Raw genomic sequence first — 72,089 nt, forward strand, 5'->3', positions numbered from 1 at the left:
TCTGCTCCCTATGCCTTATGCATTCCTTGCATGCCTTCACCTGCTCCTCCGGTTTCCCTTCCTTTCCAATTGAGATTGGAAACTAGTTTAGACATGGCTTTTGTTTTTTTGTCTCCATGCACCCAAGCTCAGCTTATCTTCAACTCTGTCAGTTTATCTAAGTATTTTCCTAAACAAGGACACTTCCTTTTCTAAGAGGAATATAAGTGCCACCTTTCAAGATATTACAGTTGTTGTTGTCCAGTCACTTAGTCATAGCCAACTCTTTGGAACCCCATAGACTCCAGCATGCCAGGCTTCCCTGTCCTTCATCATCTCCCAGAGCTTGCTCAAACCCATGTTCATTGAGTTGGTGATTCCATACAACCATCTTCTCCTCTGTCATCCCCTTCTCCTCCTGACTTCAGTTCAATTCAGTTCAGTCGCTTGGTCGCGTCCAACTCTTTGTGACCCAATGGACTGCAGCATCCCAGGCCTCCCTATCCATCACCAACTCCCAGAGTTCACTCAAACTCATGTCCATTGAGTCGGTGATGCCATCCAACTACCTCATCCTTTGTTGCCCCCTTCTCCTCCTGCCATCAGTCTTTCCCAGGATCAGGGTCTTTTATGATGAGTTAGTTCTTCACATCAGGTGGCCAAAGTACTGGAGCTTCAGCTTCAGCATCAGTCCTTCCAATGAATATTCAGGATTGATTTTCTTTAGGATTGAATGGTTTGATCTCCCTGCAGTCCAAGGAACTCTCAAGAGTCTTCTCCAACACCACAGTTCAAAAACATCAGTTCCTTGGTGCTCAGCCTTCTTTATGGTCCAACTCTCACATTCCTTCATGACTACTGGAAAAACCATAGCTTTGACTATACTGACCTTTGTCGGCAAAGTAATGTCTCTGCTTTTTAATATGCTGTCTAGGTTGGTCATAGCTTTTCTTCCTAGGAGCAAGTGTCTTTTAATTTCATGGCTGCACTCACCACCTGCAGTGATTTTGGAGTCAAAGAAAATAAAGTCTGTCACTGTTTCCACTGTTTCCCCATTTATTTGCCATGAAGTGATGAGACCAGATGCCATGATCTTAGTTTTCTGAATGTTGAGTTTTAAGCCAGCTTTTTCACTCTCTTGTGAAAAATTATTTTGATTCCTATTGTGCGATTAATTTCAGTTACTTTCCCCACTTAGTTTCATTGAAACATTTATCTTTTTCCCTTGAAAAAATTATGAGGAAAAAATAAATTTTCTCTATGGATTTTTTTCAGTGCTTTAAGCTTAAAAGGTGCTTTAGGTACGTGGAAATGCAGGAAAACGTGTGTCATGCCTGCTATATATACTTAGATACCTATGATGCTCCTATGCACAGTAAGGAAAAGCAAGCGTCCCCACTCTTTGTAAACACATTCCCTTTCTATCAGAAGCCATTAGAAAGCAAGCATGCCCTGCTTATTTTAAACATGTTTGCTAGATTTTTTAATGAGATATGCTAGGTCTGATGATAAATGGAGCTCACATTATTGAACAATGCTTTATACTGCCTCTCAAGTATAACATGATGCTTAAAACACTGCAAAGTGTCCAGACGTCAGAAATAGATGCACTTGAGTTTAAAAATTAAGAAACAGGCATGAGAATTCTGCCTCAGGGCCACACACAAGCATAAAGAAACCAAAAGGTTTCAAACGCAGACCCTAATTTTTACTGCCCAAAGCAGCTGTCACTAGTCTCACTGTTGGGTATTTAAGTTTTAATTAATGAAAGTGAAATAAATTTTAAAACTCAGTTCTTCAGTCACAATAGCCACATCTCAAGTGCTCAAGAGCCACTTCAGTCTGGTGGACACAATATGGAAAGCACAGATTAACATTTTCACCACCAAAGAAAGTTGTATTGCACAGACAGAGCTAACAAAACATGGCCTTTGGGCACATGCTATGATAAATCCCTTGGAATTTCTGACGAGTTTCCAAAGCTGTGTTACAGAACCAGTGGTTGGAATTGCCTGAACAGCATCCAAAATTAGTGAAAAGCATTAGGCTGAAGATAGGTTGGTTGGTTGGTTGGTTTCTTTTTATTCAGATGTATTACTAAGGCTCTAAGAAATTCTGTGGTGAATTTCTGCATGGACACAACAGCCTGTAAAGGCATAAAATAGGTCAGAAAACCTGGGTCCTATATAATACATAGTAATAACAGCAGCCCTTCACAAGGCACTTCCTATGTGCCAGGCACTACACTGCATTTAAGCCTTACAACACCCCTATCACGTATATATTATTGCCACCAGTTTACGGGTGAAGAAGCTGAAATTCACAGGCCTGGGGTCACCCAGCTAGTCAGCAGCAGAGCCACGACTGAAAACCAGATATGTCTATTCCCTTGTCCTAAAAAGCTCTGTGATCTCTAGCTCTTCACCTTCCCTAATATAAAAATACTGAATTAAAAAATAAAAGTTTTTGATTTTTTATGCATAGAGAAGATTTGCTTTTTCCTCATAATTTCTTCATGGGAAAAAGATAAATTGTCTCAATGAAACTAAGTGGGGAAAGTATTTGAAACTAATCACACAATAGGAATCAAAATCAAAAACTGAATTAAAAAGTTCTCTAACATTTCACGCAAAGATGGGCTCGATAAAGGACAGAAATGGTACAGACCTAACAGAAGCAGAAGATATTAAGAAGAGGTGGCAAGAATACACAGAAGAACTGTACAAAAAAGATCTTCATGACCCAGATAATCACGATGGTGTGATCACTCACCTAGAGCCAGACATCCTGGAATGTGAAGTCAAGTGGGCCTTAGAAAGTATCACTACGAACAAAGCTAGCGGAGGTGATGGAATTCCAGTGGAGCTATTTCAAATCCTGAAAGATGATGCTGTGAAAGTGCTGCACTCAATATGCCAGCAAATTTGGAAAACTCAGCAGTGGCCACAGGACTGGAAAAGGTCAGTTTTCATTCCAACTCCAAAGAAAGGCAATGCCAAAGAATGCTCAAACTACTGCACAATTGCACTTATCTCACACGCTAGTAAAGTAACGCTCAAAATTCTCCAAGCCAGGCTTCAGCAATATGTGAACCGTGAACTTCCTGATGTTCAAGCTGGTTTTAGAAAAGGCAGAAGAACCAGAGATCAAATTGCCAACATCCACTGGGTCATCAAAAAAGCAAGCAAGTTCCAGAAAAACATCTATTTCTGCTTTATTGACTATGCCAAAGCCTTTGACTGTGTGGATCACAATAAACCGTGGAAAATTCTTCAAGAGATGGGAATACCAGACCACCTGACCTGCCTCTTAAGAAATTTGTATGCAGGTCAGGAAGCAACAGTTAGAACCGGACATGAAACAACAGACTGGTTCCAAATAGGAATAGGAGTGTGTCAAGACCGTATATTGTCACCCTGCTTTTTTAACTTATATGCAGAGTACATCATGAGAAACGCTGGGCTGGAAGAAGCACAAACTGGAATCGAGATTGCCTGGAGAAATATCAATAACCTCAGATACGCAGATGACACCACCCTTATGGCAAAAAGTGAAGAGGAACGAAAAAGCCTCTTGATGAAATTGAAAGAGGAGAGTGTAAAAGTTGGCTTAAAGCTCAACATTCAGAAAATGAAGATCATGGCATCCGGTCCCATCCCTTCATGGGAAATAGATGGGGAAACAGTGGAAACAGTGTCAGACTTTATTTTTCTGGGCTCCAAAATCACTGCAGATGGTGACTGCAGCCATGAAATTAAAAGATGCTTACTCATTGGAAGAAAAGTTATGACCAACCTAGATAGCATATTCAAAAGCAGAGACATCACTTTGCCAACAAAGTTCCGTCTAGTCAAGGCTGTAGTTTTTCCAGTGATCATGTATGGATGTTAAAGTTGGACTGTGAAGAAGGTTGAGCGCTGAAGAATTGATGCTTTTGAACTGTGGTGTTGGAGAACTCTTGAGAGTCCCTTGGACTGCAAAGAGATCCAACCAGTCCATTCTAAAGGAGATCAGTTCTGGGTGTTCTTTGGAAGGACTGATGCTAAAGCTGAAACTCCAGTACTTTGGCCACCTCATGAGAAGAGTTGACTCATTGGAAAATACTCTGATGCTAGGAGGGATTGGGGGCAGGAGAAGGGGACGACAGAGGATGAGATGGCTGGATAGCATCACCGACTCGATGGATATGAGTTTGGGTGAACTCCGGGAGTTGGTGATGGACAAGGAGGCCTGGCGTGCTGCAATTTCTGCGGTCGCAGAGTCGGACACGACTGAGCGACTGAACTGAACGTTTCTAAACTATGTTCTGAACCAGAATAATACCACCTACCTTCCCAAGCTAATGAAATATGAAATATCAGGAGAGCGGTTTGCTATCTTTTTCTCCCAAAGGACATGATTTCTCCTGTCCGTGCCTCTGCCCTGTAACCTTGTTTGGTTTTCATTTTTATCTACTGTGGTTCCAACTATCCGATGTTTATCACAGGCCTCACAGACGCCCGAACAAGATTACAAGCTTTCTCCTGCAAGGAGTGATTCACGTCGGTAGACAATCCTAAGATAATGAGCACAATGACGAGCGTATAGTAAATGCTCCAAGGACATTTATGGAATTAACTCGAAGTGGACTGGAAGGAAAAGGTGAATCAGAGGCTGAAGGGAACTCTTAAGGATATTACTCAGAAAACCGGGCTGTCCGAAGAAAATCCTGAGTGGAGAAGTCTGAAGGCAAATTCCAAGCCGCAGAAACATGAAAATAAGTGGGGTAACCTTAAGGATGGCAGCGATGAAATTCACAGGTGGTGGGCGGAACTCCAGACGCAGAAACCCCACGCTCCCCGGAAGAGCTCTGCCCGCTCAGACTCCTGGCTCTCCCCCGCTCCCCGGGGAGCCTCCCAGCCCCGCCCCTCTTCCGTGGGCTCGGCTGCGGCGGCTGCGCAGTGGCGCGCGCGTAGGCGGAGCGGCGCACGTAGGCGGGGCGGAGCGCGCCGCGGTCAGCTGACCGTCCCGGCTGGCACGTGACTTGCTCCGTAGGCGCCGCGGTCGAGGAAGCCGTGAGGCCGGAGCTTAGGTCGGGGAGGGGATGGAGCGCTGAGCCGTTAACGCCTGCCAGGCTGTCCGCCTCTCTGCCTGTTACTGCCGGCACGTCCTCGTTTGACACTTCCCTGGGTCAGTGAGCGATGGCTACCTCCCCTCGGAAACCCCGGCCGGGCCGAAGCTCGCGCTGTGGTCGCGGCTTGGGAAGGATCGGGGCGCGCGCGGGGGCCGAGGCTGTGGCGTTGGAGCCTCCGGCTGGGCGGCCGTGTCCAGTTTCTCGGCGCGAGTTTGTCGCCGCCGTGGGCCTGGGTTCGGTCTCTAAGGGAAATGGAAGGAGGGGAAAAGAGAAAGGGCCCTAGGGGCTGTTCTGTGGCGGAGGCAGACATAAACACTGCGGGTCTGAGGCGTTTCTCCTTGGGTTGGGGTAAGGGTCACAGCGAATCCTAGCTCCGGGGAACGAAAGGTAACAGAGTGGCCCAGATGAGGATACGGGGTGGTGTGTGTGAGGTCACAGCGAGCGGGACAGCCTCCCCTGGGCGTACGTGCTTGCGAGTAAGGTGATGGCAGTTTAGAGGGTCTAGGAGACCCTCACCGAGGACGCAGGGTCCCTGTGACAGGGGAAAAAACGGGATTCCAGAGAACTCAGACAGTGTTTTTTGTTGTTGTTGTTGTTTAATTAGAATGGGGGAAGAGTAGGCAAGAAACTCTGAAAAGGAACTGGAGGAGAGAGTCACACAGGCAAATTGAATCACCTGAGAAACGCAGGAGCAAAGGGGAGAAAAGATTAGATTGTGTTTGCATCCCTCACTGAGGGTTATTGTAACTACCCGCCCCCCCCCCCCCCGCCCCCCAAACAGCCCTGAAGTACACAAATGTTGGATCATTTGGGGGTTGGGGAGACTCCTTTGTGAAGATCTGTTTTGGCCTTCTGAACTTATCCTTTGGTACTGTCATCTACTCCCGAATACCTTTTATTGAACAACAGTCACAGGAATTACGTTTTTTTTTTTTTTTTAATTATTGTTTTTTATTGCACTGGGTCTTCCTTGCTGTGAGCCGGCTTTCTCTAGTTGCCGCGGGGGGATACTCTCTAGCTGTGGTGTGCAGGTTTCTCGAGTTGTGTGCTTTTTTGTGAAGCACAGACTCTAGCGGGCTGGCTCAGTAGTTGTGGTTTAGTTGTCCTGAGGCATGTGGGATCTTCCTGGCCGGGAATCGAACCCATGTCCCCTGCGTTGCGAGGCAGATCCTTCACCACTGGGCCGCCCCGGAAGCCCCTTTCTTGTTTGTTTTGTTCTCACAGGTCTTTGAGAGGAAGTAGATGAAAGTACCATTCATCGTATAGACCGGGACCTATCTAGATAGACTCTTGGACCTAGAAACAGATCAAATGATGTGTTTTAAGTCTAGCATAACTTCTACTGTCTTCTGACTGCCAATTACCTGCCCAGTACTTAACCACCATCTCTCTAGAGAGAAGGGTGAGTTTCTCCTAGTGCATTCTTACCTTTGATTCAGCACTTTCGGTGAAACTTGAGTAGGACAGCTTCAAAGGGATTCTGCAGCGGTGGTCAGTGCTTTAAAAACCGCTTTTTAGTTAGTTTGGGTGAAGCCGTTCAGTTTACACTTCAGGTGGAGGAGATAATAAGCAGCAGGGTGGGCAAAAGGTGCTCAGCTTGTCAATCACGGTTCTCTGGCAACCAGCACGTCTCAAATGGTGCCGAAAGAGGGAACCTCGGGTTTATGTCTCAGAACTCCCGGATCTTTTTCTCTTTTGGTGTATCTTTCAGGGACTAGATAAAATCTAAAGAAACAGTACTCGGGATCTGACTAAATGCTGCGAGCTAGATGGTTCGTGTATAGAACTGGGCAGTAAATGATCACTTTTATTTTTTGATGTCAGTCTTCGGAGCCTTATTTACATTAGTTCTCTCTACCTAAAAAGAAACATTTGGGCCTCAAAAGTCTGATTCCCTGATTATTTCCACAACTTTGGAAATAATTGCATTGGCCAAAGAGCAAAGCTGGAATGCCAAAATAAACCTTTGCCAAAGGGTCTCCTTCTGGTCCACAGTCCCTAAGTGATCAGTCTTTCTTTTGAGCTTGAGTCTGCTTAGGGGTAACTACAGTTTGCACCAAATGTGTGTGTGTGTACTCAGTCCTTCAGTCGTGTCTGACTGTTTGTGACCCCATGGAAATACATACCTCTTAGTTGAATTTTGTTCTTGTACCTGTTCTGATCTGTCTGCCAGAGTAAACCTTTTTCACTCTTTGGCTGTGCAACTTTATACCTTTTCATTTACAATCTAATTCATGTTCAGCTCACATTTCACTGATATTTTAAAGACACAGTAAACCATTAGCATGGTGCTCTTGGAAAGACAGCTCAAGCGGTGAAACCAGGCAATCTAAATTCTCTTCACCAGGCAATCTAAATTTTCCTTTCGACATGAGTGATCCTTGGAACTAGAAAATTCAAACTCTGATCTTGATAATGAAGCAAATTTCTGTTCCACAGGTGTAGCAAATCTGCTGTATATTTATTGAGTTCCAAGAGGAGTCCTTAGGGCGGTGGAGGAGAGGTGCTTTGGTTCCATCATAGACCAGAAGATACAACCTTAGCTCTGTATTTGAAAATAAGATGCTAGACAAATGTAAAAATGGTATTTTATAGAAAGAGGATGATGTATCTTTTAAGATACTTTATGCAAACTATCCATGAATAGGAAGTTATTTGTAAATAAAGGTGGTTAATAGGTGGATTGACTTAACCATGACAGTTTTTTGTTGTTGTTGTTAATGGGCTAGCCTATAGTGTTTCTGCATGGGTGCTGTTGGCATTGTGGACAGAACTGCCTCTTGTTTGGCCACCAGCCGCTAAATGATGGTAGTGACCCCCACATTGGGACAACCTAAAATGATCCCAGACATTTTGAAACTCCTGAAGGAGAGAGGTACCATTTGGTTGTGCAGCACCCTTTGCGATGGCATCCTTTATCTGTTGAACATATACCTGAGTGCTTCTTAGTGACAGGCCCTCTACTATATGTTGGGGGCATAGAGGTTAAGAGTAGTGTTTTAGTAAACTTGCATGTAAAATGTATGTAGTCACTAGCTCTGTGACCTTGGGCAAGACTTCATTAACTGCCCTCTCATCTGCAAATAGGGGTGGTGATACCATCTTCCTTGAAGGAATCAAGTATAAAATTGCTTAGCATATTGAGTACTGATCTAACATAGCACATATTTAATAAGTGGTTGTCATTACCAGGAAACAGGATCTCAAGCTTACTTGAGTGATGAAACTTGTTTCAAGTCTTTGGCTTGTTGAATTTCAGGCTAGAATACATCGTCTTAGAGATATTAACACCTTCTGGTGAGAAACGTGGTGTTGTGATTCAGTCACTATTATCAGATACCAACCTGAAAGAGAAGGGAAGTAACATTTTGGGAGACAATGAGTGTAGAGTCAGGGAGTTTCCTGGCATGGAAGGAATTGTTTGCTCCCTGGGTCAGTGTTGAGTTGCCTGTGGCAGAGAGGAAGTGTCTGGGCGCTCCGAAGGTTCTGGTGATTCCTTTCAGTAATGGTACAGTGATCTCCTTGCCTGTCTGTGGATTCAACTTGCTTTAGCAGAAATTGCAAGAGATTTTTTTTTTAAACATTGTGTTATGTGTTATTATCTTTCTGGCCTGTTTCTGTTTTTATGATGGCATCTATGCCTAAGTAGGAGAAGGTAATGGCACCCCACTCCAGTACTCTTGCCTGGAAAATCCAATGGACAGAGGAGCCTGGTAGGCTGCAGTCCACAGGGTCGCTAAGAGTTGAACATGACTGAGCGATTTCACTTTCACTTTTCACTTTCATGCATTGGAGAAGGAAATGGCAACCCACTCCAGTGTTCTTGCCTTGAGAATCCCAGGGACCAGGGAGTCTTGTGGGCTGCTGTCTATGGGGTCGCACAGAGTCGGACTCGACTGAAGCAGCTTAGCATTAACATGCCTAAGTAAGGCTTGGCTTTTCCAAATGTACTTCTAGCCAGATACAAAGATGTAAAAAAGATGGCTGTTTATAAAATACATCTACTAAAAGTCTTTCACATTTCAGTATATTTATGGCATGAAGTTCAGGTAATCCTTAATGTGATTATAGGCCATCTATAAGTGCTGTTTCAGTTGAAGACAAGAGAACACAAAAGTTAAGATTGATTTAAAGAAGGTGTGTATCCTAACAATTTCAAACTTACATATAAATCACCAAAGTCTCCCTGGAGAGGTAGAATTCCTTGTTGTTATTGGAAGCTTTTATTTAAACAAATTTTATTGTGAGTAAGCCCCTCCAACAATCCCAGTTAAGATGTTTCCTTGTTGAAGGATAGAATTTAGCATTCAGAATTATTCATTCATGCAGAAGTTACCATTCAGGTAATTATTCTTACCTTTTATTTGTGTGGTATTAAAATTTCCGGGGAAGGATTAGCAGCCTTTTAAGAAGGATGGATTGGGGCTGTTTTACACTGTGATCAGTTCTGTTCGACGCTGATGTGTCACAGTTGGAAGGCTGTGTGATACTTCGTGATATCTGAGGTATTCCTCCTTGTGCAGGTTGAAATAAGCCACTTTAGTGAACAGCTTGGTATTTTCAAGGACTGTAAAAGAATGTTTTTTTTTTTTGCATGTAGACCCCCATCAGTCTTCACTGTGAAATTTAAATTTACTGTGAAAGGTGGTTGCATTTCAGAGACTGAGGTGTTGGTTTCTTGAAAGCAGTTAAATATTGGAGCACTTACTGGGATGCCCTATTTTCTGTGGTTGCCCCTGTCTTTGGTCAGGCTCTTACTTTCATCCACAGAAGAAGTGCTAGTAGCTGTTTGAGTTTATTATCTTCACCTCTTGTATTATCATGATAGTTGTTATTTACTCTTCTTTTGGAGTAGGGGATTTTGGGGATTCTGTGGGATTTTAGCGCTCTTGAATCCATGACCCCTGCACTGGAAGCACAGGCGTAACCACTGGACTGTCAGGCAAGTCCCTGCTTTACTCTTTTTATTTCGCATCCTAATCACTTGTGATTGGAAAATAATCCACTGCCTTTAAATTCTTAGAAGTGGGTGATACAGTAATGAAATAAACAGGTTCTGAGCTTTGAACCAGGATTTCCTTTCTTCTTTCCTTCCCTCCATTTTGAAAAAGACTTGTTACTGTTTAAAAAAAAAAAAAGCATACTTATTGCAGTCAGACAGATAGAAGTGTTTAAGAAATGTGACTAGTGTTTCTCTTGTGCCTCCAGTGTATTCTGCTCGATTTTTTTAATCTCATCATGTGCCTTGTTTTCTTTCTGCTCCTCCTTGGAGGAGTGTATGGCAACCCACTCTAGTATTCATGCCTGGAGAATCCATGGACAGAGGAGCCTGGTGGGCCACAGTCCACAGCGTCACAAAAAGTTGGACACAACTGAAGCAACTTAACACGCACAGCCTCCCATTACCTAAAGCAGTTTTTTTTTAAATAAAAAAAAAAACAAATTTGTGGCACCCTAGCTCCCAAGAGATGGAACCCCTGTCCCTGCATTGGAAGGTGGAGTCTTAACCACTGGACCTCCAGGGGAAGTCCCTAGAGTAGTCTTTTTAGCCCTGGAAAAAATTTTCAAGAAGTTTTGGGAGTGAATCAGGACTCTACACTGTGGTCACAAACCCACCTATTTATATATATGGCATTTAAAAATCCTCTGTATTCTGTCCTTCACAAATGAAATAAAATTGTGTGTTTCTTGAGCAAAGCAATAGTTTACCCAGATTTTGTTTTGTTCTGTACTTGATTTCATATGTCATTTTGCTTTTCACTTATTTTTTAAGTTCATAAGCCGCCATTGAAAGCATGCGAAAAGTGGGTTGATACATTTAAAGTTTCTACATTCCATAGAACAAAAATCATTCCTGCATTATGGACCTGACAGTACTGTGTGATTCTTGTTTGTGATGATGTGACATGTAGCCATCTTATTAAGGAACGGTTGCCATTTCATGTAACATTTACTGTATAATTCACTAAATAATCATGGAAATGCTTGTTCTACTACAGTGGTTCTAAAACCTGACTCATCATCTGATTCACTTGAAGGATTTAACAAGAAAATAAAAGGGTCCTGGGTCCTACCCAGTATAGATTGATGGAATATAGAAGCAAAAAAGGATCCTGGATGTGGGAATCCAATCCTCTCATTTTGCAAATGAAGACATTTATGCAGACGATGACATGCAGAACTGGGATTAGATTCCACGTCTTCATATTCTCAGTGCAGTGCCCTGGTGGTTACATTGCGTTTCCTTTGGAAACTGGCGTTTGGATTCTTTATGGCTGCAGTTCCCAGTGAGATAAAAAGACCTTGATCTCATGCTTCAGGCACAGGTACATTCCAGCAAAAGAATGACTAGAGAGCTTTAAACTAGACAGTTGGCAGAGCTCATGGTGCTGAAGGGCTTATGAATACCTTATGAATCCCTGGGGCATCCGGAGGAATCCCAGGAAAATCAGATCTTAACTGGTAGGGCTAAGTTAGCCCCAGAGTAAAGATTTAGACCTAACCTAACAAAGTATTGGGCTGGCCAAAATTTTCTTTTGGGTTTTTCCTTAAGATTTTACAAGAAAACCCAAAAGAATTTTTTGGCCAGCCCATTGCCAGCCTTGAATGAAACATGCTAAAGCTTAAGTAACTTAAGACTGTCAGAACAAAGCACAACATATTTTTATTAATATTTATTTTTTCGGTCGCACCAAGTGTCTTGCAGATCTTAGTTCCCTGATTAGGGATTGAACCTGGGCCCTCAGCAGTGAGAGCAGAGTCCCAACCACTGGACCACCTGGGGATCCCGCCTTTTAAAAAAAAAAAAAACTTTTTAAAGCATCAGATCAGATCAGATCACTCGCTCAGTCGTGTCCGACTCTTTGCGACCCCACCTCGCTGTCCATCACCAACTCCCGGAGTTCACTCAGACTCATGTCCATCGAGTCAGTGATGCCATCCAGCTATCTCATACTCTGTCGTTCCCTTCTCCTCCTGCCCCCAGTCCCTCCCAGCATCAGAGTCTTTTCCAATGAGTCAGCTCTTCGCATGAGGTGGCCAAAGCACTGGACTTTCAGCTTTAGCATCATTCTTTCCAAAGAAATCCCAGGGCTGATCTCCTTCAGAATGGACTGGTTGGATCTCCTTGCAGTCCAAGGGACTCTCAAGAGTCTTCTCCAATACCACAGTTCAAAAGCATCAATTCTTTGGCGCTCAGCAACTCTCACATCCATACATGACCACAGGAAAAACCATAGCCTTGACTAGATGAACCTTTGTTGGCAAAGTAATGTCTCTACCTTTGAATATGCTATCTAGGTTGGTCATAACTTTCCTTCCAAGGAGTAAGCGTCTTTTAATTTCATGGCTGCAGTCACCATCTGCAGTGATTTTGGAGCCCAGAAAAATAAAGTCTGACACTGTTTCCACTGTTTCCCTATCTATTTCCCATGAAGTGATGGGACAGGATGCCATGATCTTCGTTTTCTGAATGTTGGGTTTTAAGCCAACTTTTTCACTCTCCACTTTCACTTTCATCAAGAGGCTTTTGAGTTCCTCTTCACTTTCTGCCATAAGGGTGGTGTCATCTGCATATCTGAGGTGATTGATATTTCTCCTGGTAGTCTTGATTCCAGCTTGTGTTTCTTCCAGTCCAGCGTTTCTCATGATGTACTCTGGGTATAAGTTAAATAAACAGGGTGACAATATACAGCCTTGACGAACTCCTTTTCCTATTTGGAACCAGTCTGTTGTTCCATGTCCAGTTCTAACTGTTGCTTCCTGACCTGCGTACAAATTTCTCAAGAGGCAGGTCAGGTGGTCTGGTATTCCCATCTCTTTCAGAATTTTCCACAGTTTATTGTGATCCACACAGTCAAAGGCTTTGGCATAGTCAATAAAGCAGAGATAGATGTTTTTCTGGAACTCTCTTGCTTTTTCCATGATCCAGCAGATGTTGGCAATTTGATCTCTGGTTCCTCTGCCCTTTCTAAAACCAGCTTGAACATCAGGAAGTTCACGGTTCACATATTGCTGAAGCCTGGCTTGGAGAATTTTGAGCATTACTTTACTAGCGTGTGAGATGAGTGCAATTGTGCGGTAGTCTGAGCATTCTTTGGCATTGCCTTTCTTTGGAATTGGAATGAAAACTGACATTTTCCAGTCCTGTGGCCACTGCTGAGTTTTCCAAATTTGCTGGCATATTGAGAGCAGCACTTTCACAGCATCATCTTTCAGGATTTGAAATAGCTCCCCTGGAATTGCATCACCTCCACTAGCTTTGTTCGTAGTGATACTTTCTAAGGCCCACTTGACTTCACATTCCAGGATGTCTGGCTCTAGGTCAGGGATCACATCATCGTGATTATCTGGGTCGTGAACATCTTTTTTGTACAGTTCTGTGTGTTCTTGCCACCTCTTCTTAATATCTTCTGCTTCTGTTAGGTCCATACCATTTCTGTCCTTTATCGAGCCCATCTTTGCATGAAATGTTCCTTTGGTATCTCTGATTTTCTTGAAGAGATCCCTAGTCTTTCCCATTCTGTGTTTTTCCTCTATTTCTTTGCATTGATTGCTGAAGAAGGCTTTCTTATGTTTTCTTGATATTCTTTGGAACTCTGCATTCAGATGTTTATATCTTTCCTTTTCTCCTTTGCTTTTTGCTTCTCTTCTTTTCACAGCTATTTGTAAGGCCTCCCCAGACAGCCATTTTGCTTTTTTACATTTCTTTTCCATGGGAATGGTCTTGATCCCTGTCTCCTGTACAATGTCACCAGCCTTATTCCATAATTCATCAGGCACCCTATCTATCAGATCTAGGCCCTTCAATCTATTTCTCACTTCCACTGTATAATCATAAGGGATCTGATTTAGGTCATACCTGAATGGTCTAGTGGTTTTCCCTACTTTCTTCAATTTCAGTCTGAATTTGGCAATAAGGAGTTCATGGTCTGAGCCACAGTCAGCTCCTGGTCTTGTTTTTGCTGACTGTATAGAGCTTCTCCATCTTTGGCTGCAAAGAATATAATCAATCTGATTTGGGTGTTGACCATCTGGTGATGTCCATGTGTAGAGTCTTCTCTTGTGTTGTTGGAAGAGGGTGTTTGTTATGACCAGTGCATTTTCTTGGCAAAACTCTATTAGTCTTTGCCCTGCTTCATTCCGTATTCCAAGGCCAAATTTTCCTGTTACTCCAGGTGTTTCTTGACTTCCTACTTTTGCATTCCAGTCCCCTATAATGAAAAGGACATCTTTTTTGGGTGTTAATTCTAAAAGGTCTTGTAGGTCTTCATAGAACCATTCAATTTCAGCCTCTTCAGTGTTACTGGTTGGGGCATAGACTTGGATTACTGTGATACTGAATGGTTTGCCTTGGAAACGAACAGAGATCATTCTGTCGTTTTTGAGATTGCATCCAAGTACTGCATTTCGGACTCTCTTGTTGACCATGATGGCCACTCCATTTCTTCTGAGGGATTCCTGCCCGCAGTAGTAGATATAATGGTCATCTGAGTTAAATTCACCCATTCCAGTCCATTTCAGTTCGCTGATTCCTAGAATGTCGACATTCAGTCTTGCCATCTCTTGTTTGACCACTTCCAATTTGCCTTGATTCATGGACCAGGTTCCTATGCAATATTGCTCTTTACAGCATCGGACCTTGCTTCTATCACCAGTCACATCCACAGCTGGGTACTGTTTTTGCTTTGGTTCCCTCCCTTCATTCTTTCTGGAGTTATTTCTCCACTGATCTCCAGTAGAATATTGGGCACCTACTGACCTGGGGAGTTCCTCTTTCAGTATCCTATCATTTTGCCTTTTCATACTGTTTTAAAGCATAACATTCTTTTAAATTTTTTAAAAATAGGTTTTATTGGAGTAGAGTTGCTTTACAGTTGTGTTAGCTTCTGCTGTATAGCAGTGAACCTGCTATATGTTTACATATATTAAAACACAACATTCTTAACACAAAATCAAGTGATCAACAGTTTAATGTTGTGAATTACAGATATGCTCAGGGATTTAATAGAAAACATGAAAATAATGAAGAAAGTTTTAAAAGACATAACTTACAAGGCTGAAAAATATGAAAAATTCACTTCTTGAGATAAATAGCAGATAACTGTAAAGAAAAAGTTAACCAACAAGAAGATGTAGCAAGAAAGTTTCTAAACTGAAGTGTAGAGAGAAAAACAGTTGGAAAAAAAAAAAGAATGGAAGCTGAGTGACTTGTGGGACAGTGTCAGGTGGTTTAATACACATGCCATATCTGTCTCAGGAAAGGGAAAGAAGTAACCAATTTTGAAGAAAATGAATTTTGTCCTGAATTGTTGAAAACTCTAAACACAGGTTCAAGAATTTCTCTGAACTACAAGCAGGATAAATCCTTGTGACCCTGGGGTAAACGAATCATAGAAAAAGTTGATAAACTGGACATCAGAATTGAAAACTTCTGCTCAAGAGCACCATTAAGGAAAGGCAAGGCACAGAATACATGTTTTATACACACACATCTCAAAGAAATTGCACCAAGATCATACAAAAAACTAGCTCGGTAAGGTCAATGCAATTAAAAAAAAATGGACACAGTATTTGAATAGAAACTTCACAAAGAAGATATACAGCTGGCTGATGAGGTGAAAAGATCCTGAACTGTAGCCATCGTGGAAGTGAGAGCTACAGCCCACTGGAATAGCTCAAAGGAGGCTGATAGCACTAAGTGTTAGTGGACCTGCGAGACAACTGGGACTGTGTATCTTGCTAATGGAATGCAAAGTACTTCATCTACTTTGGGAAAGTTTGATGACTTCTTATAAGGTTAAATATAGGTTAGTCATTTGACTCAGAAATTCTAGATGTTTATCCAAGATAAATGTATATGTATTTTCACAAAGGCTTTGAAAAGGAATGTTCTTTGTTGTTAGTGGCCCCAACAGGTGAATGGAACCGCAAACCATAGTACATTCATGTAATGGAACACTAAGAAGTAAACTGGAATGAATCGCACACAGGATATGGGCGATCAAAGCCGTGCTGAGCAAAGGAAGCCAGATACAAAAGAGAATGCAGTGTGGGCTTCATTTACACAGGAATTCTAGGTCAGGCCCAATGAGCCTAGAGTGCGGCAAAAAACAGATTAGCATCTGCCCAAGGTCTGCAGTGGGGCTGGGACTGACTGACCCTGTATGTGAGGGAAGGGTTTGGGAAGACAGAAATGTTCTTAACCTTGGTTTTGGTGGTGGTTACACAGGTGTGTGTGTGTGTGTCAAAAACTCATCCAGCTGTGCTCTTGTGGGTACCTTTTACTGTATATAAATGATACTTCAGTGAAATTGATTTTTCTTTTAATGTAAAGGAAGTAAAGGGGACCTAACCAATTAATAAGCAAGGTACTTTATTCTCTTGTTTCATCTTCACTGTTAGGTATTCATTCAGAAATATTCAACACGTAGTTTTTGAGGTTTTGCATACCAGCTTCTGTGCCAGGTACTAATACACTTGTAGCAAAAACTATCATGCTTTCCACCTCCTCTAATGTGCAGTTTATTTGGCAGAAAGATATCAATAAAAATGTCTCTCAAGGAAATACTGAAAAGGTGCTATGAGAGCATATAACACATTCATGCTTAGCATATAAGCATGTGATACATGACACTCGTGTGATATGTGACATGATAATGCACTATAATATATATCATAATTTATGAGGCATTTTTTGAGGCCTTGGTTTCTTCTTTTATAAGTACTGTCCATCCAGTATGCTAAATGAGCTAATCCATATAAACTGTTTTAACTGGGGCTGGTAGGTAGGAAGTGCGCAAGAAGTATTGGCTGCTATCTTGATGACATTTGACAATTACGGTTGTCCAGTGTTGCAGGGACTAGGTGTGCTAAGGGAACACGGAAGTAGGACCAGGTTTGGGGGAAGGGATTAGGAGTCTGACTAGAAATGTGTTTTTGGTTTTGTTTTTTGAGATATTCAGGTGAAAAAGTCTTGTAGTCGAGACTTGTTGGGTACAGCTCTGGATGCACAGAGGAGCCTAGGCTGGAGCTAACAGTTGGAGAATGTTCAGCATCTAAACTGGAATCACCTTGAGTATAAAAAAGACCACCCAGAGAGCAGCCAAATACACACACGTAACAGAGGGACTTCAACCTTGATCTGAGTTTTGAGGAATGCCTTTTAAATCATTTTCTCTTTTGTTTAACGTGATTTGCCTATGTTAATGCCTGACTTCCATATACAAGATGAAACAAAGGGAAATAATTAGGCATAAAAACCAGTGAGTTGAAGCAGTCAACAGAGGTAGAAGTGTCCAGACTTTTTGGACAGGTTTGACTCTGTTTCTGTGCAGCTCAGAGAGAAAGAGAAATGTGTTTTGTAACATGAATTTCATTTTTTTACCATCCCTTCCCCCTCGCACACACACACAGACACACACACATGTTCATCTGCAGAGATTAGTTTATTGGAACTGAGCTTAAATTGTACTTAAATGTCAAAGAGAAAAATTTTTATGTGACTTGTCTAAGTGACCAGATAACAGTGGGCATTGTTTAAAAAATAAAGAATTTGTTTAAAAACAGGGATTTTGCGGAAGACTTACTGATACTTTTCTCATGAGCAGTTCTTATATTTATCCTTAGATACTTCAGTAGCTTGTCTTTCCCATCAGGTTCCTCTTGTATAGTTAGTTCGCTTTGACCAGAGGACAGAAGAAATGAGGCCATTGCTTTGCCTAAAGTACCTAGAGGTTCTTTCTCAATCTCTCTTTTTTATATTTCTGTATTCACAACTTAAAATAACGAAAGACAAAGGCTTAGTTACTTGCAGCTTTATCAATTTTTAATGTCTATGTTACTCTAAGGTTGTTTTCTGAAAGACTCTAAGTTAAAAAAAAGTTTAAAAACATTTAAATATTTTTCTTGGCTTTTATTTTTTTTCCTCCAATCAGATTTTTTGATTGGAGTCATTGGTATATTTCATTTTATCATAAAACAAGCATTTATAAAGTCCCTGATGTTGACAGGAATTGTATATGCTGGGCTTTCAGGGCATTAGAAAAGAAGACATGATTTTGGTCCTTCAGGATTTCCCAGTCAGGTGGAGAGGAAAAAATGTTATGAAAAAAATGAAGCAGGATAGTGTGATAACTGCATTACAGTGGCATTGATAAGATAGTAAGTAAACAAGATATTTCCTACTTGGGATACTGAGAGTAGCCTTTGAAGGCCAGAGGGGACTCTAGTTCTATTTAGAAATAACATGACATTTCATTCAACTCTAGTGAAAACTCAGTAAGTCGGGCAGATGTTTATTTATAAATGAGAAAATGTGGTCCTCTTTCTTATTTCTTGAAATCGTTTGAAAACCTGTTGGCTGAAAAAGATTTTCTAGAACTCTGAGTGGTATGATAGTGACATCTACTGTAATAGCTCCTATTGTTACAATCTTTGAAGAAACTGCAGTTTAGATAATTTAACAGTGTCATAAGCAGGACTGATGATCCCATCACCTGCCATTTTTCAAGGAGAGGAGGTTTAAAAATGTCATCAAAGACTGCTTTTCTGGCCAGGCTGAGTGCTTTGTCTGGGCCTGCCGTCACTACAAAAGCTCTGTTTAGTTTGTTGGCCATTTGAGAGAGTGTAGTTCTTAGTGCAGTTTTTTTTTTTTCCCCCCAGTAATGTTGGAAAAATCATCTTAGAGTAGGATTCTTGAAAGATTGATTTAGTACCGGCATCTGTATTTTTATCAGTCTGATCGCTCTGAGAATGTTTTTTAATCTGTAAATGGAAAGGATCATATGTATCTTATAGAGGTGTTAGGAAGATTAATTGAGATGACAATGTATAAGACATTTAGAGCAGTACCTAGTATATGGTAGATGCTCTTGAAATGGAAGTTAGGAAAAAACAAGTATGTAGAATGACATCTATGATCACCTTCAATTGTGTACTGACTAGGTAGGGTTAATTACAGTGGGCTTCTATAATTAGGAAAGTCCATTGTAATTAACTATCATGCTTTACATTTTAAAGGAAATGTAAATTTGCAGAGTTCTTTCACATTCATTATTTGATTTATTATCAGGACAACTCTGTAAGACAGTTAATCTTCTAAGACTCCAAATTTCAGGAAAGGTTTCAAAACAAGTTGTGGTAGTAGAAAGTTTATGTTGGTTATAATGAAAGCATATTAAAGTAGAAATAATGATACTGTTATATTGAGTTCTTTTATATTTTGTGTTTTCGTGCTTACCTACTTATATTCCCAAGTTTGACTTTGGGCTTTGTTTTTCTGTGTGTGTGTGTGTGTGTGTGTGTGAGAGAGAGAGAGAGAGAGAGAGAGAGAGAGAGAAAAGAGGAAGGAGGGGAAAAGGGAGGAGAGAGGTTGGGGAAGAGGATTGTGTGCTTAATGGAACTCTGGAAAGTGAGAACCACGGCCTCTTACTCAGATCCAATAGTGTTGTATGTTATGCACCCCTCCCAGGCATATTTTAAATAAAAGACTGATTTACAAGGCTGATTGGCAGTATTTTTTTGTGTGTGCAAATTTGTAAGTGGTTGATGACCATTAAGTATATGTTAGGGATTGAGATTAGTTTGACTAGGGATTAGAATTTGGCTGACCTTGTAGGATTTGCCAAACCAGATGTGGCAAATTTATTTGGTGGCTACTGTTGAAGTGCATTGATTCAGTTCTTTTTCAAAGGTCAGAATTATGTATAGCTTTTCACTTCCTATTTAGGTTTTTTATTTTAAAAATTTAAGATAAACCCATTAATTGGTGACTCTCCAACTTCTTTGGGGGATTGAAACTGTTGGGGGCTGACATTTTTGGTAGTCTCCCTTCTTGACTAGCTCCCATTTTAGGATGTTGGGTCATTTTTAGAAAATTGTGTACTTCATGTATTAGGTCTTTATCATCACTTTTTCCTAGTATTGTATGTAAATAAATCACCGTTTCCCATTTATATGGACTTATATCCAGGTAAGTAAATTTGAGTTTGTTCAGGATTGTATACCACTGTTGAATCAGTTTTGCAACAGGCTGTGCTTATCACTCTGAAATAATTTAGAAACAAGTGGTAGTAAATGTATTTTTACTTAGTTTTGTTTTACCTTTCAGAGTCTTAATTTTGGAAGATACATCTGGTAAACAACATGACTGAGTTCTGGCTTATATCGGCTCCTGGGGAGAAAACATGTCAGCAAACATGGGAGAAATTGCATGCGGCAACTACAAAAAACAATAACCTTGCAGTTTCTTCAAAGTTCAACATTCCTGACTTAAAGGTAAACCTGCGCTGTGCAGAGGAGTTCATTGTGAGGGAAAGGACAGCTGTCTCTGCTTACCTTTTGGTCGAAATGAGATACCCAGGTTCTTTTGAGAGAAAATTCTATGGATTGGCATAATTTACAACTTACCTTGTTCTTTCTAATATTCAGATTTTAGATAACAAGGAAATTGAGATTTTTTTGAAGAAAATACTAAAACAAAGTAACATATTCCCCTAAACTTTTGTGCTTTTTTAAATTATGATTTAAATTTTAATGAGAAATCTTACGAAAATACTTGATGTGTTACTTTCACAGGGAAGATTTTTAGAAGTGAGAAATCTTAGTAATATGTATTCTTAAATATCACAGTGAATATGTTTTTCTGTTATTCATGTAATACTCACTGATATTGTAACTGTTCTATCATTGCATCTCTTTAAATTTTTCTTGGTAAATCTAGTTATTTAATGTAGTTTATCTATTTAATGTTTATTAAACATCAGTAACCTAGCAGCCTCTAAGTGAAGCAGACTGCCAGTAATCAGTTGACTGAACTTTTGTAATGGATGAAAAGATCATGATATTCGACAGTTGTACACAGCACTCATTTAAGAAATAAAGTCCTTTGATACACTCCTGTAGACTATGGACATTTCTTCTAAAACTTGCTTGTTTATACATACTTGGTTTTGTGTACCAATTAAATTACAGAGAATTCTCTGGTGGTCCAGGGGTTAGGACTCCATGCTTCCACTGCAGGGGACGCAGATCAATCCGGGGTCTGGGAAATAAGTTCCTGCATGCCCTGTGGCATGGCTAGTAATAATAAAGATTTCTTTAAAAAAAGGACCAAAAAACCCAAATGGAACTAAAGATGCACAGCCCTGGATCCGTGTTTAAAAGCTGCTAATGTAAACCACAACTTCAAATGAACCCTCCCACTGGGCAGGACAAGTAGAGGCACAGGCCTGCTCTTGTGGAATCTTCACATCTAAATGGTGGTCCTCATAAATTAGAGGATTATTTTGTACATATAAATAGCTTTGAAATGTCTTGCATTTTTTAACCACACTTGCATATTATGAAATAAAATATGGAGAACTTAAGATCTGCAGGCCTTTCAAATCAAGATGCTGTATTACCTTGTTTTTTTAAAAAAGGAGAAATCTAATAAAATGTTGTATTTCCCTTCTAGGTTGGCACACTTGATGTCCTGGTTGGTTTGTCAGATGAACTGGCTAAACTGGATGCATTTGTAGAAGGGTAACGTATTTATTTATATGAACAGGCTAGAGCAGAATGAGAGTGCTATTATCAGGCTCCCTGGGATTGGGTTTATTATTATATGTATACATACTCTGCTTATTGGAATGAAGTTAGAGATCAGTCAACTTTAGTGCCTTTTCATCTCCCTTCTGTTATCATAAACATCCTGTTCCCATTAGCAGTTATCCCCTACCCCCACTACCCACTAATCTGCGTTCTGACACTATAGATTTGCTTTTTGTGGACATTTCGTATAAATGGAATCGGAAAATACGTGGTCTCTTGTGACTGGCTTCTTTGCCTTATAGTGTTAGTCACTCAGTTGTGTCTGACTTTCTGCAACCCCATGGACTATAGCCTGCCAGGCTCCTCTGTCCATGGGAATTCCCAGACAAGAATACTGGAGCGGGTTGCCATTCCTTTCTCCAGGGGATCTTCTGAACCCAGGGATCACACCTTGGTCTCCTGCATTGCAGGCAGATTCTTTACCATCTGAGCTTCCAGGGAAGCCCTTCTTTGCCTTAGTGTAATGTTTTCAAGGTTGTTGTAGCATGTTGTACATCCATGTTGTAGCATGTATCAACATTTAATTTCTTTTTATTACCAAATAATATTACATTGTGCAGATAGACTATTTTATTAATCCATTCATCAGTTGATGGACATTAAGGTTGTTTCCACATTTTGGCTAATATGAATAAATGCTGCTATGAATATTTGTGTGTAAGTATTTGTATGTTGATATGTTTTCATTTCTTTTGGGTACGTACCAAGGAGTGGAATTGCTGGGGCATACGGTAACTGTATTTTCAACATTTTGAGGACCTGTCTGATTGTTTTTCAGAGTTGGCTGCACTCTGTTACAGTCTCACCAGCAGTGTATGAAGCTTGTGATTTCTCCACATTCTTGATGGACACTCATTAAGATCCATCTTTTTGATTATAGCAATCCTAATGGATATTAAAGAGTATTTCACTGTGTTTTTGATTTGCATTTCCCTAATGGCTAATAATGTGTTAAGCATCTTTCCATTTGTTTGTTGGCCATTTATGTTTCTTCTTTGGAGAAATGTCCGTTTGGATCCTTCACCTGTTTTTTTTTTAATTGACTTACCGTTCTTTTGATTATTGACTTGTAAGAGTTTTTTATATAGTCTGGATGCAACTCTCTTATCAGATAGGACTTGCAGATATTTTTTCCCATTCTCTGGTTTTTCTTCACTTTCTAGGTGGTGTCGTTTGAGGTACAAGATACTTAATTTTGCTGTCCAGTTTATCTTTTTTGTGGCTTATGTTCTTGTCCTTATATCTAAGAAACCATTGCCTAATCCAAGATCACAGTTTTGTGTCTATATTTTCTTCTAAGAGTTTTCTAGTTTTAGCTGTTATATTTAGGTCGTTTTAATGGGAAATAGATGGGGAAACAGTGGAAACAGTGTCAGACTTTATTTTTCGGGGCTCCAAAATCACTGCAGATGGTGACTATAGCCATGAAATTAAAAGACGCTTACTCCTTGGAAGGAAAGTTACGACCATCCTAGACAGCATATTCAAAAGCAGAGACATTACTTTGCCAACAAAGGTCCGTCTAGTCAAGGCTATGGTTTTTCCAGAGATCATGTATGGATGTGAGAGTTGGACTGTGAAGAAAACTGAGTGCCGAAGAATTGATGCTTTTGAACTGTGGTGTTGGAGAAGACTCTTGAGAGTCCCTTGGAGTGCAAGGAGATCCAACCAGTCCATTCTAAAAGAGATCAGTCCTGGGTGTTCTTTGGAAGGAATGATGCTAAAGCTGAAACTCCAGTACTTTGGCCACCTCACGTGAAGAGCTGACTCATTGGAAAAGACTCTGATGCTGGGAGGGATTGGGGGCAGGAGGAGAAGGGGACGACAGAGGATGAGATGGCTGGATGGCATCGCCAGCTCCATGGACGTGAGTTTGAGTGAACTCCAGGAGTTGGTGATGGACAGGGAGGCCTAGCGTGTTGCAATTCATGGGGTCACAAAGAGTCGGACATGACTGAGCGACTGAACTGAACTGAATTCATTTTGAGTTACTTATTGTATATGGTGTGAGGTAGAAGTCCATCTTCATTCTTTTGACTGAGTATCCAGTTGTCCTAATGCTATTTGTTGAAAAGACTATTCTGTCTCTGCAGTGAATTGTCCTGACACCCTTGCAAAAATCAGTCGAACATAAATGTAAGAGTTATTAACATTTCTGAACTCCCTTTTGTGTTCCATATTCCTGTCCTGATGCCAGTACCACATTGCCCTCTTGACTGTAGCTTTGTAGTTAGTTTTAAAATCAGAAAGTGTGAGTTCTCCAAGTTTATTTAGTCTTTTCAGGATTGTTTTGGTTATTCTGGTTCCTTTCATTTCTATTTGGATTTTAGGAACACTGTGTCAAATTTCTGCAAAAAGTCAGCTGGAATTTCAGTGGGGATTGTGTAGAATCTGTAAATAATTTCAGGAGTGTTGCCACCCTAGCATATTAAATCTTTGGTTGGTGAACATGGGATGTTCTGCCATTTGTTGGAAGATTTATTTAGTGATGCTTTTGTGTTCAAAATTCAGTTACATTGAAAGATTTTTCTAGATTACAGGTTTAGTTACTTAGGAAATTCAGTTTCTGTGTATTTTAGCTGAAGGTGGGTATGGGATCCTTAATAACTTTTTGTATATTGATTAATTGACAGAATCAGTCTATAATCAAATCATTTGAGTCTTGAGATACAGAGCTTTTAATACTTAGGGCTTAGGTAAATAGGTATAATTAGTTTAAAAAAAAAAAAAGAATTTTGGTGAATCTTAAGAAGTGTGTATCTGATTGACGCTTTAAAGGAACAGGCTTGAATAGAGGGGAACTTATTCTCTAAATCTGTACAGAAGGGTCTTCCCTTCTGTGTTGTTAGACTTTTCTGAATTGGTAGAACCTCAAATGCACTGGCTCTGGTAATAGAGGCTGAGATGTTTCAGAGAGATCTTTGTACATAACAACGTGTGCTAAGGAAATAAATAGACCTGAAGAGGTCCTAGGCTTCCCAAGTAGCACTGGTGGTAAAGAACACACCTGTGAATGCAGGAGATCTAAGAGACGCGAGTTTGATCCCTGGGTGGGAAAGATCCCCTGGAGGAGCGTGTGGCAACCCACTCCAGTATTCTTACCTGGAAAATCTCCATGGACAGAGGAACCTGCAGGCTGTGGTCAATAGAGTCGCATAGAGTTAGACACGACTGCAGTAACTTAGCACGTACACATGCAAAGATGTATTCCTGAGGTGAAAGGCCAGTTAAGAACCAGTTTTACAGTCGAATTAGGCAAGAAATAATGAAAACCTCAAGTAAGAGGAGGCATTAGGCAATAAAAATGGAAAAGAGAGGATGAAAGCAGAGAGTAACAGATTTGCTTTTAAAGGGTTAATAATTCCTTGCATCCGTATAGAGCAAATGTGAAAGTAATTATTGATGATACTCTCAAAAAACTGACCAATGGTAAGAATTGTCTCTTGGTCTCTTAATGTAAGTTTTTAATTAATAAAAGAGTTTGAGGAAACTTTTTGTGGTTGCCACCTTGAGGTGATTGTCTTTTCTGCTGTCCCACCTACCTCATTACAATGTTAAGTCATGACAAAGAAAGACACTGGGAAGGGAGGCTCCTGAAAATATAATTATCAACACTTACTTGGAGCCTTATTCATCACCTCGATAGCTTTCTAGATTTTTCTTTACATCATCAGCAGGATGTCTTGAATATAGTATAAGATTGGCACACAAATTTTAGGAAAGTAAGTGTCACACAGATGCAGTTCTTACGCACTGTTATGCACTGTTGTTATCTTGCACTGTTATGCAGTCGTGTCCTTATCAGTCTCCCTGAAAGATCTGAGGAATTTTAAAAATCATATGGTTCTTAGACTTTAGTAGAATTGACAGATTCTAGCTTATAGTGTTACAGTTTTTTAAGTCTGAACATTGTGGTGGAGTAAATTATAGTTTGTACTTTTTCAGTGGTCTAACCATTAGAACTTTTTTTTTTTTTTTTTAAGGTGACCATATGTCATAGATACTCTTGTAGAGATGCAGAGGGAGATTTTGAATTTCTCAGTTCTGTAATGTTGATAAATTTGATATCAGGCAGTTTTACACTCTGAACTATTTTCTGTGGTAAACCTGCACTTTTTTTTTTTTTAAGTATAGTTGATTTGCAGTGTTGTGATCATGCCCATTTTTGAATGTTCATAGCACATGGTTCTGTTTACAAGATGCTCGTCAAGTTATATGGGAATAATGGTTCATCTTTGAAGGAATGGGTGGATTTTGGAGATACAGCCAAGTGTATGTACAGATCCCAGGTTTAAGCATGTTGAGGACTTAGAGTTTACATCATTTTTTCTGAATTTGTTGCACTTTCTTAGAATTGAGGTCATTCAGCTTAGGTTTGTCATTCACATTTTGTCCTTCTGTCGCCTTTTCCTGGCCCTTCTTGGTCCATGTTGCAGGAGTTTCTTAATTTGTCTTCCAGTTTACACTCCCTGCCATTAAACACAAAAGTCATACAAGAAATTGGCCCAAGTCCTGACCGTGTCACCCCTCTTCCTGCTGACTGCCGTCAGAGGTGATCCCCATGCAGTCTGACCCCAGCCTGCTTCCTAGCCCAACCTCCCTCTCCCCCCAGCATGACACTCCACACTGTCTGGACCCCTCCTCATTCATTGCTTTTCTTTCTCTCCAGATCTTGACTCATACGATGCCCTGTGGCAAGAATATACATTCTTCATGCCTAATCAGCCTTTCAAAAAAAACCATTCCTGTCCTTCACTGCCCTGCTCTTGATCCATTATGCTTTTTTGATTACAGTCACTGGAAATGAAATCTTTTTCCTTTATGCATCTCTGTAACCTGATCATCTCAGTTGGCACTCACCACAGATTTTTACGACCAACCTAGACAGCATATTAGAAAGCAGAGACATTACTTTGTCAACAAAGGTCCGTCTAGTCAAGGCTGTGGTTTTTCCAGTAGTCATGTATGGATGTGAGAGTTGGACTGTGAAGAAAGCTGAGTGCTGAAGAATTAATGCTTTTGAACTGTGGTGTTGGAGAAGACTCTTGAGAGTCCCTTGGACTGCAAGGAGATCCAACCAGTCCATCCTAAAGGAGATCAGTCCTGAGTGTTCATTGGAAGGACTGATGTTGAAGCTGAAACTTCAATACTTGGGATACACAGTTGCTGATGGGAAGAGCTGACTCATTGGAAAAGACTCTGATGCTGGGAGGGATTGGGGGCAGGAGGAGAAGATGACAGAGGATGAGATGGTTGGATGGCATCACCGACTCAATGGACATGGGTTTGGGTGGACTCTGGGAGTTGGTGATGGACAGGGAGGCCTGGCGTGCTGCGGTTCATGGGGTAGCAAAGAGTCAGACATGACTGAGCGACTGAACTGAGCTGAACTTATATATCCCACCCATGGCCCATAGGTGGACAAGGAATGGTGGGGGGTGAGGGGGTGAAGAACACAGAACACAAGAATCAGGGTGACAGGTTTCTGTCACTGCTCTGCCAGGAACTGGTTTTGTGACTTCTGGAACTAAATCACTTCCTGTCTTTATACTTGGGTGTATTTATAAAGTAAAGGGGTTGACAAGGTGATACACAGTTGCTTCAGTAGTTTGGCACCATGATTTGTTTCCTCTTTAGCACTGAGCAGGAGGTCCCATGGACAGAGGAGCCTGGCGGCCTATAGTTCTTGGGATCACAAAAGAGTCAGACATGATTTAGCAACTAAACAACAACAAAACAAATCTCAAATAGTAGATGCTCGTCAGTAGGTAATGAATACATAATGTAGGACTGCACTGTTGCTTGTGTTCTGTTGCCTGTCGGATCCCGTTTGTCCTGAGGGGAAGTATGCATCTGATGAGTGCAAGCTCCTGCTTCCCACTTTGTTCTTACAGGGTGGTGAGGTCTGTTGCACACTCTTTCAGCTTACCCTCGCCAACTTTCCACTACTTTCTTTCCAGACTTGATAAACGTATTGCAGGTGGTTTCCTTAAAACTACAGTTACTGAGTTGAGTTTTACATATAATAAAATCTTGGTTTAGTTTGTCCTTAACATTATTTTGGAAGTTAGGACCCATTGTTTAACATTATTATACAGATAGTGTAATGGAAACAGAGTCAAATTCATGTGTTCATGTAACATGTTCATTGTGTAGCATGGAATTTAGGTTGTTTTCCTGAAAGTAACCACTGATTTTTTTTTTTCTCCTAAGGGTGGTTAAGAAAGTGGCTCAATATATGGCTGACGTATTGGAGGACAGTAAAGATAAAGTTCAGGAGAACCTGTTGGCCAATGGAGGTAAGCTAATGTTTCATGATTTGATATTGACTTCAATAAAGTGAAAGACATAAAAAAGATATAGATAAGGGTATTAAATGCCGTAGAAAGCCATTAAAATAGAATGATTATTAACAATTTGGTTATACTGCCAGTTACATTCTGTCCTCTGAAACACAACCTCTCATAAGACAGTCGTACATTATATATATTATAGTTTGTTTTTTTTTTAATATGGATCCTTCCGAAAGCAGTATCATAAAGATTTACCTTAGTTCTTTCCAGGATCTACCTGTCAGTTCCACTTAAAAGTGTGTTTCTGAGTTAGGTGTCTCAGCATTGTTCCAGGTGAATACTTGCAGTTTTCTCTAGCTTTTTGTATTTAATTGCATCCAACTACAGAAGCTTTAGAATGAAAATTATTAATCTTATTGCAGAGTAATGCCTCTTCCCCTCAAATTTCATATGGCATTTCTTTAGTACTTATAGAATAGTCTACTACTGACCTGTCTGTAGCTAGAAGCTAATAATTACATAAAGTTTGTTCTGTGTAATAATAGCTTTATAAAGATGGTTTCAACCACATCATTGTCTTTTGTCCTTGCACTTGTTGTTTTCTCCTGAAATATCAGTTTAGCATGTGTTTCATTTTCAATTCAGTTCAGTTGCTCAGTCATATCCAACTCTTTGCGACCCCATGGACTTGCAGCACGCCAGGACTCCCTGTCCATCATCGACTTTGAGTTTACTCAAACTCATGTCCATTGAGTCGGTGATGCCATCCAACCATCTCATCCTCTGTCATCCCCTTCTCCTCCCGGCTTCAATCTTTCCCAGCATCAGGGTCTTTTTCAGTGAATCAGTTCTTCGCATCAGGTGGTCAAAGTATTGGAGTTTCAGCTTCAGCATCAGTCCTTTCAGTGAATATTCAGTACTGATTTCCTTTAGGATTGACTGGTTGGATCTTTACTGATATGTCATTAAAATAAGAAACAATCCTTTCCTCTCTTTCTGTCCTGTATAGCCTACTGTGGTAGGTCACTATAATAAATTAACATTTGTTAGGTAGAGCCCTGGGTTATCATAGGATGGTGAGCCACAGTTCAACGAATGACCACAGGGGAAAGAGAAATAGAGAAGTTTATTACTCACAGGTCCTGGAGGGAGGGGAGCAATGCAGGGAAGTTAGGGCGGGGTGCAGACAGGAAGAACAGTAGGACCTGGAGCACATGCCTTTATTAGAGTCCATGGGTGGAGTGATTTGGGATTCCCAAGCCAAGTCCTGATTGGTTAATTCAAACTAAAAAGGGGAATTTTGATTAACTTGAAGAGCCCTATGCATGCTCAGTCGTGTCCGACTCTGCAACCCTATGGACTACAGTCTGCTAGGCTCCTCTGTCCATGGGATTCTCCAGGCAAGAATGCTGGAGTGAGCTGCCATTTCCTGCCCCAGGGGGTCTTATCTAAAGGGTCCACTAGCAGGGGAGGCCCTGGGCAGCAGGGGAGAGTGCTTATCACCGATTAGTATCGGAAATCGAACCAGGAACTGAGCTTACGTTTACTGTGATTGCAGGCTTGTTATCTAGGGCTGTTAGCCAGGAGGGCTATTATCTAGTGTGATTTCTAGGCTCCTGCTGGCTACTTGGCCATGTAAAATGCATGTGAAGGCAGTAGTATGGAGGTTTGGCTAAACTCTCAGTGGTCACTGTATTTTAAATTCAGTGTTTCTCTAATTTCGTTTCTTTCCGTTGCAAATTGTAGATGTTCAGTAAGTACTTAATCAATTTAAAATAATTAGTAATTTATTTTTGCTCTCTGTTAAAATAGCAACCCTGACCTGCTTACTGTTTCTGTTAATGTGTGGCTGGGGCAGAAGGACAGGAGTTAGATGTGTTAACTTAGGTGCCTTCACTGATCTCTAAGTACTTGATGAAGTAGGGAAGTCAGTCTTCTTGGTAGAATAGGGGGGTGACCATCTAGGGAACATTGCATCCAAAACTGCTTTTGAAAATACCAGATATGTTGCTGACTTGCTGGTATTCTGTCGGGAGAAGTTGAGGAGAGAAGATATTTTGATAAGAATTACTTTCGCCAGTTAACTATAATTGACATTTGATTTCCCTGACCTTGATCCCATCAGGCTTGAGGGATAAAGTCATCTTGACTACTAGACTTCCAGGGAATTAGTTGTTGAGTTTCTCTTTGGCTTTGCATTTTTTATTCTTTTCATTTGAAAGTGAAAAGGTCCACGTTTTGAATATTACTGAAATACAGACTCCTAGAAACAGTCATCACATGGTTTTAACAGACAAGTTCATTTTCAGTTTGTTTGGGTAAGTTGCAAAGAAATAACATACTTTTGTCAAATTCTTATTGAGGAGACACTTTGCAGTAGTTTCTCAATCTCTGTGTCTCTCTCATCTTCCCATGTATCATGGGTATGTGCATATTTCATTTATTAAGTCATCAAGTTAGAAGGAGTATTTTAATATATATATTAAATTTTGAGTAAGGAGAAGAGAATTCAGTCAGATTACAGGTAAAAATTTTGATTAATCCATGTTACCTAATACAGTCCCACATTTATTTAACCTTCACAAGTGATGATATCTTTACTGATTTTCTTAATGCCCATTTTGGCATTACTGTATAGCAAACTATAAAAAACTCTATTGCTTCTCCTCAGTAATTAATTTCTTCCCTTATTTCAGTTGACTTGGTTACTTATATAACAAGGTTTCAGTGGGACATGGCTAAATATCCAATCAAGCAGTCCCTGAAAAATATTTCTGAAATAATTGCCAAGGTAAGATAAAAATGACACAGGTAGGACACATTGATTTATAGTGATTCTATTTATTTTATAAGTATTTAGCTATTAAGTACTCTAATTTAGGTTTTGACAAGGCAACTTAATTATATGTGACATTCTGCAACTTTACTTAAAAAAGAAAGTTGTCGGAAAAGGATAACACTTTCACATGCACATTATCCATGTGTGTGGTTTGTTTTTTTAAGTGGTTAAGTTAAAGGTTACATCAACAGTGTTTGACTAAGAAAAGTAACTTTAAAATTACAAATTTTAAGCATAACTGAGATCACATAGAATTATAAATTGGAATTGATTAGAGATTTACAAATCATTCAGATATATGATAATGGTCACTTGAGTATGTTTATGTACAGTACTGATTCAGATTAAACTTTTTGGGTTCTCTGACGCCTTCTGACATTCAGTATTGATTCCTTACCCAGAAAAATTGCCTGTGTTCTCATACTGCGTGATTTTATGAACAGTTTCAGCGAGTCCACAGGTGTTGAAAGTCCATCCATGAACTCACTAAACTAAGAGTTCCTTTTCTGTTGCAAAGTCCTTGAGCTTGAGAGAAAAATGTAAAACTGAAACTGTAATGAGGCAATAGACAAGGACCTATTCACTGTTTGACAACATGTCTGTGACCTGGCTGGATGAACAGTACAGTTTAAATCATTCGGACAGACTTCCTTAGCTTCCACTGACTTTATTTGTACATTGTGCTCTGTGGTTAAATGTAAATAAATAGACTATCAAGGATTTTAACTCAGGGTCAAATAATTTAATGAAAATGAGTAGTCAGATAATATAAAATGGTGTTCTGATTATGACTGAGCATTATTTTCTTTTAATCCTTATCAAGGATTTAGTCATCTTCTTCCTGATACTATTATAGATGAGGAAACAGGCTCAGAGAGGTGATGTGATTTACCCCAGCGTGCCACATGGCTGATAATGGTAGAGCTAAGTTGAAATTAGTTCTTCAAGTGTTAAATCTGCTGCTTTGTGTCTTCTCCTTAAATTGTCAGTAGTTTTAATCATATTTTTGAAAAATTAGCTTGTGTAACATTTATAAATAAGTTGAAGCAAAATGTTAACTTCATTGCAAAAATGTTTTGTGTAAGAATGGTGGTGTTATAAACAGCAAAACTCTGTATGATTTCGTTCCTTTGGAAATTAACTCTTTAGACTTGTGTATTAAAACCTTCCAATTAGTCATGTCTTTAATCAATGATCTAGATTTCATTTACATGGTTTAAGAATATAGTAACAATAATAAAAATACATGTAGATAAAACATTATCTTTAGTAGAAAAGATGATATGAAAATTCCCATAGTTATTAAAAATGAAGTAGGTTATTTTTTTAATGACCTTTAAAAATAATGCCTTTAAAATAATAGAATATTATTACATCAGGAACTGGTGGTGGGTTTGTTTTTTAAAGTTTCAGCACAACTACTTTAATTGTATTAGTAGAGGCAGATTTAAGAAGATTCTCCCTATTTCTCTTCTTTCTTCTGTAAAGGGTGTCACTCAGATTGACAATGACCTGAAATCTCGAGCATCCGCATACAACAACCTGAAAGGGAATCTTCAGAATTTGGAACGAAAGAACGCGTAAGCATGTCAACTATATGTGAATAATTTAGAATTGGAGAAGCGCTGTGGCACAGGAGTCTCCAACCTCTGAAATCTAATGCCTGATAATGTGAGCTGGAGCTGATGTAGTAATACTAGAAATAAAGTGCACAATAAATGTAACAGGCTGAATCACCCTGAGCCACCCGGCCCCGCCTCCCTGGTCCATGGGAAATGGTCTTCATGAAACTGGTCCCCAGTGCCGAAAATGTCGAGGACCGCTGTGTAGCGTATGTTGCAGATAAACTGTTGCTGGGGGTTTTAGTAAGTTCCAGTGTGTGCCGTTTCTGTAGTCAGGTGGTATTTTTTCACTTCATGGAGAAAAACTCATTATTTCAGGCTAGTCAAAACAGATGTGAGGCTGATTTATTATGCTCGTTTCATACATAATACTTCTGAGCTGGGTCCTGGTTTATCCTTTATCTATCTGATTTTTCACTGTAAAAATTATCTAAAGTTAATTGTTTTAAATTAAATCATAATTTAATTACATAGCAATTATCTGCTGCTTAAAAGAATTATATAGAAAAATCCTTTTTTATGTAATTCTCATTCTTTAATTTATCTGTTTTCCAGTGTTTCCATTTTTATCTGTTTTTATGTTTCAATTTTTTATGTTAGGTTTTCTTAAAATAGAACACTCTTCTTGTGGTTGATCTCACTGTAGTATGACTACTACAGGTGTAGCCTTAAGCACTTAACTCTTCAAGGTATACATTCGTATCCCAGAGGCAGAACTGAGTCGTCCTGTCAGGGGTGCAAACAGGGCAAGTCATTTTCAGTGTGAATCTACTGGGAGACCAAGTGAAGACTTGCATTCAAAGAGTTGATTGTTGGGTTAACTAACCAAAATTGATACCCAAGGAGAGGGAGGAAAATCAAAGGTTGTGCTTAGATGATACGATTGCATAATTATGGTGAGGTAGACTTTAATTGATGCCTAATGAATAACACTTTCCCAGTTAAGACATTATATATATATAATCAAGAGAAGAACTGAGTTATAATAATTAAAACAAACACAAAGGGAGACACTAGAGGCAAATTCTGATAAAATTTTGACATTTCTTTGGGTTTAGATATGGGAAATATTCAGCTAAATTTTGGCTTCTTGATACATCAAATAAAAAATGTTAACTCAGGCTAATCCCTCTTGAGATGTATGTGTAGTATATGTAACTATACTTAGCCTGCTGTATCTTTACTTGTGTTATGGAACCACATAATTATCAGCCTAATGATCTTTTTCTTATTCCTCAGAGGGAGTTTGCTAACTCGAAGTCTAGCAGAAATTGTGAAGAAGGATGACTTTGTTCTTGACTCAGAGTATCTCGTCACGTTACTGGTCGTAGTTCCCAAGTATGTCTTTTCATTACAAAAGGTTTTTACTTATTAAAATACAAGAAAAATGTTAGTGCCTGATACTGTAATTTGAAGTTTCCCACAAAACCCGAGTGTGAATGGAATATCACTTTGTCATTTGTTCTGTCAACCAACATATACTCATATGGCACATACAGTGGAATTTAGTTCGTAACCTGGTAATAGAGATGTCAGTTATAAATTGAGATTCTAAATCAAGTTCAACTTAGTAGAGTTGACCATTAAAAAATTAAATAATGCTAAACTATTGGATTTTTTAAAAAATACTGTTTTTAGATATTTCAAAATAGGAAGTTCTTTGTTTTTCTGAAAAATCTTTATGATTGATTAGGATAAATTAACCCCTTTAAGAAGTAAAGGATTGGATTAGATCAAAGGTTAGCATATCTTTTATATAAAAGGCCAAATAGTATTTTACCCTTTGCAGGCCATATGGTTTGTGATACAGCTACTCAACTCTGCCACGTCAGCTTTGTGGTTGTAGCTAAAAGCAGCCATCCCCACTGTGTGCATGAAGTGATATGTCTGGTGTCAGTAAAACTTTATTTACAAAAACAGGTACAGGTTATGGCCATAGTTTAGGTTGGATAATTCTTTGAAATCTCCTCTAGATTAGGCCTTCTGTATTAATTAACATTTGGGCATAGTTAATCTTGATAAAATGAAATCTTTTGAAGGTTAGGATTCTGTATGTGTGGGTGGGTGGCGGAAAATACTGTTAATGGTTTCATTTCTGACCTGCACTGAAATCTTACCATCAGGAAATCATTGGGGGATCCAAACTGGCGTGGGAGATTTGGGGACTCTTGTCAGCATTATTCATAAAGTCTTGTTTTGCTGTGCTCTCCATTTTTATCTGGCTAGGAAACTGGGAATATAGGAAAATGATGCCTCCTGGAAAGGGGCGGGAAAGCACCTCCATTTAATTTACAGTGGCGACAGTATCATCTGATTTTTGCCTTTCCCCGCTTACTGCAGAATAAGAAAATACTGATTATTTCTGAAAAATGTCTGTGTATGTGTGTTTTTATACTATGCATGGAAATAACCGTTGTCCAGAGAAAAGATTTGTCTTATGCAACCTTTGTTTAAAATTTGTGTTTAAGACAAGAAATTTTCATAGTTTTCTGTACACTGTACTGGAAACCTAGGGTCAGACCTAGGGTACCTTGTATAGTGGCTTATTTATTATCCTGGCTACAATACTATCGATACAGTTCTTTATTTTATATTGCCACACCCACGAAAGCCAGTGGTCTCTAGAGAAGGAAGGAAGGCTGTTGCACAATGCTCTGTGGCAGCTTGGTTTACTGTCGCTTTGTTGACTCAGTGCTTCCTGGTACCCTGTGCTTCAGTAAACGTGCCTTCTCCCAGCGCTTCTGAATGGCCGCTGAATAAAAGTGTTAGTGATTTCAGCATGGCTCTCTCTCTCTCTCTCTCTCATTTCTCTCTCTCTCACTTCCTTATTTGCTTTCTTCTTTTCTTTTTAGTGAGGTAATATAAATTAACCCTAAAGTTTGAAAATAATTTCAAATCTCCATTTTGCTTTGCTTCTTTTCCAAACTGAGTTCTAGGGTGTGCCTCTTTTGCAGTAGTTACTAGATGTAAGAGATGGTGCGTTATGTTTCCTCCTTCACCACTCAATGTATTTGAATTCATTCTCTGTCAGAAACTTGATTTTTCTTTTGTTAGATAGATTTGAGATATATTTACTATATATATATAGTTGAATTATATATATATATAGTTTGTCTCATAGTTTTTTCTCTTTCTGGGTCTGGCAGGAAGTAGGACTTGTTTTTCTCTTCTAGTAACTTAATTGTACCTTTTCTGCAGGTTAAACCACAACGACTGGATTAAGCAGTATGAGACGCTAGCTGAAATGGTAGTTCCAAGGTCTAGCAAGTAAGTAGTAGCCTTACAGCCTGCTCTCGCCCAGAATTCCTTTATAGTCTGGGTGTTGGATTAGGAAATATCTTTATCTTTTCTTTGTGGTAAATTTTATAGTTTTGGAACCATCTTTTTCACCTAATAAATGAATTATATTAACTCTAGTTATTATAATTTTAGACTTGGAAGGGCCTTTGCACAGTCTCACCTACCCACTCATGTTGATAGATGTGGAAGTTTGAGGCCACAGAGCCGAAGTGGTTTGCCCAGAGTCACATATCTCATACGTGGCATAGCTGTAACCAAAACCCAGGTCTCCTGTGTGGTACTTTTTCTGCTGTACAACCTTCTCAAGATCCTTCTTTCAGTACTTATCTCATACCTACTGTGTGTCTCTAATTCCCCATTTATCTTGTCAAGGAAGTATACCAAAATGGCTACTAGGCTACTGTGTTGGTCTGCAGATATTTACTATCACTTTCCAGTGAGCATAGATTCTACCTAGCCTGTACTTTCCTTTGGAAAAAAAAAATTTATTAAGCATTTTTGAACTTACAGGTTAATATTCATTGTCTAATTTGATATTTACAACAGTTCTGTGAAGTAGTTTGGGCAGTTGTTACACTTTTTCTCATAGATGAAGTAAAAAATGCACAAGAGTTAAGTTGTGGCCTAAAGCATATGGCCATAAAAGTGTCAAATGGCAAAGTTAGGACTAAAAATTGAGGTCTTTTCACTGCAAGTTGTGCACTCATGACATTATAACATGTCATCTTTTCCTGTATTCTGCCTTTCCACATGAGATACTTGCCAAGAAAATATAAGTACAGTGTGTATGCTCCCCGAAGAATTCTTTTGTGTGTATATTCCTCAAGAGGTGTCAGCAGGATGAAAGGAAAGTCTGGGAGGTAGTAGAGAAGTGGTGGTAGTAAGGCCAGGCCCATGAAGTATTTTCTTTTCCAGTTTCATTGTGTCATATGGGAGGTAGCTTAGTATAATGGAAAGAGTCCTGGACCCAGGAATCTTGAGTTCTTTTGCTGGTTCTGCTACCAACTTGCTGTGTGACCTAGGGTAAGTCTTTTAACTTCTCTGGGCCTCATTTTCTTTGTAAAATGAGCATCACACCTTTGTTGTACACATTATGAGGTCCTTTTAAGACTCGATGAGATATATGAAGTAGGAGTTCTCTGTTAGCTCAGTGGTAAAGAATCCGCCTGCCAGTGTGGGAGACATGGGTTCAATCCCTGGTCTGGGAGGATCCCACATGCCATGGAGCAGCTGAGCCTGTCGCCACAACTACGAGCTCACACTTTGCAACTAGTGAAGCCTACATTCCTAGAGCTGGTGCTCTGCAGCAAGAGAAGCCATCTCAGTGAGAAGCCGGAGCACCACAATGAGAAGTAGCCCCCGCTTGCCGAAACTGGAGAAAAGCCCTCGCACCAGTGAAGGCCTAGCACAGCCAAAAAAAATAGACAAATAATTTTGAGAAGATATGTAAAGTAGAAGGTAATATGAATCTTGCAGTTTCATAAATGTTGACTTCTTTTTTTGAGAACAAAACCACAAACTTGTGCTCATTGTGAATTTTTTTCCCATTTTTGGGGAGTGCTTTCCATTCACACTGGCCCTTCACATGGTAAACTGAAGATTGAGGTTGTGTCTTGATACTGGTTTTCCTCTGAAGCTGTTTATCCGGACGGATGACACGTTCTTAAACCTTGTTCTTTGGAGCCCATTAAAGCCACAGAGATTGGCTTGACATCTGGGGGTGGGGGAGGAGGAGAGAGAGGACGCAGTGCGCATGACATGCCCTCCTGCGCTGTGGAGAGCCGAGCCCAGGGGAGTGGCATGTGAGCCCAGGTTTACTCAGGAAGACTGACTTCAGAAATATTCCTTCAGAGATTTACATCTTTTGAAAATCACTTTAGTAGTTTAAAGGAAAAAGTTTCAGATGCTGCCAGTTGAGTATAGGCGATACCTATCTTCTAAATGACCCCTAAGTGTCCACTGACCGCCTGAGTGCCTCCAGCTCTTCCTCACTCAGTGAAAACATCTGTTCATCTGCTTAGCAGTTCTAAAGACTGATTTCAGATCACCTCCTTGAAAAGGCATTTGAGTCATTAAGAACAGGGCAGTAGCTCGGCCAGCCCTGAAGAGGATGGTTAGTTTATGTGAGGCAGACACATCTTAGTGAGTCAGTCTGGAATGCTATACACGGTTTAGGAAAGAGCTCTATGAGCTAATGCTGGACTTTTTGCTTATCCTAATAACTAACATTTTTGAGTAATTACTATGTGCTAGTCATTGTTCTAAGTGCCTTATTTTAAAGTGAATTTTAAGTAGCAACGTTGTCACTTGTTGCTCTTTGGCACAATACTTGAGTGATTACTCTTGGAAGCAGTGAAGATGAAAGTGGACTTTTGAGGGAGAATAGATTGAAAAAGACCATCTTCAAACTTAAATAATTTCACTTAAACACAAAATCTAGCTATTTGCAAAATGTTCATAAATCTTGAAAGATTGGACCATGTGAAATACTGCCGTCATTGGGTGGCTAAGTGCAAAGACGTGTATAAATGCCGCATCAGAGTTCACACAGCCAAAGAAGTGGAAGCCAGACTATTGTTCTGCTTCTTTCTGTTGGAAAAACTGTTCAGAAAGAGGTGCTTTTCACATATACTTTCACAATTACCGCTTAGCTGTTTGTCTCTACTTTTGCCTGTTCAGATAAACTAGTTGGGTCAGATCATTGGTTGACTTGGCCTTTTCTCTGTTATGGGAAGCAGCACCACAGACTTGGTGGTGCTTCACAGAAGCTTTTTTGTTCAGGGAGCTGGAGTTCTAGATGAAGCAGAGGATGCTAGCAAGGAGGACCTAGAAAAAGATGACACTAGCCATTGTGCAGAGAAAAGTTTCATCTGTGCTTTGGAGCCAGGTTAGCAAAGATAATTTATGAAGAAAAGCAGGAAAGATGCTTCAGCAGTGAAACGGGTCAGTTGATTGAAGCAGAGCAGATGGCAGAACTGAGCCTTGGGAGAGAGGTAAGAAGAGAACAGAAGAGCTTGTAAGCTCCAGAAGCACTGCCACACACGTGGGTGACTGAAAATGCCATGAGACAGCTGAAAAGCACTGACTCTTAGTTTCGTCTTGGCTTGGTTACACGGGTGAGAATATACTGTTACTGCTTGTACACAACAGTGGAATTGAATGCAGAGAGTTTGGAGACTCAGACCTGTAGCTCACAAACGGTTATCCCCACTTGACTTCTGCCTTGGTTTTTAAATCAAGTTCTGCCTACTTGGTAGCTGCCTTGCTTTGGATTTGATGGGCACTGGGTATAAGAACTAAGTGTAATAGTCTCGAGAGGGCACAAATTAAAAGGGGAGGGCCAGGCCTCTGGGGGCAGGGCAGGAGAGAAGAGAGAATTCAGATTGCAAAAGAGAAGAGGGTGTTTAGCCGGGAAGCGGGGAGAGTCTGGAAAACAACCAGCTGCTGGACAGTTTGTCCTTGGCTGGCCTGCTGCTGATACAGACTGAAAGTCATGGTCTCAGGGCTTGGAAGCTTTCCTTGAGTTAATGCTTAATTTTGTTGGTTAGGAAGAAATGTACGAGGGGCCTGTTAAGACACTGTAAGTAAAAACATAAAGACTGAGTGTCCTCAGCATTTGAGGCAGTACAGCTGAAAAGCACTGAGGGGTTCAGGAAGGGCTGCCATACCTTTCTGTTTGTTCTTCCTCCTCCCCGTTTCTGAATTCTGCCCTCAATATGAATGTGAGCAATAAATATAAAGCTTTAAATGGACTTTGTCTTTCTTTCTCTAGTGTTCTCTCAGAGGACCAAGACAGTTACCTATGTAATGTCACCTTGTTTAGGAAGGCAGTTGATGACTTCAGACACAAAGCCAGGGAAAACAAGTAAGATTATTATTTTAAAAGTTTTTTAAATTTGTTAGATTACCTATACTTCCTGTGGACAATTTTGGTTTTCTTTTTTTTCCTAATTTAGATTCATTGTCCGTGACTTCCAGTATAATGAAGAGGAGATGAAAGCAGACAAAGAAGAAATGAACAGGCTTTCTACTGACAAGAAAAAGCAATTTGTATGTATTTTTAATATTTAATATTATCTGTGTTAAGCAGAAGAAAAACTGGTACTGCTTTTCTTTAAAAGAAAAAACTTTTCTGATTTTGATTTTAGTTATTTTTTTCTATTAAATAGTCAAAATGAGTTTTCTCTAAGCAAGCTGAGATCTGTGAATTGTTATCTTAAAATGTATATTTTAAAATTAATCCCTCTAAGTCTGTATCAAAAGTTAATTTTAAATACAGTGTTTTGATTAATGCTGCTATAGTGAGGGGTCATTTTAGTTAAGTAATTATTCTCTCTTTTCAGTAGGAAATTTCATTTTCTTGAGGCAGAATTTTTTTTTTTAATGCTGTAGTCTTTTACTGAAGGAATTTGTACGTAAACCATTGGTGAGTTAGTATGTTCTAGGCACAGTGGAGAACAGGGATGGAATTGTGAGTGAAAGATAGTGTGGACTTGCCATCCTCAAGTAAAGGATTTTTGTGAAGATTAAAGAGTGTATGGAAGGGGAAACATGAAGAGTGAAAACGTGTTTCTCTTATAATGCAAGGGGAAACGAAAGCACATACCATTTACAACTATTTCCAAGTGCTTTATAAACCCTAACATCTCAGTTGGAAGAAAACTAACCCTAATAAAGTAATGTCAAATAAAAGCAGCTGGTTGGGGGGGAGATCCAGTACCCTAAAAGAACAGATATTTTAACCAAAGACTTTCACTTTGTTGTGTTGTTATCCTTTTTGTGTAAATTGATTGCTATATCCAAATGAGCCTAGTAATATTACCCAAATAACTGTTAGCTGAATTGATCGTGTATGTCTTTTGAGTATGGAGAAATGGTAATAAGTTGTTTGAAGTTTGTTTCTTTAAAGAAGTGTTTTTATTTAGTACTAGGAATAATACTGAATAGTTTAGTAAGTTCATAAAGAATTTATGCTGTCAATACATAATAGAATCATTAAGAAATTAGAACATAATGAGCAGGTTTTAGGGATCTAAGTCAACCCCCTGATTTTACAGATGAGAAAACTAATACTTAGAAATATTAAATGACTTACTACATAACTATTTTTTCTGTTTCCAAGGAAGTTGTTTGTAATTAAATTCTATTTTGAACGTATTAAATATTTAACAGTATTGGATAGTAAATTTAGATTTTTATACTTTGGTTTTCAAATCTATAGGACACTTGTATATTCTGTATCATTTTAAATGACTTCACTATAGTATATGCCTTTTTAAGAATTCCCTGGCAGTCCTGGTGGTTAGTACTATGCACTTTCACTACAGGGACCATGAGTTTGATCCCTGATCAGGGAACTAAGATTTGCAAGCTGCACAGCATGGCCGCAAAAAAGAAAAATACACACACACACATACACACACACATACATGCCTTTTCTGTGTAGTGAATAGAGTCAATGGATATTTGTATTTACTGAGGTTACACAGTAGTAGCTAACCTTTTCATCTAATGTAAGGTAAAGTATGCAAGATATGAGAATAATGAAACATTTTTAAAGTGAATTACAATGTGATTGGGGGTTCCCTGGTAGCACAGATGGTAGAGAATCTGCCTGCACTGCAGGAGACCTGGGTTCGATCCCTGGGTTGGGAAGATTCCCTGGAGAAGGGAATAGCTACCTACTCCAGTATTCTTGCCTAGAGAATCCCCATGGACAAAGGACCCTGGCGGGCTACAGTCTGTGGGGTCGCAAAGAGTTGGACATGACTGAGCGACTAAGCACACAGACACATAATGTGACTGAATTCTCCTTAAGATTCTCACTGGATAGTCACTGCTTTAAAAATACTTGATTTATCTGATTTCTAACTGCCATTTTGAAGACCAAATTTGTGGTGATTCTTTTCTTTCTTTCTATAGGGACCACTGGTACGGTGGCTGAAAGTGAATTTCAGTGAGGCGTTTATTGCATGGATTCATGTGAAAGCTCTGAGGGTTTTTGTTGAGTCTGTTTTGAGGTAAAGAAAGCTCATTGAGAAACTTGGAACTAAAGAATGTGTAGATCCCTTGGCATTGCACCTCTTTATTGAAATGCAGTCTGCTAATAGGAAATTGATTTGGGGAAACCAAAGGGCTACTCATGAGGGAGAGATTGTCAGTATCATACTGCTTATGACGTGCATGTTGGTCTTGCCCTTGATACCGAGTTTAGAAAAAGATCATGCTGCTGTGCTCTGGTTCTTTCCATATTCTGTGCTTAAGTTAAACGTAGGTTATGAATATTAGTCAGTGTTTGTTTAAAAGACCTATCACATGAGTATACTACCCAAAGCAATTTATAGATTCAATGCAATCCCTATCAAGCTACCAACAGTATTCTTCACAGAGATAGAACAAATAATTTCACAATTTGTATGGAAATACAAAAAACCTCGAATAGCCAAAGCGATCTTGAGAAAGAAAAATGGAACTGGAGGAATCAACCTACCTGACTTCAGGCTCTACTACAAAGCCACAGTTATCAAGACGGTATGGTACTGGCACAAAGACAGAAATATAGATCAATGGAACAAAATAGAAAGCCCAGAGATAAATCCACGCACATATGGACACCTTATCTTTGACAAAGGAGGCAAGAATATACAATGGATTAAAGACAATCTCTTTAACAAGTGGTGCTGGGAAATCTGGTCAACCACTTGTAAAAAGAATGAAACTAGAACACTTTCTAACACCATATACAAAAATAAACTCAAAATGGATTAAAGATCTCAACGTAAGACCAGAAACTATAAAACTCCTAGAGGAGAAATAGGCAAAACACTCTCTGACATACATCACAGCAGGATCCTCTATGACCCACCTCCCAGAATATTGGAAATAAAAGCAAAAATAAACAAATGGGACCTAATTAACCTTAAAAGCTTCTGCACATCAAAGGAAACTATTAGCAAGGTGAAAAGACAGCCTTCAGAATGGGAGAAAATAATAGCAAATGAAGCAACCGACAAACAACTAATCTCAAAAATATACAAGCAACTCCTACAGCTCAACTCTAGAAAAATAAATGACCCAATCAAAAAATGGGCCAAAGATCTAAATAGACATTTCTCCAAAGAAGACATACAGATGGCTAACAAACACATGAAAAGATGCTCAACATCACTCATTATCAGAGAAATGCAAATCAAAACCACTATGAGATACCATTTCACACCAGTCAGAATGGCTGCGATCCAAAAGTCTACAAATAATAAATGCTGGAGAGGGTGTGGAGAAAAGGGAACCCTCTTACACTGTTGGTGGGAATGCAAACTAGTACAGCCACTATGGAGAACAGTGTGGAGATTCCTTAAAAACTGGAAATAGAACCGCCTTTATGATCCAGCAATCCCACTGCTGGGCATACACACTCAGGAAACCAGAAGGGAAAGAGACACGTGTACCCCAATGTTCATCGCAGCACTGTTTATAATAGCCAGGACATGGAAACAACCTAGATGTCCATCAGCAGATGAATGGATAAGAAAGCTGTGGTACATATACACAATGGAGTATTACTCAGCCATTAAAAAGAATACATTTGAATCAGTTCTAATGAGGTGGATGAAACTGGAACCTATTATACAGAGTGAAGTAAGCCAGAAGGACAAACACCAATACAGTATACTAACGCATATATATGGAATTTAGAAAGATGGTAACGATAACCCTGTATACGAGACAGCAAAAGAGACACTGATGTATAGAACAGGCTTATGGACTCTGTGGGAGAGGGAGAGGGTGGGAAGATTTGGGAGAATGGCATTGATTTTTCTTTATTTTTTAAAAATTATAAAAAATTATAAAAAAAAACAAAAAACACTGAGCACTATTTACAATAGCTAGGACAAAGAAGCAACCTAGATGTCCATTGACAGATGAATGGATAAATAAGCTGTGGTGAATATACACAATGGAATATTACTCAGCCATAAAAAAAATAAAAAAAATAAAAGACCTATCACAGATTTTACATGTAGTTTGATACACAGTAACCTTATTTGAAGTCCTCATTTCATAGTAGCCTAAAATATTTTATTACTTTGAGATACTTAAAATGTCAACCATCTTGTGATGCTTTGTACACGTTGCTCATATTAGAAATAGTTCAAAATACTTATCTGCCATCATGCTATTTGTAAATTTCTTTGAATTTCCGTAGTAGATGGGTAATCTCATGCTTTTTTCCCCCCATATTCTTTATTATCATAAAGGAATCAATAGTTGACTCTCCATATTCTTGGGTTCCAAATCCATGGACTCAACTAACTGTGGATTGAAAATATTTGAACAAGAAATTCCAGAAAGTTCCAAAAAACAAAACTTCAATTTCCTGGGCACTAGCGATGATTTACATAGCGTTTGCATTTTATTTACAACGAATTACATAGCATTTACATTGTATTATAAGTAACCTAGAAATGATTTAAAGTATATGGGAGGATATATGTAGATTATACGCAAATCTTACACCATTTTATTTAAGAGACTTGAACACCCTTGGGTTTTGGTGTTCACAGAGGTCCTGGAGCCAGTTCCCTGCAGATACTTAGAGGCCTGTACTGTTGACATATTATCACTGTCTGCTGAGGGTGGGCATAAATTACCTTAAAAATTGAAGACTAATTAAAAGTAATTCCTAGTGGACAGTTGGCTCTCATTTTAAAGATTTCTAATGGACAGTGAGGACCAGAGAAGGTGTGAGTTTCTGAACTTGTAAAGGTGGTTATTAAAATGAGGCACCCTCTCCCCATTAACAGTGATTAAAGAAGAGTATGAGAATACTTGCTTTTAAGCAGAAAATCTCTGCATATGTTTGCTTGTGTTACATCCTGTATTTCTGCTTCCTTATAAGGTATGGCTTGCCAGTGAACTTCCAAGCAATGCTCCTTCAACCCAATAAGAAAACAATGAAGAAACTGAGAGAAGTATTATATGAATTGTATAAACATCTAGACAGCAGCGCAGCAGCTATTATTGATGTAAGTATTTATTAACCTGGTAAAATAGGAACTGGATGAATTTCAGAAAAAAATTATTGGAAGAAGATGTTACGTAATTGCTTTAAGATTCTCAATTTGTTAGTAAATAATTTACCTTGCTTACTCCATTTTATAGTAGTTGCTCCTTGGTATTTCTAAGAGCCAGTCATTGTCTTGCTGTAGATCTGATGTTTATAGCTACAGAGAGACCACACAAGCAATGATACTAGTTGTTTACAAGAATTACAGATTGCAGAGAGGAAGAAAATAAGTCATTACTGTAACTTTATCTGGTAGAAGTAGCAGAGTCAATAGATGGGCATTTTTAAAGGGAATTATCATTTCTCTAAAATGGTGTATGTTTATATCTTTTTTAAAACAGAAATGTATGAACATTTATGCATGCAAAAGCATACAACAATGTGTTCTTTTTGTTGTTGCTGTTTAAAATTGTAGCAGGCTTTTATATTTTTTGTTTCAAATAGCTTGCTGATATTTTTCCTCTAGTTTAGAATGGCAGTATTTCACATGTGCATTAGTTAGAACCCATAGGAGAAAAATCAAGGTTTTTTTAATGGAAGAAAAGGCAGGAAATGACTCCAAATTTTCATGGAATTGTTGATAATATGTAAAGTCTAACTGATGCAGAATTTTATACCAGTAAATTCTTATAACATGCATACATAGTAAGTGGTATCAGTAAAAATCACAGTTGGTTTATTTTTATCCATCATTTTATAAGCCTTGTATCTCATAAACTCAATACCCCAAGCCTGAGGCTAAAAAAGTAATTTTATACAGTATGCATAGAAAAGGACGGTGGAGTCACGGTTAAACCCACACAGCCATTGAGGGCAGAGTACTTGAATCTGGCATTACTACTCACTTGCTCTGTTTCCCAGGGCAGGTCAGCCTTTCTGAGATTGTTTCCTTATTGCAAAATGGAGTTAACAATGTCAAACTCAGATTAAATTAGGAAAAATGTATAAACTTAGCCCAGTTCATTAAGAAGGTACAGGCATACCTCATTTCATTGTGCTTCATTTTATTGAACTTTGCAAAACTGCATTTTTTTACAAATTGAAGGTTTGTGGCAACCATGCATTGTCAGATGATGGTTCTCAGTTTTTAACAATCAAGTATTTTCAAATTAAGATAAGTACTTGTTTATTAAGACAAAAGGCCATTGCACACTTAGTAGACTATAGTAAGTGTAAACATACCATTAATACGCAATGGGAAACCAAAAAATTCCTGTGACTTGGCTTATGGTAACTCTTGCTTAATTGCGGTGGTCTGGATCAGAATCTGCTATCTCCAAGGTAGGCCTGTGAATGGTAATATTCTTTTTCTTTTTCTTTTTCATTTCTCTAAGTACTTGGTTGAATAATCATCTGACTTTTCCGTAGGCTCCTATGGATATTCCAGGCTTAAACCTGAGTCAACAGGAATACTACCCCTATGTGTACTACAAGATCGATTGCAACTTGCTGGAATTCAAGTAAAATGAGCCCTCCAGACAGCCCTGTCCTCGTGTCGTGTCGGTGTTTGCTAACAGACATAGGCTGCCGTGGGGCTGCACTTGTAACTCTCTTTCACCCCTTGCTTGCTTCTCACCTCCTCTCCTAGGCGCCTTCTCTCCTAGAGGTCCATTTCGCAACATTTTCTTTTTAAAAGGAAACTACATGTCTTGTTTCTTTTTATTGATCAGGTCTGTAAATGTGTACTGAAAAAAAAATCAGAATTTATTTATGAACTGAATGGTTTATTTAAAAAGAAGGTCTTTCCTCATCCATATTGTGGTATGCATTAATTCCATTTGTTACTATTGTGACAAAAGCCTTGTTTACAAGGGAATGGTGTAAACAGTTATGCCATTTTGTTCACTGTATTTAGTAGACATAATTGTTTAATAGTTACTGAATCGTGATGTAAAGAAATGTGACAATATTCAGGTATGTGCTTTCTGAATGTTTCAAATTACAATCTCTGAGCACTGTTGACACCCACAGGAGAGAATAAAATTACCTGTGCAAAGGTGGGTTGTGGTGTGTGTAACTTCCAAGAGTACAGTTCAGTGAGAGCTTAATAAATGGTGTCATGGCTGACTCGTTGTGCCACTTCAGGATTGTGCTATATATACCAAGAGGTGACCATCGTGGCTGACGTGCATGATGATTCACGTGTGCCAAAGCTGGGTCAGAGCACCAATTGGAAGATTATTTTTGAACATGTGATGGGTATTTATATTTGCACACTAGACTTTGGGGTACCTCAAGTAGGAAGTAGGGTCAGTTTTGAATAAAGTTTAGTAGAACTCTGCTGCTTTAGTCGTCTGTTTTGTCTTAAGTCCTTATTTTATGTTTGTTTTTTAAGATTGTTAATTTTGCCCTCATCTTGACATCTATGTTATTTTTGATACAGTTTGAAAAGAGGCATGGCTAGCCTTAGAGATCTCTGGAATAAGACAGGGTAATGTCCTGAGTGAGCTTTTGAAATCAGGTTTTGTGGCAGTGTTCCCTTTATCATGGCCTCACAGGCTTGTAAATGAAAGAGGTTTTTACATTTTAAGGGCATTTCTAAACTATCATATTCCACCTAGAAAATTAGCCTCCTAAATCCGTTTGGTTTCAAAATTGTATATTGTTAAGTCAGAAGTAATGGTTAACTTCAAACAAATCCAGACTTCTATAAAGTAAAACATGAGGCCACCCCTCCAGCCCCCTCAATTTCTTCTTTGCAAGGAAGTTTTTACATCGTTTTTCTGGTTTTCTCCTATATCTCTATAACATACATTGTCCACACAGTTTATTTTTAAATAAAAATAGGATCATACCACACATACTCTCACTCACTCTTTTGGTTACCTAATGTTCGTTGTTGTTTGGTCACTCAGTCGTGTCCGACTCTTCAGAGCCTAAGATTTCTGACCGCTTGGCTCTTTCTCTTCCTCCCATGCCCCCAGTCTCCAGTAGGCGCTGAATGACTGAGGCAAGCACATTCCATAATCTCTTTTCAATATAGACAGTGATGTGGAAAAGGCATGGAGTGTGGGTCATCAGATAATGAGCTGTGTTACTCTTTGGCCCAGACATTTGGATGATGTGCCCAGGTGTTCCGTGCTAGTTATTCGGCCTGGAAGATTTTCCTACTTGCTGGAGTCGCCCTTAAGCAGACACTGTGTGTTCTGGGTGGAGCTTTCTGAATGAGCATGTATCAAGTAGTACCTTTAAAGTAATACTGTGTATGTAACAGATACTCAGCAGATGTGAACTGTTCTTTGCTCTCACTTTAAATAGCCCCAAATGTTGGAAATTAACATGTACACAAGGTTAAAATGGCTTCCCGGGTGGCGCTAGGGGTACAGAACCCATCTGCCAACGCAGGAGATACTGACTCGGGTTCTGTCCCTGGGTTAGGAAGATCTGGAGGAGGGCATGGCAGCCCACTCCAGTGTTCACGCCTGGAGAATCCCATGCACAGAGGAGCCTGGCGGGCTGCGGTCCATAGGGTCGCAAAGCGCTGGACACAACTGAGACGACTTAGCACGCACACACAAGGTTAAACGTGGTATACACAAATACTGTGGAATAGCTTATAGTGAAAACCGTGCTGGCCTTTAGAAGAAATGTGGTTATTGTTTCCTGTTAACATTAGTAAAGGATGGTTTGTCCTAGAAAGTCTGTAACGGTATTCCAGAGGAAATTTGTTGAAAACTGCTCTAATTCAGTTCTTGTCTCTAAATTGAAGTTTACCCATTTCAGTATTGTAAAGTTTTTTATGGTCTTTATTTTGCTAGCATGGATAGCTTTATTTTAATATATGAATGTAATTCTGGCCTTTTTAAAAAGGAAATACAACACATCAGAACTATTTTATTTACTGGCAGATTAACCCATAGAATATTCTTAGATCCGAGTCCAGTGACTTGTGAGAGGAAAAAGGAAACAGAATAAAACCATGGAAGTGATTAGCAGTAGAGAATACCCCCCAGGATTGTTTAGCTAGATTAAAAAAATGAAACTGAGGGGAAATAGGACAACAACCTTCATGCAAGAATGGTCAAAATAACAAGAAGAAGAAAGTTTACAACAAAGCAGAAGGCAGGCAGCACACACAAGCGACATTTCCTAACAGTTGCTCAGAATTGATTATGTCCACAGTGGTTCTTTACCTGCAGAATTTAATAAAAATGCAAATTCATTGCTAAATTCTCTAGAGCTGTGGCTAACAGTCTAAGGAGTACGTCTGAGGAATTGCCTACAAGCACACAAGAGGCTCAGATGCTAGTGTCAGCCAATTGCAATCTGAGACTGCTTTTTAAAGATTCATCTTCTGAACCCCTCCACCCAGAGGGGGTTGTTGACTTTAAAATTTGTGAGCTTCTTAAGGTCTCATTCAGATAGTGATTCTTCTCTATTTCACACAGACCACACTTAATAGGATCATCATGGATAAGTCAGCTTTTCCTACCTGTCAGCCAGACCAGCATTCTACATCTACATGGATCAGGAGAAGCAGAAAGCTCTGCCTTGGCCAAAACTGACCAGCATCGGTGTCCATTGCCCTTGCAAGGCCACAGAGTATCAAGCTGAAATTTGCAAAAATCATCTAAAATGATCAAAGTCCCATTTTTAGTCTTTTAATGGAAAATCCACTGTGGGTATGGTTTATCACTACTTATAAAGTGTAAAAGTACAGCCATAACAGAGTTTCAAAGAATGGTTTCTATAAACAACAAAAAAAAATGATATCAAAAGTGAAAAATAAATTGGATACAGCAAAAATTTTTGTTGATGTTTGCCCAAAAGTGGAGTAAACAGTATGTACAACACTGCCTTAAACCTGACAGTGGTAGTTTTCTTTTTTTAGCTAGAGGATAAACAAACCAGAATGTCAGACCTAAAAAGCAGTTCTCATGGGTCTATTTCCTAGGTACGTAGATGACCTCGTTGAATAGTTCTGTGACAAATCTTTCTTAATTATCTTTTTCACCAACACAACTGGCCAGATTTTACAGTGACCGGTATACATATTTGGGCTGATTCTCAGAATAATTACTTGTCAGTACAGGTTTTAATGTGTTACTAGAAACATCATGTTTTTTAAAAGTTGAGACCACGCAAGTACTTCATTTTCCCACAAGAGGGCACTCTGGTGCCGTTGAAAAGCTAACAGTCTCTCCCCACTCCCCTTCACTGCCCCTCAGGTTAGTTGTGAAATACAGTTTAGAGAAGCCCATTCTGATTTGTTATATTTTGTTGCAAGTATTTATTCATGTAAAGTTCTCAGAAAATGTTAGATGACTCATACTCATTTTGTGACTTAATCCAGCCTTTGTGTGTGTGTGTGTGTGTGTGTGTGTGTAGAACCCAGACACCTTTCCGGTGCCAGCCAGTGACAGAGTTTTCACCAAAAACATGAAAAAAATAAGGATGTCTGTGTGTGCCTGTGTAATCACTTACTTAGCAGACAGTCACTGAGCACATACCAGGCACCAGGCATTGTTTTAGGTACAGGGCATATGCCTAAAGGATGCTGGGCAGTGAAAAGGCACAGTGCCTGCCTTGGTGGGCCTAAGAGTCATCTGGTGGCAGCCTTACTTGACAAAGTGTAAACTTGGCAACCCCAAATAAGAAAGAGGTATTTTACTGATCTATGAAGTCCAAATTCTGAAAACAGTTAAGGATATTGGTCCAAAAAGTCAACCTGTTATTTCTGTCAGTGGGTACAGAACAGACTAATTTTTTTTTAATATAAATTTATTTATTTTAATTGGAGGCTGATTACTTTACAATATTGTATTGGTTTTGCCATACATCGACATGAATCCGCCACGGGTGTACACGTGTTCCCCATCTGAACCCCCCTCCCACCTCCCTCTCTGTACCATCCCTCTGGGTCATCCCAGTGCACCAGCCCCAAGCATCCTGTATCCTGCATCGAACCTGGACTGGTGATTCGTTTCACATGTGATACTATACATGTCATTCTCCCAAACCATCCCACCCTCGCCCTCTCCCACAGAGTCCAAAAGACTGTTCTATACATCTGTGTCTATTTTTTTCCTTTTTTTTTTTTTTCAGATCTGACCACATGGTTGGTCTGGTTCAGCACTATCCAAGAGATTTTCCTATGGTGATGGACATTCTGCGTCTCTGCTACCCAGTGTGCCCTCTATCACAGGTGGCCACAGGTCACTTAAAGTGTGGCTGGGGTGACTGAGGGACTGCCCTTGTAGTCTTATAGGTGATAGTGGCTAGCGCACTGTGTCAGGTTGGACACTGGAGCAATGAGCTCTTCTGCCCTTTCTGTTCTAACATGCTGCATGTCTGGTGGCTCTCTTTGTCTCTTAACTGGCAGAGCCAGTCCAGCTTCTTTTCACTCTGATTGCCAGACTTGATTTCCCAGGAGAGCAAAGGCTTGCTTTCTGGGTCATTGTTGATGGGCCTCAGATTGCTACACGAGACAGCTTTCTCTTTGATCACAAAAGACAGCTGCGTATACTTTGTGCCTTTCTGCGCACGAGGGTAAACCAGTTGCAATATTGAAAGACCAAAAGCTGTTTCTGATGGGAAATATTGAATCAGCGGAATTGAAAACACAGCTGGGTGGCTCTAAAGGGAATGTAATTTCTCCTGTCAGTCAGCACTCACTTAGCACTCATTGTGTGCTGAGCGGCTGCCATGCCAGGCTCTGGAGGGAGATTTTGAGGGGACGTTCAGTACATGTTCTTGAAGGACATTATTTGTCTCTTGACTCTTTGAGGGATTTAAGAGGTTCATAAAAGTGAACAGCTCAGGTCTTCAGCAAGAAGTCTAGCAGTTTACAGGGTGGCCTTGGAAAGAGGCAAGTTGTGCACAGACATCTACCTTGTGTGTGGGTGGTTCTCACCAGGGATGTGTTGTCACAGATTTTGCCTCCTTCTTGAACCCAGTGGCAGGATAACTGGCCAAGGGAAGAAAGAGTGACATCCAAACTCAAACCTCCACACCCCCTTACCCCAGCCTCTCACACCCACCTCTGCTCTCTGTTCCTTGTCTCGCCCTTTGATCCAGGCACTCCAGCGTTTGGGGTTCCTCCTCCCCTTCTCCACCCCGGCCCTGCTCTCTTGACAGCCTCCTAGCCAGCCTTGTCCCCACCCTTGCTCAGCCTCAGTGCGCCCGAGCACTGCTGCTGGAGGAATGTCTGCTCACAGGTCTGAAGAGCTCACTTACCCAGGAACAATGTCCCTTTGTGCAAAATGGATGCTTTCCTTCTTTTTAATTTAGCTTCTCAGTGTGGGTTCTGAAAGCAGAATATTATTTTATTTTGTTTTATGTTTGTTTTCAACTTGACCAGAGTCTCTCTGATGGGGAATTTAGGCCATGGGTGCTGGTGAGGAATGCCCCAGCAGTCTGCGGTCTCTGCTGGCCCCTTGGAGCTGGACATCCCTGCCACGTTCAGATCTGTGTGCTCTCTTCTTGTGTGGTCTTGGGCAGCCTGACATCCTGGGGTCTGAACCCATTTCTTTACCTGCAGAAGAGGGATAATTATAACAACACTCTAGGATTATTGTGAGAATTAAACCTCATGGTGTGTACCAACTTCCTAGTAAGGCACATGGCACAGAAGAGGGGTTTAACTTGTTAGCTGCTGTTTTTATTGTTAGTATTATTTTTTATGTTACCTGATGTTTCTTTCTTGTCTTTTCTACATCTCATGTGAATTGAAATCAGTTTTTCTCTAGCTACATATAGTTTGAAGGCAAATTCCCCCATTAAAAACTCACCAGGATCATATGACTGGAAATTCTATTCCAAGGCATAATCCCCAGAGAATTGTAAAACACACACACACACACACACACACACACACACACACACACACACATATATATATATATATATATATATATATATATATATATATATCCTTACAAAGCCTGTACATGAAAGTTCATAGCAGCATCATTTACAATAGCCAAAAAGTGGACACGACACATGTGCCCAGCAACTTATGATGGATGAGTGAATAAACTCTGGTACAGCCACACAATGGAATATTACTCAGCCATAAAAAGGAATGAAGTTCCAATCCACAACATGGATGACTCTTGAAAACATTATGCCAAGTGAAGGAAGCCAGACATAAAAGGTCATATATTTGTATGATTCCATTTATATGAAATGTCAGGAATAGGCAAAGCCAAAGATCCAGAAAGACTGATGGTTGGTAGAGACCAGGAAGAGGGAGGGATTTGGGAGTGACTACTAATTGTACCCAATTCTTTTAGGAGTGATAAAAATAGTCTGAGATTAGATAATGGTTATAGTTGCATAGCTTTGTGAATATATCAAAACCCACTGATGTGGTGGCTCAGACGGTAAAGGATCGGCCTGCAGTGTGGGAGACCTGGGTTCAATCCCTGAGTTGGGAAGATTCCCTGAAGGGAATGGCAACCCACTCCAGTATTCTGACATGGAGAATTCCATGGGTAAAGGAGCCTGGCCGGCAGTCAATGAGGTCGCAAGAGTCAGACATGACTGAGGGACTAAGCACAGCACAGCACACTGAACTGGACATTTTAAAAGGATAAATTTTATGATCTATATTTATTTATATATTTATTTATTTATATATAAATATATATTTATTTTTTCTAATATATATTTATTATTTCTAAATTTTAAAAGCCTGCCAGGTTTTTAAATTTTCAAATTACATACAAATTCCCTCAATTCTTTTCTCATATATTTATATCAATGTAGATAAAAAATTAATTTGAATTCCCCTTTATGAAAGATGTGGAGTTTTACACTTCAAGGTTTTACTCCTTTCGGTACTCTTGCTATTTATTCCAAGGTTTAATGGCCTTTTCTGTCAGTGTCTTTATTTTCGTGTTTTCCTTTGTTCCACTCATCTTGCAGTTGGACTTAGCTGCAGCAGGCTGCCGACCCCTCCCCCACTACCGAGTCGTCACACATCTGTTTCAGGGAACTCTGCTATTGCCAGTTGTCATGACAACAGTCAGCACTCCTTCCCAGCAGTGTCTGAGAAATAAGCTATGTGAGGATTAACTGGTCTGAAGGTCTCTCTCTGCTGCTTTGGTACATGTCACTGACACTCCTCTACACTCTCTGTGGAGAATATAGATACACTCTCTATAGAGAATATCTCTAGTTCGTTCATTCACCAGGGGATTCCCTGGTCGCTCAGACAGTAGAGTCTGCCTACAATGCCAGAGACCTGGGTTCGATCCCTGGGTTGGGAAGATCCCCTGGAGAAGTATTCTTGCCTGAAAAATCCCATGGACAGAGGGCTACAGTCCATGGGGTCACAAAGAGTCAGGATACCACTGAGTGACTTCACATTCTTTCACTGGACAACCCTTCCCTGAAGGTACACTTTATGAGTTCCCTGAGGGCAGAATCCATTTCCTTCAGCAAATGTTGACTAGTTGTGAAAACCTGGCTGTGTCGAAGCAGTCTGGAGAAGGACCCTGCCCACCTGGAGCTGACCTGTTGGTGGTGGGGCGGCAACAAACACATCAAGTACAGCCTTGCACCTCTGACCTTGTGAGGTGATAAGAGAGTGACCTGGGCTGAGAAGGGGTGAAGAGAGCTGCTTTAAATAGGGTGGTGACTTGCCCTAGAAGATGCTGGGCCTGCATAGAACTAGGGGAAGACCATCCCTGGCTGGAGGAACAGCAGATGCAAAGGTCCAGGCGGGGAAGGCACTCAGAGGGTTCGAATAGCAAGGTCAGCACAGCTTCTGACCTAGAGGGGGTGTCAACAATTTGAAGCCAGTAGGGTCTTACAGCCCACGGCAGAGAACCTAGATTGAGTTCTCATAGCAAAGGGAACCCACCGTACGGTCTGATTGACATGTTTCAAGAATCCCCAGCAGGGCTCTTACTCATGTGTTTGTCACATTTATGGCCAGTGCTGGGTTCATCCAGTACCTGGATTTATTGAGAACTTTCTATGCCAGGAAGTATGTTGGACTTTGCACCCCAAAGCTGTCTACCCCGTCACTCTTTTAAGAGTGCTTTGCGAACAGACTCAATGGTATCCTGCAAATGTCCATGGAGATCCAGGCAGAGTTTAGTAATTTGTGAACTTTACTATGAATTTCTGCCCCGATTTCTTCAAACTCCTAGTCATCATGTGTTTATAAAATTACTTGGCAGTTTAGACCCTATTGGATACATACCCAGCTAACTCATGGTATGGCAGTTCTTTGACAATAGCCAACATATGACAACAGAGCTCGTGGGGGTGGAGGACACTGGTTTCCTTCCCATTTTCCCAATATGTATGTCTCACTTCCACATTCATGATGAGGGCAAGTTGTCTTTTTGCTTCAATCCATTATGCCCTTTTACTGGGAAACAAGCAGCTATGATCTCTGTTCTTTAACTTAATATAGAAATCTATCAGAGCGAATTCTCTGGTGGTCCAGTGGCTAAGACTCCACTTTCCCAATGCAGGGGGCCTGGGGTTCGATCCTAGTCAAAGAACTAAGATCCTACATGCTGCAACTAAGAGCCAGCACAGCCAAGAAAATAAATATTTTTTTAAAATAAATAAATCTATCATATAAATGGTTGCTACTCTAACCTCTATCTTGCCTCTGCCTCTTAAGTCATTTAAGGTATTCATCTGGCTCAGCTAATATTGCATTCCTAACTCTTTCAGGAAGTACTGCAACTTCAGAGAGGTGTGACCATTGGGAACAAGGAATTGATTGCTTGAGAATTGCTAGTGTTAGTTCTGGAATGGGGCCGTCTAATTAGGTACTTCAGTTGAAGGAAAGTGTGAGCTTTTCCCAAAGTGCTACAGATTTTAATTGGCTGTTTGCCCTTGCCTCAGAATTCCTTTTCTAAAATAAATGATTTGGAAGGCTCTTATCTTCAAACTCAGACACACAGCTTCAGTTCCTCCTCCCTGGAAAAGTTAACTCTCCAGTTTAGTCTCCCCAAACTCATCAAATCCCACATTGAAATTGTGAGGCCCCAATAACATTTATCAAGACTTCTCCATTTTTCCTTTTTTTTTCTCCTTCTTTGATAACTTTGCGTATCTTTCATGCCTTATTTTGTTTGGCCACAGTCTTTTAACATTCTGGTTCTCTTTTGATTGTTTTACCTTGGTAATTCTTCTGTTTATTCTGTTTTCCCTTATTCTCACTTCATTTCAGAACCCCTTTCCAATGAGCCTGCTTTTGCTCCTGTAAGGAACAGTTTGCATGTTGAAAGGCTCGCCTGAAATTTCATGATGCTAAGCAGCCCTTTCAAATCCTCTCCAAAAGTGAGGGGGATGAATGGTAAAATCATGCAGGGAGACAGTAGAGTAGTTGGGGGGATTCTTCAGAGAAACAGAACCAATAGGAAACTCTGAGAGGAGATTTATTATAATGAATTGGCTCACAGAGTTATGGAGGCTGGAAAGTCCCAGATCTCCAGAGCTGATGTCGTAGTTTGAGTTTGAAGGCCAGACGCTGCAGTAGAATGAGGAAAAACTAATGTCCAAGCTCGAAGGCCATCAGGCAGGAGAACTCTGTCTGACTTGTGGGAGGTCAGCCTTTTGTTTTATTCAGGTCTTCAACTGATTGGATGAGGCCCACTCACATTAGGGAGGGCAGTCTGCTTTACCTGGGTCCACCCATTTAAATATTAATCTCATCCAAACACACCCACACAGAAACTCTCAGAATAAAGTTTGACTATCATCTGGGTACCCAGTGATCCAGTCAAGATGATACATAAAATTAATCTGCTATAAGCAGCTCTTCCTTTCTCAGTAACCACACAATCCTGGGTTTGGGGTTATTTGTTGTTTGATGTATACAGAAGTTGAACCAAAATAAGAAGGACTGGAATGTCAGTCCAGAGCTGGAACATTATTTTTAAGTTTTGTACCATTCTGGTTTCACAAGCTCCTTATGTACCCTTTACCAGGTTGCGTACTTGCTCTTTTTACTGGTCTCTGTCTCCCATTCCTCACAGGAATTGTTGTAGATCTTCCCATTTTCCAAGGTTGCTTCCCAGCTCCTGCCCCTTGACCTCTGATTAAGATCTGGCCTGTCCTTTCACAGATGGGTGAAACCGAGACTCAGGTCCATTGCTCTGCCTAAGGCCACATGGCCACTGAACAGTCAAGCTGAAATTTAGTGGCCTCCTTAGTCCCAAGAGCCTGCTGGGTGGGAGGCATCATGCTAAATGTTAAACGTCCTTGCTTTTTCAACACCTCTGGACTTCTCCCTGCCTTTGTCCTTCCCATTTCTGGAAAGGTATGTCCTGTTTCAACCAGTATCTCCCTGCCCCTGCTACCTACAACACTCGGCTCGATCTTACTGTCCAGTCACTTTGAGCTTCTAATTTTTTTTTTCTTGTTTATTTTTCACCTTTGTCTTATATAAGCATAATTCTGTCCTCTTTACAAAAAACTTTCCCTTAACCCTATGTCCTTCTAAAGGTACTAGCGATCTCTCCTTTTTCTTTTACTCTCCATTTTATTATTATTATTCCAGATAAGCCCTCAGTCTGCCCAACCATGGAAAACTATTCCTGGCAAAGTCATCGAGAACATCCTGTTTCATCAGATGTAGTGGCTGCTCTGCTTGAGTCCACAGCATTTGTCTCCACTGACCACTTCTTCCAGAAACTCTCATTTCTCTTTTCTTGCACTCTTTTCCTCATTTTCTGCCCAGCCCTTCCCTCGATGGTTCTCTCAATTGGTTGTGCATCAGAATCACCTGGAGGGCTTGTTAGGTCACAGGTTGTTGGCCCCAACCCAGAGCTTCTGACTCCGAAGTTCTAGGATGGGGTCTAAGGTTTGGCATCTAATGAATTCAGGTGATGCTGATGGATTCCAGGTGCTCCAGAAACCACACTTTGATGCTGACTTTGCTGGTTTTTCAGAATGTTCTCTCTTTGTGAGCTCTTCTTAGTGTCATTCATTTGAGATGGTTGGATGGCGTTACCGATTCAATGGACATGATCTTTGGCAAACTGGGAGGTAGTGAGGAATAGGGAAGCCTGGTGTGCTGCAATCCACGGGGTCACAAAGAGCTGGACATGACTTGGCAACTGAATAACAAAATACATCTCATAGATTCTGAATCATCTATTTCTGAAATTCCGTCTCTCATTCCCACTTCTCTCCAGTCTGGCAGGGAGATGTCCTTTAAGATTGTCTCCAGAATTTCGTGAAACAGGCACTTTTGGCATTTGGGATGTAGCAGTTCTCTTGGGGAGCCTGGTGGGCTGCCGTCCATTGGGTCGCACAAAGTCGGACACAACTGAAGCGACTTAGCAGCAGCAGCAGCAGCCACTGGAACAACCACAACAAACATTTCGTAGCTGTGTGAACTTAGGCAACGTAATGAACCTCTCTAGGTCTCCATTTCTCTGATCCGTGAAAAGAAGTTAAGAACTGCTTCACAAGGTTATTGTGGAGACTAGCAGTGAGAAACACTGAGCTCTTTTCTCTGACACAGATGGGGCACTCAGCAAATACTAGCTCTCTCTATGGGCCTGATAATCTCTACCTCATATCACTGCAGCTGCCCACTTCCTGCTCACACAGTCTTGGTGCTCCAACCCTTGCTCATACTGCTACAAAAGTAGCTTCTGAGAAGCAGGGTTTAAAACGCAGAGATCACTTTCTCCTTGGGCATCTTCATGTGTCTCCATCACACATACAATAAACCTCAAGTCCTTAGCCTATGCTGCTGCTGCTGCTAAGTCAATTCAGTCGTGTCCGACTCTGTGCGACCCCATAGACGGCAGCCCACCAGGCTCCCCTGCCCCTGGGATTCTCCAGGCAAGAACACTGGAATGGATTGCTATTTCCTTCTCCAATGCATGAAAGTAAAAAGTGAAAGTGAAGTCGCTCAGTTGTGTCCGACTCTTAGCGACCCCATGGACTGCAGCCTACCAGATTCCTCCATCCATGGGATTTTCCAGGCAAGAGTACTGGAGTGGGGTGCCATTGCCTTCTCCTCCTTAGCCTATGAGTAGCCTACATATCACACAATCTCGCCAAGTGAGGTTCAGGAGGCTTCTTCTGGGTTCTAAAGTACGTCATTCCTTTGTAACTTAATGAGGGAAATGCTAATGCTAATGCTAAGTCACTTCAGTCGTGTCCGACTCTGTGCGACCCCATAGATGGCAGCCCACCAGGCTCCCCCATCCCTGGGATTCTCCAGGCAAGAACACTGGAGTGGGTTGCCATTTCCTTCTCCAATGCAGGAAAGTGAAAAGTGAAAGGGAAGTCGCTCAGTTGTGTCTGACTTTTAGCGACCCAATGGACTGCAGCCTACCAGGCTCCTCCGTCCATGGGATTTTCCAGGCAAGAGTACTGGAGTGGGGTGCCATTGCCTTCTCCAATGAGGGAAATAGTCACTATTAATAATAAATGACCTGGCAGAAATTTCTTTAAGCCTAGATTTCCTATTGCAAAATATCAGCAAGAGACACTTAAAATCATGAGGGTTGTAGGTCTGTCAATAAAGGATCAGGAAGTCATATAGAAGGAATAATTCAGAAGGTGAATTTTTTGAAGTTGTGTCTAGGGTAGCCACACAATTTGTTGTGTAACACTATAGGGATATGTATCTATGAAACCTTATAAATTGTATTAATCACATAGAATATGAGCTTAATAAGAGAAATATCTGAGCTGAACACACATGACATGCATTTAAACAAGGAGACTTCACTGCCCCTCCTCCTGCTGCTTTTCCTGATCCCAGGGGGCTCACTTTACTTGTCCTCTTTGGAAGCTATATTAGTTGTGGCTACATCTACTGTAGTGCAAGACTTGTAACTGGGCCCTGGAAGAGCCTCAGTGTAAGGGGGAGAATGAGGCACTAACAAAATCTTGTTCCAGTATGCCTGGAGCCAAATTAATTTAAATCTGTCATCCCTTTTTTTCACAAAAGGGAACACACAAAATAATCCATAATCCCACATATCTGTGTTGTTTTTGTAAAACCACATCACCACCTCAGTGGCCATCAACAAAGGAATAAAGAAGAATATTCCACTGTGTATATGCATATACATACACACACAATGGAATATTATCCGGCCATAAAAAGAATGAAATCTTGCCATTTGTGATACGGTGGATGAATCTAGAGGGTGTTATGCCAACTGAAGTAAGTTCTGTATGGTCTCACTAACATGTGGAATCTAAGAAACAAAACAGGGACCTCCCTGGTGGTCCAGTGGTAAAGAATCTGCCTTCCAGTGCAGGGGACATGGGTTAGATCCCCTGCTGGGGAACTAAGATCCCACATGCCCCAGGGCAACTAGGCCTACGTGCTGCAGCTACTGAGCTTGCGCACTCCAGAGCCTGCTCACCACAACTGGAGCAAAGCCCGAGAGCGGCAACGGAAACCCCACGAGCTGCAGCCAAGATCCTGATGCTGCAACCAACACAGCCAAATAAATAAATACATATTTTTAAAGTAGTAAAAATAAAAAGGGACTTCCCTCGGGGTGCAGTGGACAAGCATCCACCTGCCAGTGCAGGGAACATGGATAAAGACATGATCTGATCTGGGAAGATTCCACGTGTCACAGAGCAGCTAAGCTCCTGTGCCGCAACTGCTGAGCCCACATGCTACAGCTACTGGAGCCCAGGTGTCTAGAGCCTGTGCTCCACAGCCAGAGGAGCCACCGCAACGAGAAGGCCTTGCATTGCAACAAAGAGTAGCCCCTGCTTACCACCACTAGAGAAAGCCCTGCACACAGCAACCAAAAATAAAATTTTTTAAAAACAGTAAAAAAAAAAAAAAAAATTAACAAAATAGAAACAGAGTCATAGATATAGAAAACAAGTGGTTGCCCTCAACAGCCTGGGAAATCTTTTCCTGGTCTGAGGGTATAAATATCTGACCCATACTCATGATTTTCCTATGCTCTGAATTTTCTCAGGGCCTAGGCTTTTAAAACTAAAAACAGACTCTTTTCTCCCTCCTTCCATCATGGTATTTTTAAATTTACAAAATAGTCTAGATGCCTAAGGGGGGCAAAATCCAAGAGGATACATATGTGTATGTTGCAACGGAGGGCAGCGGTGGGTGGGGGAAGGCAGTGGTGTTGGTGAAGGGGACGAGGCAGATAGAAGAAAAACAAACAACAAAGAAAACAGTATCATTTACTATTTTAAGCCTTGCATCCATTTTAAAACTTCAGCCTTTTTAGAGATGCTTGTGATAAACTTTCATAATATTTCAAGGAGGACATGGGTAAAACTCACAATATTTGAAATTTTAAAGCTTTGACCTGTTATGATCTGTCAAAAAGATAGAGCCACTTTCAAATCCAATAAATACTCTTCAATTGCTTCAGCCATTTAAGAAATATTTTCAGAGCCTACAGTGTTGCAGGGTCTAGGTGCTAGAATATAGCAGTGTGCAAAGAAGAAAGAAATCCCTGCCCTCGAGGATTTTACTCTCTAGAAGGGGAAAACAGACAACCAAGAAATCAAGTAAAACAGAATGTAAGAAGATGATAAACACAATGGAGAGGAATAAAGCTGGAGATGTGGGGGAGAGTTGCAGTTTTAAACGGAATATCAGTGCTCCTTAGTATTTTTGTTTGTTGTTTAACAAGAATGAGGGGCAGGTTCTGACGGCGGGGAGGAGGCCCCCTCCTTGTCAGGGATGAGCGGGTCTCACAGGACCACGAAGACCCAGCACAGGAACATCTTTGAGATGTAGCGGTCCTTGTTGACTGGCTTGGACTTCTTCTTGCCCTTGCCACCCTTGGAAACCTCGGCCCACCTCTCCTTCGCGTCTCCAGCACCGTGTTGCAGTGCCCGTCGGAGGCCTTCACAGCGTCCAGGAGCTTCCTGTTGTTGCGGCAGTTGATGGGCACCGGGGTGTTGTTCTTGACCGGCTACGTGAGCACGGAGAGTGGCCTCAAGTTAACCTTCTCCTCCTCCCGCGTCTGCAGCTTCTCTGGGATCATCTCACTCCTGGGTTTCTTGTGAAGGCCCATGGTGGTGGTGGCAGCGGCTATGCTCTCAGGTCACTTCTGTCTCTTCTTTTTCCTTAGCCTCTTGACTGCCTATTTCAGACTTTGATTTCTAAAGGGGAGGAGGCTGGGTGGCTCCCAGGCTCCATCCTTTCCTCAGAGCAGAGCAGAGTGGGGACACTGAGGTGCCTGCCATGGGGGTCTGGCTAGTCTCCATGCACCAGAATCCCCAGGCTTCAGAAGGGCAGTGAGAGGGGGCTCAGCTCTTTGGGAGGTGGTGAGGAGGATGGAGGCTTCTATCTGGGGAAGAGACTCGAGAATACTCTATAGTAAATAAAGTCGTTCAGTCCTGTCCGACTCTTTGTGACCCCATGGACTGTAGCCTACCAGACTCCTCCCTCCATGGGATTCTCCAGGCAAGAGTACTGGAGTGGGTTGCCATTTCCTTCTCCAGGGGATCTTCCTGACCCAGGGATCGAACCCGGGTCTCCTGCATTCCAGGCAGACGCTTTAACCTCTGAGCCACCAGGGAAGCCCCTGAGAATACTCTGGAAGCATCAAGAAATCTCAGCTTATCCCGCTCTTGGAAAGCATCTCCTGTTGTTATGGAGAGGGCTGGTTTTCTCAGGTTCTTTGCCATGTGGGACCTGTTGTTGTGTGTTAGTCCCTCAGTCATGTCTGACTATTTGTGACCCCATGGACTGTAGCCTTCCAGGCTCCTCTGTACATGGGATTTTCCAGGCAAGAATACTGGAGTGGGTAGCCATTCCTTTCTCCAGGGCATCCTCCCAATCCAAGAATGGAACCTGGGTTTCCTGGATTGCAGGCTGATTCTTTACGGTCTGAGCCACAAGGGAAGCCCTCTGTTGTCTTGGGTTAACCAATTGTCCCGAGTCTTCTCAGGACTCCTAGAAGGCTCCTAGGAGTTTTGAGAATTGGATGGAAAAAAACAGAAAACAAAATCAGATAGTTAGGGCTCCCCTGACAGTAGGGGGCTCCAGTTATCCATATGTCAAAAATCAATGTTTTCATTGTAGGAGATTTGTTTTGGTAACATTATTGGATGTAGAGTTTAAGATACATGCTTAAATATCTTTTACAAAGGATATCTTTAAGGACTGTCATTCTAAGAGGTGCTTAGAAAAGGTAAGACAAGAGTCGTCACTCGCAGATATGTAGCATGAGATAATTACTGAAAATTTACTGTATCGTTATCAACATTTATGGAAGGTCTAATAAGTGTTTGCACTAAGTGGTTTCCATTCATTGTCTCATTTTATCCTCATAACAGCGCTGGGATAATCGTGTGTGTTAGTTGCTCTGTAGTGTCCAACTCTTTGTGACCCCATGGACTGTAACCCTCCAGGCTCCTCTGTCCATGGGATTCTCCAGGCAAGAATATTGGCGTGCAGGAGAACAAGATGGCGGAGGAGCAGGTGGACGTGGAGTACATCTCTCTCCACGGATACATTAGGAATACACTGTCAGACACAGAAGTGCATGCAGAACACCAGCTGAGAGGGACAGGAGTGCCTGATCAGCAGAAAAGAATATATACAACCGCACAAATCTCAGTAGGATGAAGGAACTGGGGGAAAACAGGAGTGTTAGCAGGATTGGACCTGCCCTCCTCGGGTGGGGGGACTGAAGCAGGGGTCCGATCCCCACATGGGTGCAATTGTCTGAGTCAGAGGAGAAACATTTAAGGTTGAGAGTGAAACAACTGACCTGTCGCAGCCTAAATGGAATGAGAATCAGACAGTCCTTGCCATAGTCATAGACACCCCAAACAGGGACTTAGATCCCCTGAAAGGTGGAGAGGCTGGGAGCTGGAGTTTAGGGATTGTGGAATCCCAGTGCGAGGGCTGCTGTTGACTGCGGAGAGTTGGATCGAGGGGGTGTGAGGGAGGATGTTGTGGTGGGAAATGCCTGTCGAGGAAAGCCAGGCAGCCATGGAAGCAAGGGGATACTGCTGAGTCACGTGTAGCGGGTGGAGCCATCACCATAGCCTCTCTCTCCTGACAAGCCTACATTGGCAGCTGAACAATAGAGAGGCTGGCCCATCAAACACCTGATGCACTGAACCACAGAGTAGGGCCCCACCCAGGGTGCCCCCTTAAGTGCCTGACGCACCAATATACAGAGTAGGACCCTAGCCAGGGGGGCCCCCTCTATGTGCCTGATGCGCCAAACAACAGAAAAGGAACCCAGGCAAGGGAGCCCTCTTAAATGCCTAAACAGGCGGAGATAGAGAAAGACTGGCCAAAGAGACCTTCTGATCACCAGCTACAAGAGGCTCAAAAAAGACTCTGATAGGGCCACAACTCCTGCAGCAGAGGCAGTCCGTGTCCCTGCACAATTGGTGCTGCCAGGGTCCCCACAAGCCAAGCAGCTGCACCACCTTCATGCTCAATTCTTACTGGGGCAGAGCCACCACAGGCAAGCAAAGTCTTGCGTCTATGTGCACAGGGTCACTTCGGTCGTATCCGACTTTTGTGACCCTGTAGACTGTAACCTGCCAGGCTCCTCTGTCAGGGGCGTTCTCCAGGCAAGAATACTGGAGTGTATTGGCCAATACTGGTTGCCATTCCCTTCTGCTGCTGCTAAGTCGCTTCAGTCGTGTCTGACTCTGTGCGACCCCATAGACGGCAGCCCACCAGGCTCCCCCGTCCCTGGGATTCTCCAGGCAAGAACACTGGAGTGGGTTGCCATTTCCTTCTCCAATGCACAAAAGTGAAAAGTGAAAGTGAAATCGCTCAGTCCTAGCGACTCCTAGCGACCCCAGGGACTGCAGCCTACCAGGCTTCGCAGTCCATGGGATTTTCCAGGCAAGAGTACTGGAGTGAGGTGCCATTGCCTTCTCCCCATTCCCTTCTAGAGCACTATATTTCGTGCTGCCCTAGCTGCCAACCCCCTTGAGTACCTGGTGCTGCCAGAACCCTGGCAACCCAAGCAGCTGCACCACCTCCACACCTGGCCCTCACAGGGGCAAACTCAAGTCCTCCAGGGCAGCCTCTGAAGCAAACCCTAGTGGACGGCCCACCTACAGAGGTGGAAATAAAACCACAATTGAAACCCAAAACCTTCCCACCAGCTGTACAAGCTGCAGATTAAATTCACATGATCAACTAGGCAGACTCTGTGTCTATGGAATATATAAAAGGACATTGAGAGCTCCCACAAAAGAAAATGCACTACTTCTGATAGCTGTGGACATTGGAGGCAAGAACACACAGGAGTAGAACCAGATTAGAATCTGAGTGGCCCCCACAGCAGGTCCAGAGATGAGCACAGTGTTGGAGGGCATCCTAGGGAGGTGAGGTGGACTGTGAATTCCAGTGAAGGAAAGGACTTGGGAAGCAGTGACTCGAGAAAACCGGTTATTATTCTTGTTTTGACTTGTTCTGTAGATTCTTTTGGATTTTTTTTCCTTTTTTCTTTCCCCGCCTCTGTTGTACTTGTCGATTTTATTGGCATTATGAAGTCTGATTAAGCTTCTGAGCTTTTTTTTTTTTCTCAGTCACATTTTTTATCGTTGGTATAAACCTCTGCCTCTCTGTTGGACTTTTGCAGTTCTGTGGAGTTTTCCTTTTTTTTTTTTTCCTTTTCTTAAAAAATTTTTTTAAACCTATTATTATTTTTTCTACATTTATTCCTTTCTTTGCTTTTCCTACTGTTCTCTTCCCCTGGCAGTTAATCTTTAATGTATATAAATCTTCTTTATCTACCTCTGTTTAACTTTGCATATCTATTCTTTCTTTCCTTTCCTCTCAAGATATTTGTCAGTTTTGTTTTCATTGCTTTATTCCCCACTTGGCACCCTGCTTTAGTTTTGTTTTCCAGCTTATGCTTTAGTTAGTTTTGTTCTTAACTGGTAAATATAATTTTTGATTTCCTTTGTTCTCTGGGTCAAACTATTGTATTTTATTTTTGTTGGACTGTTTTGACTTTGCTTATGGGTATATATGTGCATGTGTATATTCCATTATTTTAATTATCATTTTCCTGATTTTGTAACTGCCATTTGTCTGGGGTTCCTCTTTGGTTTCTCATTTTGGGGTATTTATTTTAATCTCACTTAATGCCAAAGCCTTTGACTGTGTGGATCACAATAAACTGTGGGAAATTCTGAAAGAGATGGGAATACGAGACCACCTGACCTGCCTCTTGAGAAACCTATATGCAGGTCAGGAAGCAACAGTTAGAACTGGACATGGAACAACAGACGGGTTCCAAATAGGAAAAGGAGTACGTCAAGGCTGTATATTGTCACTCTGTTTATTTAACTTATATGCAGAGTACATCATGAGAAACGCTGGACTGGAAGAAGCACAAGCTGGAATCAAGATTGCCGGGAGAGATATCAATCACCTCAGATATGCAGATGACACCACCCTTATGGCAGAAAGTGAAGAGGAACTCAAAAGCCTCTTGAAGAAAGTGAAAGAGGAGAGTGAAAAAGTTGGCTTAAAGCTCAACATTCAGAAAACGAAGATCATGGCATCTGGTCCGATCACTTCATGGGAAATAGATGGGGAAACAGTGGAAACAGTGTCAGACTTTATTTTGGGGGGCTCCAAAATCACTGCAGATGGTGACTGCAGCCATGAAATTAAAAGATGCTTTCTCCTTGGAAGGAAAGTTATGACCAACCTAGACAGCATATTCAAAAGGAGAGACATTACTTTGCCAACAAAGGTCCGTCTAGTCAAGGCTGTGGTTTTTCCAGTGGTCATATTGTATGGATGTGAGAGTTGGACTGTGAAGAAAGCTGAGTGCAGAAGAATTGATGCTTTTGAACTGTGGTGTTGGAGAAGACTCTTGAGAGTCCCTTGGACTGCAAGGAGGTCCAACCAGTCCATCCTAAAGAAGATCAGTCCTGGGTGTTCATTGGAAGGACTGATGCTAAAGCTGAAACTTGAATACTTTCTCATGCGAAGAGTTGACTCATTGGAAAAGACTCTGATGCTGGGAGGGATTGGGGGCAGGAGGAGAAGGGGACGACAGAAGATGAGATGGCTGAATGGCATCACCGACTCAATGGAAATGAGTTTGAGTGAACTCTGGGAGTTGGTGATGGACAGGGAGGCCTGGCGTGCTGCAATTCATGGGGTTGCAAAGAGTCAGACACGACTGAGCGACTGAACTGATCTGAACTGAATGCCATAGCAAACCACTTGTGGAATCTTTGTTCCTGACCAGAGGTCAAGCCCTGAGCCTTTGGAGTGGGAGCATTGACTCCAAGACCTTAGACTACCAGAGAACTAACCCTAGGGAGTATCAAATAGTGAGAACTCACACAAAGGAAATCACTTGAAACAAGACCTGGCATCACCCAACCACCAGTATCACCTGTGCAGGATGCCTCATCTAAACAACAAACAAAATAAAAATACAATCCCAATCATCAGCAGACAGGATTACCACCTCACTCAGCCTTGCCCATCAGAGGAAAAACAAACAAACAAACAAAACAACAAAAAAACTCAGCATAAATCTCATCCTATATGAAGCTTACACAAACTACTGGACCAAACTTAGGAGGACAGAAACTAAAAGGAAGAAAGAATTCAGCCTTGAAGCCTGGGAAAAGGAGACCTCAAACACAATAAGTTTTTAAAACAGTAGTGAAAAGGCAGAGAAATAATACACAAATGAAGGAATAAACTAGAAACACCGAAGTCCAAATAAATGAAGAGGAATTAGCCAAACTACCTGGAAAAGAATTCAGAATAGTGATAATAAAGATGATCAAAAACCTTGAAAACAGAATGGAGAAAATGCAAGAATCAATGAACAAAGACATAGAAGAATTAAAGAATAAGCATACAGAGACAAACAACACAATTACTGAAATTAAAAATACTCTAGAAGCAATCAATAGCAGAATATCTGCAGCAGAAGAACGAATTAGTGAGCTGAAAGATAAAATGGTGGAAATAACTTCTGAAGAGCAGAATAAAGTAAAAAGAATGGAAAGAACTGAGGATAGTCTCAGAGACCTCTGGGACAACATCAAACACACCAACATTTGAATTATAAGGGTCCCAGAAGAAGAAGAGAAAATGAAAGGGTATGAAAAAATTTTTGAAGAGATTATAGTTGAAAATTTCCCCAACGTGGAAAAGGAAATATTCAATCAAGTCCAAGAGTCATAAAGAGTCCCATACAGGATAAACCCAAGGAGAAACACACCAAGACACAGACTAATCAAACTAACAAAGACTAAACACAAAGAAAGAATGTTAAAAGCAGCAAGGGAAAGCAACAAGTAACATACAAAGGCAATCCCATATGCTTAATAGCTGATCTTTCAGCAGAAACTCTGCAGGCCAGAAGGGATTGGCAGGATATATTTAAAGTACTGAAAGAGAAAAATCTCCAACCAAGATTACTGTACCCAGAAGGGATCTCATTCAAAATTGATGGAGAAATAAAAACTTTTTCAGACAACAAAAGTTAAGAGAATTCAGTACCACCAAACCAGCTTTACAACAAATGTTAAAGGGATTTATATAGTCAAGAAATAAAAGAGAAGATAAAAGATCTACAAAATCAACCCCAAACAATTAAGAAAATGGCAATAGGAACATATATATCAATAATTACTTTAAATGTAAATGGATTAAATGCTCCAACCAAAAGATACAGACTGGCTGAATGGATACAAAAATAAGACCCATATATATGCTGTCTACAAAACCCACTTCAGACCTAAAGATACATATAGACTGGAAGTGAGAGGATGGAAAAATATGTTCCATGCAAATGGGAATCAAAAGAAAGCTGGAGTAGCAATCCTCATATCAGACAAAATAGACCTTAAAATAAAGAAGATTACAAGAGATAAGGAAGGACACTACATAATGATCAAGGGGTCAATCCAAGAGGAAGACATAACAATTGTAAATATCTATACACCCAATATGGAGAAGGCAATGGCACCCCACTCCAGTACTCTTGCCTGGAAAATCCCATGGATGGAGGACCCTGGTGGGCTGCAGTCCATGGGGTTGCTAAGAGTCGGGCACGACTGAGCGACTTCACTTTCACTTTTCACTTTCATGCATTGGAGAAGGAAATGGCAACCCACTCCAGTGTTCTTGCCTGGAGAATCCCAGGGACAGGGGAGCCTGGTGGGCTGCCATCTATGGGGTCGCACAGAGTCGGACATGACTGAAGTGACTTAGCAGCAGCAGCATACACTCAATATAGGAGCACCTCAATACATAAGACAAACACTAGCAGACATAAAAGGAGAAACTGACAGTAATACAATCATAATAGGAGACATTAACACCCCACTAACACCAATGGACAGATCATCAAAACAGAAAATTAATAAGGAAACACAAGTCTCAAATGATACATAAGATGAGATGGATCTCATTGATATCTTCAAGACATTCCATCCAAATGCAGAAGAATACCCCATCTTCTCAACTGCACATGGAACATTTTCCAGGATAGATCACATCTTGGGTCACAAATCAAACTTCAGTAATTTTAAGAAAATTGAAATCATATCAAGCATCTTTTCTGAGCACAATGCTATGAGACTAGATATCAATTACAAGAAAAAAACCATAAGAAACACAAACACATGGAGATTAAACAACACATTTCTAAATAACCAACAGGTTACTGAAGAAATCAAAAAGGAAATAAAAAAATTTGTAGAAACAAATGACAATGAAAATACAACAACTCAAAACTTATGGGATGCAGCAAAAGCAATTCTAAGAGGGAAGTTTATAGCAACACAATCCTACCTCAAGAAACAAGAAAAACATCAAATAGACAACCTATCTTTATACCTAAAACAACTGGAAAAAGAAGAACAACGATTAAAAAAAAATTAGTAGAAGGAAAAAAATCATAAAGATCCAAGCAGAAATAAATGAAAAAGAAATGAAAGAAACAATAGTAAAGAACAAAATTGACAAACTTTTAGCCAGACTCATCAAGAAAAAAAAAGAATCAAATCAACAAAATTAGAAATGAAAAAGGAGAGATTACAACAGACAATGCAGAAATACAAAGGATTATAAGAGACTATTATGAACAACTATATGTCAATGAAATGGATAACCTGGAAGAAATGGATAGATTCCTAGAAAAGTTCAATCTTCCAAGACTGAACCAGGAAAAAATAGAAATTATGAACAACCCAATTACAAGCACTGAAATTGAAGCTGTGATCAAAAATCTCCCCCAAAAAACAAAAACCCAGGACCAGGTGGCTTCACAGGAGAATTCTATCAAACATTTAGAGAAGAGCTAATGCCTATCCTTCTAAAACTCTTTCCAAAAATTGCAGAGGAAGGAATATTTCCAAACTCATTCTACAAGGCCACCATCACCCTGATACCAAAACCAGACAAAGACAACACAAAAAAGGAAAACTACAGGCCATTATCACTGGTGAACATAAATGCAAAAATCCTGAACAAAATTTTAGCAAACAAAACTCAGCAACACATCAAAAAATTCATACACCGTGATCAAGTTGGGTTTATTCCAGGAATTCAAGGATTCTTCAATATATGCAAATCAATCAATGTGATACACCATATTGACAAATTGAAAGATAGAAACCATATAATAATCTCAATAGATGCAGAAAAAGCCTTTGACAAGATTCAGCACACATTTATGATGAAAACTCTTCAAAAAATTGGCATAGAAGGAACCTACCTTAACCTAGTGAAGGCCATATATGATAAATCTATGGCAAACATTCTCAATGGTGAAAAACTGAAAGCATTCCCCCTAAGATTAGGAACAAGACAAGGGTGTCCACTTTCATCACTATTATTCAACATAGTTCTGAAAGTCCTAGCTACAGCAATCAGAGAAGAAAAAGAAGTAAAAGGAATCCGAATCAGAAAAGAAGAAGTAAGGCTTTCACTGTTTGCAGATGACATGATACTGTACACAGAAAACCCTAGAGATAGTATCAGAAAATTACTAGAGCTAATCAGTGAATTTATCAAAGTTGTAGGATTCAAAATCAATACACAAAATCAGTGCACAATACACTTGCATTTCTGTATACTAACAATGAAAAATCAGAAAAAGAAATTAAGGAATCAATCCCATTCACCATCGCAACAAAAAGAATAAAATATCTAGGGAGAAACTTACCTAAGGAGACAAAAGAACTGTACACAGAAAATTATAAGACACTGATGAAAGAAATCAAAGACAATATAAACAGATGGAGAGATATTCCATGTTCCTGGGCAGGAAGGATCAATATTGTGAAAATGACTGTACTACCAAATGCAATCTACAGATTCAATGTAATCCCTATCAAATTACCAATAGCATTTTTCACAGAACTAGGACAAAAAATTTCATAATTCATATGCAAACACAAAAGACTCTGAATAGCCAAAGCAGTCTTGAGAAAGTAGAATGGAGCTGGAGGAATCAAGCTTCCAGACTTCAGATTATACCACAAAGCTACAGTCATCAAGACAGTATGGTACGGGCACAAAAACAGAGATATAGACCAATGGAACAAGATAGAAAGCCCATAAATAAACCCATGTACCTGTGGGTACCTTATTTTTGACAAAGGAGGCAAGAATATACAATGGGGCAAAGATAGCCTCTTCAATAAATGGTGCTGGGAAAACTGGACAGGTACATGTAGAAGAATGAAATTAGAACACTTCCTAACACCATACACAAAGATAAACTCAAAATGGATTAAAGACCTAAATGTAAGACCAGAAACTATAAAACTCTTAGAGGAAAACATAGGCAAAACACTCGATGACATAAATCAAAGCAAGATCCTCTATGACCCACCTCCTAGAGTAATGGAAATAAAAACAAAAGTGAACAAGTGGGACCTGATTAAACTTAAAAGCTTTTAACTTAAAAACTTTTGCACAGCAAATATCATAAGCAAGGTGAAAAGACAACCCTCAGAATGGGAGAAAATAATAGCAAATGAAACAACTGACAAAGGATTAATTTCTAAAATATACAAGCAGCTCATAGAACTCAATACCTGAAAAACTAACAACTTAATCAAAAAGTGGGAAAAAGACCTAAACAGACATTTCTCAAAAGAAGACATACAGATGGCTAATAAACACATGAAAAGATGCTCAACATTGCTCATTATTAGAGAAATGCAAATCAAAACAAAACCACAATGAGATGTCACCTCACACCAGTCAGAATGGCATCATCAAAACATCTACAAAAAATAAATGCTGGAAAAGGTGTGGAGAAAAGGGAAAGTTCTTGCACTGTTGGTGGGAATGTAAATTGATAAAGCCACTATGGAAGACAGTATAGAGATTCCTTAAAAAACTAGGAATAAAACCACCATT

General features: G+C 40.4%; 1 protein-coding gene, 1 non-coding gene and 1 pseudogene across 2 annotated transcripts; 1 reads left to right on the plus strand and 2 right to left on the minus strand.

Moving 5' to 3' along the window:
* Positions 1 to 4,989: 4,989 nt before the first annotated feature.
* On the plus strand, positions 4,990 to 47,087 carry ATP6V1C1 (ATPase H+ transporting V1 subunit C1). The gene is made up of 13 exons (XM_005899369.3): positions 4,990 to 5,148; positions 20,202 to 20,368; positions 21,549 to 21,616; positions 27,899 to 27,984; positions 30,675 to 30,769; positions 32,306 to 32,397; positions 33,679 to 33,777; positions 35,638 to 35,706; positions 39,512 to 39,604; positions 39,696 to 39,789; positions 41,662 to 41,759; positions 44,639 to 44,765; positions 46,175 to 47,087. Exons 2-13 carry the CDS (start codon positions 20,237 to 20,239, stop codon positions 46,268 to 46,270), a joined length of 1,149 nt encoding a protein of 382 aa, XP_005899431.1. The 5' UTR covers positions 4,990 to 5,148; positions 20,202 to 20,236; the 3' UTR covers positions 46,271 to 47,087.
* Positions 47,088 to 61,366: 14,279 nt separating this feature from the next.
* Positions 61,367 to 61,761, minus strand: LOC102268625 (small nuclear ribonucleoprotein Sm D2 pseudogene; annotated as a pseudogene).
* Positions 61,762 to 62,196: 435 nt separating this feature from the next.
* Positions 62,197 to 62,269, minus strand: TRNAS-GGA (transfer RNA serine (anticodon GGA)). Its single transcript has one exon. It is a non-coding gene; the product is annotated as a tRNA-Ser (tRNA).
* Positions 62,270 to 72,089: the final 9,820 nt, after the last annotated feature.

The sequence above is a fragment of the Bos mutus genome, chromosome 14 (assembly GCF_027580195.1).
Source record: "Bos mutus isolate GX-2022 chromosome 14, NWIPB_WYAK_1.1, whole genome shotgun sequence".
In the NCBI taxonomy this organism is placed as follows: domain Eukaryota; kingdom Metazoa; phylum Chordata; class Mammalia; order Artiodactyla; family Bovidae; genus Bos; species Bos mutus.

Excerpts from the sequence above, each read along its gene's own strand:
- ATP6V1C1 (XM_005899369.3), top strand. The coding sequence starts at position 20,237 with ATGACTGAGTTCTGGCTTATATCGGCTCCTGGGGAGAAAACATGTCAG. Across the intron at positions 30,770-32,305 it reads TTTCTGAAATAATTGCCAAG|GGTGTCACTCAGATTGACAA; the intron begins GTAAGATAAAAA and ends TCTTCTGTAAAG. Across the intron at positions 35,707-39,511 it reads GTAGTTCCAAGGTCTAGCAA|TGTTCTCTCAGAGGACCAAG; the intron begins GTAAGTAGTAGC and ends TTCTTTCTCTAG.